Genomic DNA, 72,089 nt, shown 5'->3' on the forward strand with positions numbered 1-72,089 from the left:
TCAAAATGGGCCATTTTACAAATTTGGAACGACCCGTTCCACTTTTGGAACGGCCCGTTCCGGGCCAACAAACACAAGCCTTTTTAGAAATTTGGAACGGCCCGTTCCACTTTTTGGAACGGCCCGTTCTGAGCCCAGACTTACTATTTTATTATTTTTAATTAAAAAAATCTCTTTAATAATCCTATAAATATTTAAAATACATAAAATAAAAAGAACCTTTTTATTTATTTATTAATATTGTATAAAATTTGGGATGTTACAATTTTCCCCTCCTTTTAGAAATTTCGTCCCCGAAATTTTCTTGAAAATAGAAATAGGTATACTCCTCACATCTTACTTTCTAATTCTCATGTTACCTTATTGATGTACAACTCTATCAGTCTCTCCAAGGAATATCTAATATTAATAAGTACAAGGTGAGCAAACTTAACGAACCTATCCATTATAATCCAAATAAGATCGAATTTCTTAAGAATATCATACATAACTACAACTAAGTCCATAGATACAGAATCTTATTTCCAAATTAGGACGTCTAAAAATAGTAAAAATATTAAAAAACTCTAGTATTCCACCTTAAACTTTTGGCATACTATATACTAGTATCCAAATTCCTCTACTTCTCTTTTCTCCTAAGGCCATGCTTCCACTGCGCCACTCTGATATATTTTAATATTTCCTAAATGAATACTAAAAGTACTTTTATGTCCTTCCTCTAAGATCATCTTCCTTAATTCGAAATTACTAGGCACATAGATTCTATATTTGAACCTCAAAACACCATCAACTTCCAAGTGTAAAGGGTTATCTATACCTCTACCAATCTTTTTTCCACTTGGCTTACTAGGAAAGGATTTAACTCCTGGGTCCTCTAATCACATCCATTAATCTATTAGTCCTTTCAACATACTCAATTCAATGCTCCTAAGGGTGAGCTTACACATCACGCTTAAGTTTCTAATCTCCTCAATCAAATTCAACCCTTACATTATCAAAAATGATAGATGAATGATCATCCTACTGAAGACATTTGTCACCATATTACTTTAATTTTTATGACCCTTTCCAAGGATCAAGTACTTAAGCGTAAGTTTACTAGGTACGTATAATCAATCTCTAAGTCTTACCACCCTATCTATACCCAAGGCAACCTTATATCTACTACCTTGTCTTATAGCTTCATGTCTTGCCACCAAAATGAATCGACTAATTATGCTTATTCAATACCCTTCAACAATCTCCTCGTTACTCGAGTCATACCTAGTTTCCCACTACTAGGAGTAATTACACAAGTCAAACTTAAATTCTTAATTTGAGCCAAAAGATACATCTCTTTAACCATAAAGAAAGATAAATATAGATGTTTTCTACTTAAAGCATCGACCACTATTTTAGATTTACCCAGATAACAACTAAGATTAAAATTTTAATCCTTAACAGTTTCCAACTATTTCTTCTGTCTCATATTCAACTCATTTGGATCAAACAGATATATAAGATCCTTATGATCACTAAATATCTCAAACTTAGAATCATATCAGTAATGTCTCCAAAATCTCAAGCGTAACTATCACAACCTCTAATTCAAGGTCATGGGAATAATCCACCCAAATCTGTCTTCAAAGCATCACTGTATACCACAGATAGATCTACATTATGTTTCCACTAAAAATTACAAGACCTAGAAAGTTCACCTCATACAATAGAAATTCATACTTAAATAACTTAGCATAAAGCTGTCTTGAATATATTTTCACCCTCAACTCCAATATGATGATATCACATCCTAAGGTCAATCTCACTAAACACACAAATATTCATTAATGGATCCCTAAGGTCATCTATCCACATATCAACATACATGCATATCAGTTAGAATGCCTACTTTAAACCTTCATATATACCATCCTTAAGCATGTATGAATCAAATATCGTTTACTACGTATAACCTGTACATGAATAGCCTTTACCACATAACATCATACAACCTTAAAGAAACTTTTGATCCACAAGACAACATCTCAGAATATCAGAATAAAATCGATTTCTTAATAACTCACAAATATCATGATAACATATATATCCCTTTAACAACTATCAAAGAAAATGATACATAGAAAATTATACTCATCCAAATGATCTCAAACCTATCACCAAAAGAAAGCTAACAGGATAAGTTATCACTCTTATGAAGACTTGAAATTCTAAAATGATCATATACTTAGCTAAAAATTTCAAAAATTGTAGTAGATATAATCAGCGCTTAACAGCTAAACCTTTGCTCACTAAAATATTCATAACAAAAGTTCTAGATCTTCATTGTACCTGATTTTGGTGCCCTTGACAAGTTAACATCCAAGACTACAACTTTTATGAAGATCATAAAATCCAACTCTATCAATATAATACTTGTACTGGCACAGTAAAATTGCAGCTAAAACATTCCCTGCACTAATCACTAAAAGAGCATACCAAATTCTAAGGCCACAAAAATACCTTAAAATATTTCAGAACCATTATTTAAGCTTCTTCCTACAATTCTAAACCAAAACAACTCACATATTTAACACAAATGATTTAAAAGTTGAAATAGAACCCTCATGTAACTTAATAATAATAATTAACATGTAAGCATCAAAACTCAAAAATCATATTAAAACAAATTTAAAAGTAATAAAGAAAATTATAAATTCATTCCAGTAAAGGTGGCAGAGCCTCCTAGTTAGGAATAATTTATAACTTCTAAATCATGTAAAAAAAATAAAAATAAAAATAACAGAGATGCACACTTTAGCCTTTCATCAAAACATTCAAAACCTCATTAGATTCAATCGCTAAAAATTATAGACTTCGTCTACCAAACAAGCATAGTAAACTCATAACTCACGGCCGATTGAATCGACCTGCTCTGATACCACTTAATGTAACGCCCGATTCTAACGCCCAATTTATATAATAATAATTATATATTTCTTATATAATATTTTCGCAAATATATCGTTAACAATATTTTTTTTTATGGATAAAGATAAAGAAACAGAATATTTTGCGAATTTAATACATAACATAAGTATTTATAATAATGTATTATTTTACACAATATTTCTTTCTTTCACTTCTATTACAAACTTTACATTGATAATAGAAATAAATTTACAATAACAATTATAATAGATTCATCAAATAGCTTCCACATTCCAATTTCTTCCAAGAAAGACAACAGCTATAATCACTGCAAAATGCTCTGGAATCCCAAGTAGATCCATCTATTTTATAATATATTTAATTTTAACAACAAAGAAAAGAGAGGAGTAAGAACAATATCCAATAAATACAATAATTCAAAAGAATAAACAGAATTATTTATAACCACTATTAAACATATATATATATATAGAAATATAAATATATATACAGATCATATATTAAATTTTCATGATACAATAAAATTTGAATTATACTTGTAGTGACTAGTCAGGATAAATGAGCATCATCATAATATCAACCAATAAAAGGATATTTCACCTTAACCAACAATAGGATATTTCACCTTCATTCTTTACTCATTTAAATCCCCAATGTCAAATCTCCAGCTACAAATAATTCAAACTTTATCTTCTATGGCCATAGAACAATATTTATTTTCGTAAATACGTTAAGAAGTAACAATAAGACGAGTCCAAGATATCACAACTATATCATAGTTGATTATAAATATATTTACAATAAATATATTTACGCAAAAAGAATATATTAAGAGTACCAATAATATAAATAAAAATGACAATCATTATAAAATAATGAAACAATATAAAATATGAACACCTTAATAATTATTATAGACAAAATAATCAAAGGTTAAGCAAATAAATGAGGTTAGGGACACCCCACTAAATAAATATACATAAAAAAGAATAACATAAATAAATAAACATAGTAATATATAAAATATTAAACAGATAAGGTTCTCCTCCCCCTTACCTGGATAAGTAGGAGCTAAAACTTGAGCAGAATCTCCTCCTCTAGATTCCCTCTTTCTTTCCCTCTCTTTCTTTCTCTCTCTCTCTCTCTCTCTCTCTCTCTCTCTCTCTCTCTCTCTCTCTCTCTCTCTCTCTCTCTCTCTCTCTCTCTCTCTCTCTAAAATTTTCACCTTCTCCCTCAGTTATAATTTTTTCTTCACCCCCTGCCTCCTATTTATAGGCATTCTGGCGTACCCGGAACGGCCCGTACTGATTTCGGAACAGCCCGTTCTGGAACGTTCAAATATGCGTAAAATTCTCAACTGGAACGGCCCGTTTTCAAAAAGCAGAACGGCCCGTTCTAAAATTAGAACGGCCCGTTTTGGAGTTCCAATTTACACTAATTGACCATTATCGGAACGGCCCGTTTCTAACAGATTTTTAGGCATTTTTAAAATTCTGGAACGGCCCGTTTCCCTTTGGGAACGGCCCGTTCTAGAGAAATCAAAATGGGCCATTTTACAAATTTGGAACGGCGCGTTCCACTTTTGGAACGGCCCGTTCCGGGCCAACAAACACAAGCCTTTTTAGAAATTTGGAACGACCCGTTCCACTTTTTGGAACGGCCCGTTCTGAGCCCAGACTTATTATTTTATTATTTTTAATTAAAAAAAATCTCTTTAATAATCCTATAAATATTTAAAATACATAAAATAAAAAGAACCTTTTTTTATTTTATTAATATTGTATAAAATTTGGGATGTTACACTAGGGATACTTCTGGCGGGCAATTAAAAATTAAACTTCATCTAGAAACATTTAAAAAAAAATTATGCCCAAATAATGACAAATTGTTAGAAATTAGGAAAAACAATACCTCATTTATCCAATAATAAGTATCATCTTTAACTTTTTTCACAGACAAAACAAACTAATTAAAAAATAAAAGAGGATAATAATTTTACAAAAATTAATTAATTTTACTATTAATTTTTTTAATTAAAATCAATGGAATACAATAACAATTTTATAATACAAAAATAGGCTAAAAACTTATTTTGGTCCCTTATAATAATTGTTTGTTTCAATTTAGTCTCACTTTTATTTTTGGTCTCAATTTGGTCCCTAATAAATTAATTTGTTTCAATGTCGGACTTCCGTCAAAGTGGACTGAAAACACCTGGAATCAGAACGGCCCGTTTTGGGCGCACAATTAACACACCAACAGTACATCAGAGTGGTCCATTCTGAAATCAAAACGGGCCGTTCTGATTTCAGAACAGGCCATTCTGGATTCAGAACGGTCCGTTCCAGGACGCCTTGTTAAGTAAAAACAATAGAATATTCTATATTGAATTTACTAAAAAAATATAATAATTTTGAAAAATATTTTTTATGGTAAAAATTTTAAAATTACTTATTTTATAAAATGCAATTGTCTTATAAATAGAGTGATAACTTTTCCTTTTTTTTCTGTCTGAAAAAATATTTAAGTATCACTTTATAATTTTTTGCAACTTATTTAAAATTAGAGGAATAAAATGATAAAAATTAATAGATAAGCATAATAAAATTATTAATTTATTTTCTTTTAGTGTCTTCTAAATTTCTCATTTAAAACAAAAATATTTTATATGTTAATTTGAATTAATTTAACAAAGTATCATATAATTTTTAATTTTTTAAATTTTTTTATAAATTTGATCTATACATGAAAAACTTTTTAATTTAACAATTAAATTTTTAAAAATTTGATATAGAACGTTAATTATTAAGTAGAATAAATCTATCAAGACTTACTCTTGAAGTAAGTAAATTTTGTCTTCATTGAAAATGAAGATAATTTTACCACAAAATAAAAAACAATTAAACAATAAAATAAAATATAAAAAAATATTAATGTATTTATTATATTAGATATAACAACATAATTAAAATATAATTAATAATATATATTTTATAAAATTATTAATATTTTATGTATAAAAAAAAGAATGAAAAAAAATTTAGTGGGGGCAAGTGCCCCCACTATGATTAACTTAGATCCGTTCCTGCATGTGGTTGTATGATGAAATGTTAGTCATGTGTATCCTCTTTCTTTACTTCAGGTTCTACCTCTTCAAGAACAGGTTGTTGTTGTTGGGGTACATTGTTAATGACTTCAAGGAAAAATACCATGTCATTTTATCCTTTACTTTATAGTGTCAATTTGGTAGTAAGTGGTTCACTCTAGTTTGACTAACAATGAAATAAAATCTTCTACCATTGTCTTTAGTGATACATTGCATTGTCCTTAATGATACATTGTATAGCCCAACTGTTTAGCAATTGAAGTTGTTAGTCAAGTAGCCTCGTATAACTTAAGAGGGGGGGGGGTGAATTAAGTTATATAATTTTTCTTCTCTTTATCAGTTTTTCTAATTTCTTTCTTATAAAATCAATATCATAAACAATTTGTACGTAATGATGCAAAAAACTTCACAACAAAATTAAAAGTATAGGGATAGAGAATTGCAAACTTGATTTTATACTGGTTCGGCCAACCTTGCCTACATCCAGTCCTCAAGTCACCCACTTGAGATTTTTCACTATGCTTGTAACCTTTACAAGACTCAAATTCTCCAACACCTAGGAATTCTCTTTCCTCGTGTTGAGAATCACAGACCACCAAGGAGAACAACAATTTCCCCTTTACAGATCAATAGAAAAGATGAATGAAGTAGAACAACTCTCTTTGAAGAGTGGATTTTACACTTTGTTGATCTAGTAGAACTCTTTAGATAATATTTGCAAATGATTTTTGGCCAAGTGATTGTAAAGATAATTTTCACAATTGAGTTCGTAACCTTTTTCTGAAAAATTATTGGTATTTATAGATGATTGTTTCATAGGTCGTGACTTTTCATGAAGAGTTGTGTCTTTCTAAAATTTTCCAGAAAATAGACTCTTGTAATCGATTACAAGACTTGGTAATCGATTACAACGGTTTAATTTCAAAACGTTTGGAACGTTGTAAAATTTAAATTTAAATTTTGGAACTTTTAACTTCTGGTAATCGATTACAGGGAATGGGTAATCGATTACCAGAGCACGTTTTAATAAGTGCATTTTGAACATATGAGATTCATCCTCTGGTAATCGATTACATGTACTGGTAATCGATTACCAGACTCTTTAAAACAATAATTGCCTTATTAAAACTTAAAATATAGAAAACCTTTATTTTCAAAACCTTATTAATATAAAAGATTATATTTGAGTTTTCTTGAAATTCTTTATTTTAAATGGCCAAGAACCTTATGCAATTTTTCTAAAGATTTCTTTTTACATATAAAGCTAGGTTGACAAGACTTATCTAAAATACATTGAGATTTTTGTTTCTTGAACACCTTGCTTTAACTTGACCTCTTGTTTTCTACAATTTGTTTGGCATCATCAAAATCTTTTACATGTGTTCTTCCACAGAAGTTATCAATTTCCATTGACATTACCAAATCTAGTGTTTGAAATGTTTTGTACCTTGGGTCTTTTTCCTTCCACGATTCACAACCGTGAACTATAATCATTGACTGTTTGTGTTTAGCAGTCTGGAACTAGAACGGCTCGTTCCGGATGCAAAATTAACACACCAAGATTGCACCCAGAACGGCCCGTTCTGATTTCAGAATGGAACGTTCTGGTTTCAGGTGTTTTCAAAAAAATTTGGCATCTACGTGGCATCCACCTATGTATCTACGTGACATCCACGTGGCCAACAGTTAACTCCGTTTAAATAATTTGAACGGAAGTCCGACATTGCAACCAATTAATTTATTAGGGACCAAATTGAGACCAAAAATAAAAGTGAGACTAAATTGAAACAAACAATTATTATAAGGGAGTAAAATACTATTTTAGCCAAAAAAAAATATGAGTATAAATTATATATTCAAGTTGGAGAATTTTTTTTTATTGTTGTCCTCTAAATTTATATAATACTTTTTTAATTTTTTCTAAATATCGTTGACTTTTGATATTAAAATAAGTCATTTCAACATTTAAACCATTATTAATTTTATTAACATAAAATATTTTTAATTTAAATATTAATAATTTTAAGATTAAATTAAGTCTTAAGGTAAAAATTTATTTTATATTTAAAATTTTTAACTATTCATTCTCATATAATTTAATAATCCTTTTTTTATTTGAATAAAAAATTTCTTACCAAATCTAATAAAATTTTCTCATAAACTTAAAGTAAGGGTTGTTTTTTTTTTTTTCCACTGTGATCATTATCTCCATAAAATCATAGTAAAAGTATATATTCAACCGTATTATATTTATTCTTTTGATTTCAACGCTTTATTTCTAATATTATTATGCAGGTTCTGCAATTTTCTATATCAACAGTGCTATTACAACAAAATTTGTTATTAACGATAATTATTTAATAGTAATAATTTAATTACCTCTATTTAATTATATAATAAAAATATTAATGGCTAATATATAATAGCCACTAAAATTATATTTATATTACACTAAAGTTTACTATTAGTGACAATTATTTATTGAAAAAAAAACTAGTCTCACATCGATTAGAGATAAAATAATTCAATAGTATATAAGTGAGTAATAAATATCACCTTATAAGTTGATTTTATAGGGTTGAGTTAGACTCTTAATTCACTATAATAAATTAGTATTAAATCACTCACTATTACCAAGTAAAATAGTACTATAAAACAATTAGAGAGCAACTTTCATCTTATAAATCTCACATCTCTTAAGAGATAAGACAATTAAAAAAATAAATTAAAAAATATATAAATAGAAGACAACCCTCATCTTACAAATCTCACATCGACTAGAGATAAAAAAAAGTATATAAGTTATGAATTTAGAAAGAAAATTATAAGAATAAATTATTTAAAATTTTACTAGCAAAAGATAAAAGTCACTAAATGGATGGAAAGGAGACAATTGAAAAAAATAATTTTTAATAGCCTTTATGGTTACTAGAATTGCCATTAAAAAAAATAAGTTTTCCCAACAATTTAGTAGGTCTTTACCAGCATTTTATATAAATTCCGGTAATAGTATTAGCGACACTGGATACACCATCCATTATTTAAATGCTGGTAAAAAAAATGGTCATTTATATGGCCGCTAAAGAATAAGTTAATTGCCATAAAAACCTAATTTGGGTGTAGTGTGCACTCCCCCTTGAATCATAGTGAGCACCACTGAAAATTAATAACCACTCATTAGTAACCTACACCAAAATTTTAAGACAAAAAAACCACTCATTTTTTTTATTTAGTTAATTCGTACAAAGGATATTATAGTAATTTAATTTAATTTTAGATGAAAATAAAATATTTTTTCTTTCTTTTTAATTTCATTCTTTAAGTCATTTCTCCCTCCTATTAAATTCCTTCTCCAACTCATTTCTCTTTCCTATTAAATTCTTTCTCTAACTTATTTATCTCTTTCCTATTAAATTCCTTCTTTAACTCATTTTTATATCATTTATCATGATGTCTCCCCCCTCTCTCTAAACAAATAAAAATTAATTAATAAAAAAATAAATGAATTGGAGAATGAAATTAATAAGAGAGTTAAAATATTTTTTTATTTAAAATTAAATTAAATTACTATAATATCCTTTGTACGAATTAACCAAATCAAAAGAAATGAGTGCTTTTTTTGTCCTAAATTTTTTGTATAGGTTGCTAACATACTCCTACTAAAAAATAGGTAGCATTCCTATATATATATATATATATATATATATATATATATATATTATCCAAATTAAGTAAGAATGGTTAATTAACTAAATGAAGCTTTAATAACAGTTGAATGATACAACTGAAGGTTTATATGGAAATTCTGATGATCAAATAGATGGTCCAAACTTTTGGTTATCCGTCCATGCACTCTTCACTTTGTCATCATGACATGCATGGAATGTAAAAACAACTAACCACCCAATTTAATACATGCTGTAATAATTTGCAGCACTTCTTATTCACTCGATATATCCAGCCAGGTCAATCATATTTTGATGTTTGGTTTGACCAAGAACTGATATTATGTCCTGTCTTAATTATTGAATATATTATCTTTCAATGATCACCGATAAATTTAAAGAGTTTAATTTTCATATGCATTATTAGTGTAATTTTTATATCATTAATTAATCAAAAGTTAGTCTTAAAATAATTATTATAATTATTAACAGTATCGTATTATATATATATAAATCAATAAATAATAATTTATAATTAGATAACTGTATACAAAATATTTACTTGCACATCATCATGTGAATGCCTAATCTATATCATTGACCCTTGATCTTAAACAATTAAGGTATATATATATATTGGCGTACCTAATATGCCTGATACCAGAGTATTATTCTTCAAGTTAATCCTTCCATGCGGCAATAACAATACTTTGGATTGGGTCTCATAATCATCCCTATACAATTATCGTGTTGTTTGATGAAATCTTATTTAAGAAGTTGTAAAGAAAACCTACAAACTAGAAGCACGCGTGCGAACGCCCGGGGTATATACTTGTACTAGTTTAAAATTAAACTTCATCTAGAAACATTTTTAAAAAATTATGCCTAAATAATGACAAATTGTTAGAAACTAGGAAAAGTAATACTTCCTTTATCCAATAATAGGTATCATCTTAGACTTTTTTCACAGACAAAAAAACTAATTGAAAAACTAAAAGAAAATAATAATTTTACAAAATTAATTAATTTTACTATTAATGTTTTTAAGTTGCCAATCCTTTTATATTTTTGTAAGTTACCCATTTGCAAAGGTTAATAATAAATAAGTCTTTAATTAATTCTCAAATAATTATAATCAAGTCAATATAAAGAAATAAAAATTAATAAAAATTAATTTTATAAGATTAAGGTAAATTTAAATTAAAATTATTAAGATGATATTAGATTATATATTATAAGTACATATTGTACTTAGCAGCTATTTGGTCAAGATGAGTATGACAATGACCTTCTATCAGGGACTAGTAAGGGATATTTATGGCATAATAATATGATAACATGAGCTCGATGACACTGAGTTTGTCCACAAAGAGGTTGTCTTTAGGGTTTAGAAGGTATACAACACTTTAGGCTTGAACCCAAGAGCTGAAAATTCCTAATGGACCTTGAAAACAAACTCAAAGGATAGAAATCTCTCTAGTCTCTACCTTAAGAGGTGCGGAGCCTAAAATATGGGAATGGACCTTCAAAATTAAATTTAAAGAATACGTCCTTTCAACTTCAAGCTTAAGAGAAAAAAGCTAAAATTTGATGATCAACCTCGAAAATCAAATTCGAAGAGTACAATTATATCCTTCCAAAAAAATTTATATTAAAACAAATTTATTTAAAAATAAAAATATTTCAAGGTATATATCATATAATTTCAATAATCAATTAAAATTTCAACCAAGCCAAGTAAATTTTTAATTAAACACTATTACCTCTAGTCTTAATTATAAATTGAATTTTTCTTTGGTCCTTATTATAAACAACAATCATAGATTTAATGTTACTTAGGAGTGTTTGGTAAGCGGAGAAGTTTTGATTCTTAAGAATTACAAATCTCGAGAGTCATAATTCTTGAAAATAATTAAAATTTATTTAGTTATTCATACAGAGTCTTAAAAATATTAATATAGGAACTCAAAAATTAAATATTTTCATCATTAGTTACAATAGTATATTTTTGGATATAAATAGTTTTTACAAAAATATTATTTATTAAAAATCTCCTTAAATATATTTATTTACTCATCTTATTACAAATATGACATTAAACTATTTTAAAAAGTTAAAAATTTATAGTAAAAATTATTTAGATATAGAATTCAACAAAAGAAATAAACAAAGAAAAATGTTACATAATAAATATTGGATCTATGCTTACTATTAGGTCAATTGATGTCACCCAGTAAATAATCTACTCAGCAATTACTATTGGTAAGAATGGAACACGCAATCTTGGCAATTGTTGAATCAAGCACTTATCATTAAGCAAAAAGTTATAACTAATAATTAGGGTACAACTCTTTCTACTTAATCATAGCAGTTCAAATGACACGTGTCTAAACTATGACTTAACCCACCTAGGCTTCGGCACAGGACAATTGATGCCACTTAGCAAACAATAAATAAAAAAGATTAAAATATATTATATTTCATTCCAATAAATAAATAAATAAGTGTTAACATCTATCATTAAATTGTAGAAATAAAACATAGTTTAGTAATATTATTAAAATTGACATGGTCAACTAAAATTGACAATGTCAACAAATTATGAGATACAAGACAGAAAGAAAGAGAAATAGAAATATGAGAGGGAGAAAGAGAGGGGAGAGGGAGAGAGGAAGAGAGAGTGAGTGAGAGTGAGAGTGATAGATAAAGAAAGGGGAAGAAAGAGAAATAGAAGGAGAGAGAGGAGAGAGGAAGAGGAGGGAGTGAGAGTGAGAAAAAGAAATAGATGGAGAGAGGGAGGAGGAAGAGAGAAAAAGAAATAGAAATAGAAGGAAAGAGATTTTATGTTTAAAAATAATATTATGTTCTTCTTATATGAACAAAAAAAAATTCTTAATTCGAGAAAGTTAAAGTCTCACCCCTCTTATAAAAATATTTATGTAAAAATAAGATAAAAATGATTTCCTAAAAATGTATTTTTTAAATAGTTATTAAACATGGAAAGACAAGATTCCCAAATTTTTAGAAAAGTGAAAATATTTGGCATATATATGAAATGATATCTTAAAAATAAATTTATTTCATAATCTTAATTTATTATTAACTTTATTTTTCTACATTCACTTATAATTAATTAATATTAAATATAATAATTACTTAAAATAAATGAAATCTTTAAAATAATTTTTAAATATTTATGATAAAATACATAAAAAATAACCAATTTAATTACTTTTTAAAATTTTAATAATTTATCCTATATTACTTATAATTAGAATAAGAGATACTACACAATAATTTCACAATTTTAGAGAAAGAAGTGAGTTATCGGTAACCAGATTTTAAAACTCACAATTTTAGAACATCTTATTAAAGTGTGATTTGCTATCGATAGTAGAGATTTCAAAATCGTTTAATATAATCTATTCCAACCAAACTCTAATTGTTGAGATCTAGTCCGATTAACTTGACAATTTTTTTTTAAAAAAAAAAAAGTTATAAAACTTGAATAACTTATAAAGTCACAATTACAAAAATATTATCTTACTAAATTTTATCCACAAAAATGTTCTCCAGGAACTATAATCGCAAGTTATATAAATATAGTGTAAAACAAAAATATCGAAATCCACAGTATTTTATACTTTCTCTATTTTTATACTATCATTTTTTTCTATGAAAAGAATCGAATGTAGTAAAATAGTATTTCTAGCAAAATAATATTTATTCAAACAATGTATAAGAACATGTAATTAAAAGATGTTTCAATCTGGTAGCTATAACCTAACTCATTTTTGGACCTATTGGATTGGATTAAAACGTTGGATTATATAATCCAACTCAATTCATTTCAGGAGGTTAAATATATTAATTTATCTTGAGTTTAATCTATTTTAGACATTTCTTAAAAATAAAAGGCGAATACCATTCCAGAAAAAGATCGACATCGATCGGACTAAGTCGAGAAATGGGTTTCAGCAATTTGATGTGGGCTTTCAATGTCAATTGGGTCCAACGAAGAAAACTTGGTTCAGGTCCATGAGATGTAAAAAAGACTTGTACTCGTGGTTATTTATAAATAAAATTCATAATAGATAGAAAATAGATATCATAAATAAGAATTTATGGATAATGAATATAGATTTTTTTATATTTATATGTTAACGGAAAGATACGAGTATTATAGTATTTGTATCTATTAACATTCAATTTATTTGAATTTATATGAATTTTATTTTATTTGAATTTATATGAATTTCATTTTATTTGTAATTTGTTTAGATTTATAATAATTTGATAATGTACTTAATTATATTTTATTCGAATTTATGTGTAATTAAAATATTTTATTTTAATAATTTTATTTAAAATTTAAATTTATATATTTGAATGTTTAAAAATCAATTTTCAAATCAACTCATTGTTATTAATATAATTGTGAAGAATATTTAAATTTTATAATCTTCCAAATTTTTATGCAAATTGTATTTGAATTTTAGTTATGATCTTCAAAAAAAATTATGCAATTTTTATAGTTTTTAAAAGAAAAAAAATGTTATAAATAATTTAAATGTATAATTAAAATATTTTGTTGAATATTTTTAAGATTTTTTTTTTAGTAAATATCTACATGTATCTATAGCTATCTGCAGATATTAAAAAATATGTGAATACTATTTAACAAATACTTGCACTAATACAAGGATAGATATGGAACAAATATTTATCTAGAGAGAATAATGAAAACTATTACCCGTATCGATCTTGGTGACATCCTATCCATGACCATCTCTATGAAATTAAATTAAAATAAAAAATTTATCATATAATGAATATTTAAAATGTGATCATAATTCAACTTAAGAATTAATAAGGTCAAATATTAAATATTAAATGTTTAACGAAGAGATAAATAATTTTTTAGAACCAAAATGAATAGACTTATAGTTTCAATTTTAAAAAAATAAAATTATTCTAAATCTGTCAAATAAAATTGATAAATTTTTACTAAAAAATTATAAATTTATAAAATTTTACTAAAAATTATAAATTTAAAAATTAAAATTTAATTTGTACCTGAAGTTTCAAAACTTAGTCTTTGGAAATATAAGTTTGGGCTGTTGCAATGTGACCATTGATAAACAGTAGAAGATATAAAGTCGATTTTAGATTCACCACATTTAATTTATTTTTTTTTATAATGTAAGTCATGAGTTAAATCAGTGACTTATACCAGTTTTCTTTTAAAATTAATATAGCCGTGCATATAAACACGACTTTTTTTTTTTTTTTTTTCAAGTTGTGTTTATACACGATATTATTTTTTAATTTTTGTAAATTACATTAATGAACTTAATATTTTTAAAGATTTTAAATAGAGATTTAGAATTAATAAATATAAATATAATTAAATAATGGAAATTAAATTTAGAAGAAAAATTAATTATTAATATATAAATAACATAATATATTTATATTGTTTAAGTTTATTGATATAAGAATATTTATATTTTATTAATCAATATTTTTACACCCTATTGTATATCAACTCTGTCAATTTCTTGAATATACTTATATATTAATTCATACCTATATCAAATTTTCATGTAAAGATAGGTTGGATATGCCTAATAACTCTTTTAAGGAAAAAAGAACTAAAAAAAAAAAGAGTGATGCGATAAGAGAATAAAAAAAATAAAAAAGAAAAGAAAAGATTTTGAAATATACATGTTTTGCAAAATGAGTTATCAAATCTCAATTCATGTGACTGGAATCAAATTAAGAATATAATAGAAAAAAAAAGGTTAAAACCCTTATTTAGTCCCTGATAACATTTTTTTGTTTCAATTTAGTCCCACTTTAATTTTTTGTTTCAATTTGGTCTCCAATAATTTAAATTATTGCAATTTGGGACTTCCGTCCAAATGATTTAAACGGAGTTAACTGTTGGCCACGTGGATGCTAGGTGGATGCCACGTAGATGCCACGTAGATGATGCCAAATTTCTTGAATACACCTGGAACTAGAACGGCCCGTTCTGGTTGCACTGTTGGTGTGTTAATTTTGTAACCGGAACGGGCCGTTTCAGATGCAAAATTAACACACCAATAATGTAACCAGAACGGTTCATTCTAATTTCAGAACGGGCCGTTCTGATTCTAGAATGGTCGATAATTATAGTTCACGGTTGTAAATCGTACACGAAAAAAGACCCAAGGTACAAAGCATTTCAAACACTAGATTTGGTAATATTGTCAATGGGGATTGATAACTTCAATTGTTAAACATTTGGGCTATACAGTACTAGTGTATCATTAAGGACGATGCGGTATATCACTAAGGACAATGGTAGGAGGTTTTATTTCATTGTTAGTCAAACTGGAGTGAACCACTTACTTCCAAATTGACACTATATAGTCACGGATGAAACGAAACGGTATTTCCCCTTGAAGTCATTGACGATGTACCCCAACAATAACAACTTATTCTTGAGGAGGTACAACCTGAATTTTTGTGGTTTAGAGTTTCCCTTCAGCGTTACCCAGATGATTTCCTTTCTCAGTAATTTCTTTGAACTTTTTTAGTATATGTTATGTTCTGATTTTTTGTTTTCAGTTTCTGAACAATGTTTCTGTCTTTGAATTTATGATATGTTATGAATTTTTATTTTTAATTTTTGAATCACATCTTGGAAAATGAAGTTGGCGTTCTGGAACGGGCCGTTCTGAATCCAGAACGGCCCGTTCTGGTTTTAGAACGGCCCGTTCTGGTGCACTCATGGTTTGTTAAATTTGCATTTGGAACGGTCTGTTCCAATTGCAAAATTAACACATAACATGTACAAGCAGAACGACCCGTTCTGGTTTCAGAATGGGCCATTCTGGTTCCATGTGCATTCATGAAATTTGGCAGCCACGTATGCATTTACGTGGCATCCACCTGGCATCCACGTGGCCAACAATTAACTCCGTTTAAATCATTTGGTCGGAAGTCCCAAATTACAATAATTTAAATTATTAGGGACCAAATTGAAACCAAAAATTAAAGTGGGACTAAATTGAAACAAAAAAAATATTATAAAGGACCAAATAAGGGTTTTAACAAAAAAAAAACTACCTAAAAATTAGTGTTTATACATTTCATGATATGTGACAATGAAGGAGTGGTCGTCAGGGTGGGAGAAGGTGGGGACAATGGAGGAGGGGTCATCCCACATAGGCGATAAAGGTACGTCATCCCATGTAGGTGATAAGGATACGACTGTCGCGATTTTGCTTCAATGGAAAAGCTATGACTAGCGAGTATTTAGAGGATTTATGGGGTGCAAAGGTGACAATGGTTGATAGATGCGACAAAGGAGCGATTGTCACAATTTTGGGAGATGAGGGATGGGGATGGGGGATGGGGGATGGAGGAGGTTAGTAGGTGGTGAGGGACAATTAGGTGACGAAGTATGCCAGTCGTAGGTAGAGGAGTTATGGATCTATTATGCCGCTATAGGTGGTGCTCCAAGTATTTAGGTTTTGTAACTATAGAGATATAGGGTTTGTAACTATGAAAATATATTAGAATAAGAAATACATTATAGAATGACATATAAGTAATTTTGCTGACATAACAACATTTTAAAGATATTTTAAGCTAATATATCAACATAATAGAGAGTAACTTGACTTTTATGTGATAGATAGATAGATATAGTCGTGTATATAAACACGAATTTTATTTTCAAGTCGTATTTATACACACGATATTATTTTTAAATTTTTATAATTTACATTAAATAACTTAATTTTTTAAAAGATTTTAAATAGAGTTTTAGAATTAAATAAATATAACTAATTAATGGAAATTAAATTTAGAAGAAAAATTAATTATTAATATATAAATAACATAACATATTTATATTGTTCAAGTTTATTGATAGAAGAAGGTTTATATTTTATTAATCAATATTTTTACACCCTGGTGTGCCTACATAGACACATATAGTAGTAACTCATGCAGAGTGTAAATATGAACAATTGTGAAGTTGAGTCTAAAGATGCAATAGTTTATCTTACACCCCTACCATGCTAGTTCGTCTGAGCAGTGAAATCTGGCTCAGCTGGCTTCTGAGGCATCAGGGGTAGCAATCTCTGAGGCTGTGGCACTCTGTTGCGTTTCCCACTTCGCAAGTGCCGCAATGCACTTGATGCAAACCTTGATGCATACACTGTCGCTGCAAAGCTAGGTGAGGACCCTTCCTCGTTTTCCATGGCTTGTATCCTCTCTTCTGCTTCACGTAATGCCCTCTCAGCCTTCTTTTTTCGGTATCTGCGCCATGCTGCTTGTATGAAACATGCACCCCATGTCCTCCATTGCAGGGAATAGAACCTGAAAATATGTAACAACACTTTTATAATAATAAATAAATGAAAAGGTCAACACAAGACAATTCAAAGCCTTGCCTGAAAGTGTGTTGGAGTTGTTTGCTGTTTATAAGACGACGAAACTGGGAAGCAACACACTTCAAGTCTTCGGGCATGAGGGCAAAGGCTTCCACTTCTGATATAGTTTCCACTGTTCTTGTTGAAATGGGTAGGTTTGAGGAGGAGTTAGGATCCAAGGCCCATGTCAGAAGCTCTTCTCCGCAGAAATCACCCGCCTTGATCTCAGCGGAGTTGAAGAAACCAGTTCTTCCACCGTTTGTTGTGGCAGTAGCAAGTTTTCCACGCATGATGAACAGCATTTCATCAACCGGATCCCCTTCACGAACTATGTAACTTCTCTCTGTGTAAAGGACTGGCTTCAGTCTATCACACAGTGCATCCAACAACTGATTATCCATGTCCTCAAACATCGGCACCTATCACAATTACAAGGTCAAATGTTCATTTATTACACATAAACATACATGCAAAGGTAGGAAGAATAAGAAAATGGACAAAACTTAGATACATTTCTTTACACACTACTTTTGGTACATATCTCTTATCAGAATTAGAGTTTCAGTTAAATAAGAATTCATAAGTAGTACTTTTCATAGGTATCTCTTATCAGAAGTTAGACTTTAACTTTAATAACCAATGTTAATATTCAATTCTAAATTGGAAAATAAAGCCAAAAACAGGAAAGAAACTACTCCTATGTGAATGGAAAGATGGTTATGGTTATGGATGGTACACACTTTTCTAAGAAGATCTAAGCAAAGATGACGCTTTATGTCCCTTCTGAGATCTTTAGGGAGGTTGCGAATTAATGTCTCCTCTTCAACACCCCTATTTTCTTGCCATTTGTATTGTTCGTACCGTCTAATTCTTTGCTTTAGTAATTCAGGTAGCATCCGGTGTGACATCCACAGTTCTGCATCTCGTCTTTTGATTCTCATCTCTTCTACTCTGACAGTGGTAGATTGCAGATATTTCTGTAAAAAAAACCCACACAAGTACACAAAACATGAATTCATCGAACAAATATGAAGGGAAGGGTGGAATGTATGTGTCCTTTTGACTCTGTTAACACCCAAAATTGATGAAAATTTGGTTTCCCATATAAGGTTTAAAATGTGTCCTTTTCTGTTTGGTCTTTACTCCGTCACAAAATCCATTAAAAATAAAAATAAAAACTCACGAATTACACTGCATCTATGCAAGATCCTAATTCACTATTTTGTCTATTATCTTATCTCAAAATCCTGGCCAAGAATTACCTGCATGTTTCCAATAAGTGATGCAAATAGAACCAATCCAAAGACAGCAATGAAGATAGCAAAGATTATCTCCCCAACGTAAGTACTTGTCTGGAGACCTTGCCCAACAGAACTGCCAAAACAGACAAAAAAAATGACTTTTGGTATGCTTTTACCCCCTTCTTTAGGTTGTTTTATTCTTTCCTTGATAAAATGTTATAAACAGTTAAACACCAACTAAAGACAAGTCCATATAAATATTTTGAACAAACTTAAGAACACAAGGTATAGAAGTTCCGAAGTTTATAAAATGTGAATGCTGCATATGGAGTCGAGTAGAGAAGGTTATTTACCAACCTTAAACTGCGTAAACCCCACCAAAAGCAGTAGAAGAACTTGTGATGAAAATATGTAGCTGATTCTACCACGCGATACTTCAGAGCTTCTATAAACATTCCAAAATTGAAGGATTCCGTGTCATCAGTGTGTTCTATTTCTTTTATAGGGCAAGAAGAGTTAAGGAGTGACTGAACATAAGGATTGTCACGTCCACAGCTAAGGTAGGATTCATGAAAGAACTTAGCATTCTGCAACTCCCTGCGCCAGCACCGCAACCTTGATTCAACCGAAAATAGATACCAGAATGCTCCAACTACCTGGTATGTCACATGAACTTGGTGGTCATAAAACTTACCATGATACCTAGGAACATAGATAAGGTTTTGTATATGAATTAAGGACATGTTTGTATAGACTTCTTTAGAAGCTATTGAGAAATACAAGTACAAATGAAAAAGTTTCTTCATATACAAGTTAATTTATAATATATATATATATATATATATATATATATATATTAATTTTAATTTGCACATAAGTTAATTTTAACTTATGAAAAAATTTATTGGGATTTTCCTTCATATTTTTTCCCTCTTAGAAGTACTTCAGAAAAAAATTATCTAAACAAATACTAATTAACAAAATTAGCTCACATGACTTGCTAGCATATAGAGAAAAAGATTGTAAGCTGCTCCAGCCCATGCTGTCTCAGTCAATATGCCAGAAGTGCTTGTTACTTCTTTGAATAAGGGGTAGATCCTCAAAAGTCTTGGAACGTACTGGGATATTACCGTATACTTCAAGAAGTCCTTTCCCACATAAGGAGATGAGCATTCTCGGACTGGGATGATAGCTAAAATGACCATCTAAAATCACATTGTTAAGGGTGTTAAGACAACATCAAATTATGACATTTACATCAAACAGAACTTAAAAGTATTATTCATGTTGCCTTCATTTTGGATACCATGCATGGTACCTGTCATAGGAAAATACCAAAAGAAGTATATATATATATATATATATATATATATATATATATATTTTACAAGGCATTAGGGTTAATTTTAATATTGTTTAAAAATCATACAGAGTCAGTGTGAATGTCAAAAATTTATATTATCAACAAATAAAAACATTCTCTTTCCGATGATTTTTAAGATAGTTGTTATCAAAATCAACAAAGTTCCCATACATGGCAATTTGTTATTGGGTGATAACTGATATGTCTAGTGATTCTCTACGAAATACGAATTATGGTTGATAATAAACACTTTAATGAGAGTTAATTATACATTGAAAAACTTCTTTATTGATACCTGAGGAAGTGGGATAATTGATAGAATGTCAATGATGAAGTAAGAACTCAAGTATCTCATCACAATGGCCCAAGGATCATTAACTAGCTCACCCCTTCCAAATACACGAGAGGAAGGTGCAATAAACCCAGTTCGAAACTGAAAGATGATGTGAAGAATGTAGAAAAGATCAAAGAATGTGCGGAGAACACTGGCAGTGATCTTCAGTGCTCCATCCAAATCAAGGCATTTTTTCTGGACATCAATCACTGGAATGTACAAGAAAAGAGGGTCCACAGAGATTGCCATCACACACGTGATTACAAAAATTTTGTTCCACTTCTGAAGTGTTGGCCCCTGTGGATCAAGAACATTGATCTTGCAAGACAATTTCTTTATTGGTCCATCGATGACAGAACTTACGCTTGATTGAACTTTTCTTTTGTGAAATCCGTCATTAGAATCATTGTGCTCAATACTTGAAGATGAAAGTGACTTCCAATCCTTAAACCTGGACAAAAACATGAAACTCAGTTAAGTATCTTGAAGTAACAATCAGGTAGATGTTAACATCAAAACTTTCCAACAATAAAAAGAATCATAAGATCAAATCTCCTAAAAGGCCACTACAATGGTTCGAGTATTATTGTGTACCCCAAAAGTAATTAATGATCAAATCTCATTACTAGCTGTTCGAGGTAGTATAGGAAAGTAGCCATGTAAGTGTTTGTAGCAGTATAGTAATCTTGGTGACATGATCACATTTCAATTATTATTGATTGCAATGTATAGTGTCAATTTGTCATACATTAGAGAAACATCTCTTAAAATAGTTGAACATCACCCTTTTTTTTTGGAGAAAAATCAATAAAGTGGATTTTTTTCTGAGGGAAATAAACAACTTTTTATTTTCTGGTAAAAAAGAAAAATGAATAACTGAGGCAGCATAAATATGCTGAGGCAGAACAAGTGATTCCAAAAGTGTGCAAAGAGAGTACTAAAATTAAAACCGAGTTTACCAAAAATAATTAAATAAATGAGATTGAAGAAATATATAACAAAAGCAGATTTAGCAAACTAACCTCACAAACTTCTTCCCCTTTGTAGTCATGGTTAAGCTACTTCAGCATACAGAGAATATTTATGCTTTAGAGAGAAAAAAACACTTTACTTGTACCACAGAAGATTCAGGTCTGCAAAATCCAACATGAACTAAAAAACTTGTCTTCTTCAAAAACTCTAAATTAGTGCCCACGTAACATAACTAGGAAAATAAAGGGTCAACTATTTATTATTTTCTTTTATTTTGTCATCATGCCCCCATTATTTGAATTCTAGACTCAGAATGCCTTTTTTTTAACTTTCTATAAGTTACACTTTGAAAATTATAACACTAACAAGAAAATCACCAACTGCTCAAATATTTATTTAAATTAACCAAGTCAATTTCCAAGCAACAACGTGAAGTACTCAACACCCCAACCAACCACAATCATAGTCAAGTGATATTGGAAAAAAAACCACAAGGAATTATAAAGAGAGAGAAAAATAAAAAGGAGGGAAGGAGAGAGATTAACTTGAACCATAGGAGCCACAAGGAACATAGAATGAATTATAGGAATATAAGATGGATGAACAAGTGAGTAAAACGAATAACTGCTTGCATGTAACTAATAGACATATAAAGATAGCAAAACTTGTTCAATCCAAAAGCATCTGTTACAAAGTTAAAGACACATGGAAAAAGGTGTAAAGAAAGTAAGAGAAATTTGCAAGAGTAGAAGGTTACGGAACATGAAACTTGGCTACTATGTGATAAGTGTATGCATGTAGAGCCTCTTGTGTTTGGTTTACTTACTCCAGGAAGCAAAGCAGGAATTAAGCAGAGTAGTTGTGAACTAAAGGAAGCAAAAAACGTTGCATATTCTAAATACGAAACTACTAAATGGTCACGCACTTTGGAGTTTGATAGTGATGGAGAAGGAGAAAGAAAGAGAGAGTGAAGTAAAGGTGGAACAACAATCAATGATATGAATCATGATGGGAGAAGACTCAGGAGTCCAACACTTTTGAGTACATGCATATTCTAAATACGAAACTACTAAATGGTATAAATCTCATGCATATTCTAAATTCTAATAGGACAAATTTCATCCCCCAATACTTTTGTAACTTTCTTTTTTTATTTAGAAGAAGAGAATATAAAATAAGACGGTCAGTATAACACAGAAAGATAAAAAGAAAATTAATTATAATTTTGGTTATCCTATCATTTCTAGTCTACATTTTATATTGTTTAATTGCACAATTATAGTCTTTTCAATTATGTACAAAAGAAATGTAACAAAAATTAAACAATTTTAATCTCAAGTTTTAAATTAAACAATTTTAATTCATTTATTTGTCCAACGTTACCAATTTTAATGTGACAAGATAGGTAGTAATATGTCAAATAGATTTATGTTTTGATTGTATTTTGTCTCTTTATAATTTTCGGTTCACAATTTTAATCTCTTTTTTATCAATTGTACAATTTACTGGTTTTGGAAAATAATATTTAAATTTGTAAATAATTTTTTGTAAAAAATAATTTGTTAAAGATTTCTTTATAACAAGAGCACTTTAAAGATTTTTTTATCTATTTCAATTTGTATTTATCATAATTATTTTTAAATTAAATTTTAATATTTTTGAAATAAACTATTAATAATTAAAAATAATTTTTTATGATAAGATAAATTATTTATCATAAATTTAAATTATAACTTATATTTTTAAATTTATTATAAATTTTAGCTATATATAATAAACAATTATCTATATAATGTTAAGACTAAAGTATTCATTTATTAATTAAAATACAATTTTTTTAGATGGTTGACTTTTAATTTTTTGTATAATTTAAAGTTGGTAAACCTTTTGTACAGATAATGTGATAAAAAAAATGAGTTAAATTTATTTGTACATTAAATGTAAAATAAATTAATTAAGCATTCATATAACTTAAAAAGACTTTAAATTTCTCACGAGTAATTAAAAGACATGAGAGTTGACGAGTAGTATCTCTAATTATCATCATTATCATTCATATGGATAAAAAAAAATTAGTCATTAAAACATAATAAATTTAATAATTAACATAGAACATTATCCCTTCCCCAAATCCAATCAATGAGTACGAATGACCTTGATGAAGTGAATAAGAAAGTGGTGCACAGTCTAAAGTACTTTAAGTATTAAGTTGCATGATTAATTGCTTTACCTTCCTATCTGTCATGATCATTGGGTTCTGTGATGCATGACCCATCACAAAGCAGAGAATGCACTCTTTAAAAAAAACAAGCATGCTGAGGGATCAATAAAGGAAAACTCTAACATGAAATAGCACAAAATGTGATAATTGAATGAAACATTATTTTTTATTATTAAATTTAATATTATAATAATTAACGGTTAAAATTGTTACTAGTAACTTGGAAAATAAGAATTTTGTATTTTATATATTAGTCCCTGTTTTCATTTTCTTGTGGTGGTGAGGGTAGGGAGTGGTCGTCGACGCCGATGATGAGGACGAGGAAGACGGCGACGGCGAGTGCAACGACGAGGCCGTCGAGGGTGAGCCAAGGGCGGGAAGGGCTGAATTTGGAGGTTGCAAGGTTTTGGTTGTAGCATATGTAGTTGACGGCGGAGAAGGAGAAGGAGAGGCCCTATGAGAGTTAAACGCCGCGAACAACGGGGAGGGAGAGGTAGCGGTGAGGCCGATGACACCGAGGAGGAGGAGGGCGGCGATGACGAAGAGGCCTGCGGTGGAGATTTGGGGGATGGTGAGGGGTGGGGAGGTGGAGATGACAACAGCGGCAATGGACTTCATGGGCTGGATGGCATGGGGAGGCTGGTGGCAATGTTGTAGAGAGGAGTGAAGACGGCGCCAGTGATGAGGATGAGGAAGACAACGGGGGCGAGTGTGATGGCGAAGCCGTCGAGGGCGAGCCAGGTGCAAAGAAGGTCACGCACGCCTCTGCTGCCACCACCGTGGAAGGAGACGGCACCTCCGCTGTCATCGCACGAACGAAGCCGCGCTTTCGCTGCCACTGCTTGAAAGAGCCTGCGGCTCCGCTGCCACCGCCGGAAAGAGCCCACGCCTCTGCTGTCACCGCGTGAAGGAGGTCACGCCTTCGCTGCCACCACCGTGAAAAGAGACGACACATATGCTGCCACCGTGCATCCGCTGCCACCGCGCCTTTACCGTGCTTTCGCATATAATATAAGGACTATTTTACAAATATAAAAAAGTTAAAAAACTTGTTATTACCGGTTATTTTACTGCCTCATGGATGAAACATGTGTTCAACTACTTCATGTTAGAAGCGCTCATCAATAACTGTTTATTGTATTTGTATTAAAGCATTGTTATATACCTTCTGGTATATGGGAAAACATGTATACCACATAGTAGTATCAATATGCATATTTCTTGATAATTGTGAAGACTACATTTAATTTATATTTTGCTAAAATTGATTTTAAAATGTTGGCGTACGTTGAAATTTTTTATTTAAAAATTAACGTTAAAAATTAATTTTTTTTAAAAAGAAATTAAAATATGTTTGAATATAAAATAAAGGTTCACTTTAAAATATTAGGCTAAAATAAAATTGGATTCCATTATTTTCATTTTTCTCTCTTATATTTAAAAAACAATTCACTTTCAAATCTTAAAGTGTCTTTTATTAATAAATTGGTCTTTACATCAATTTCTTGCATTAATGAAATCAATTTTGGCTAGTGACATTCTTAATAGGTTGTCACATGCTATCAAATTAACTGAATTAGTGTAGTAAATTAACGGAATAACTAATTTGATTTAACATATATTATCTTTATTTTTATATATAAGATTTAATTAATTTATTCACTAAAATTAAAAAATAGTTAATTTAATTGATAACAATAAATTTATTTTGTTTATATTTTTTTTCTCAAACTAATTTTATTCTACTTTTTTTAATTTATATATATATATATATATATATATATATATATATATATATATATATATATCCGTTAGAGTGTATGTTTTGTATTATTTCTTTCTTCCAATTAATATTTATTTTCTCCTAATCAATAGAGTATATATTTTTTTTTAAATGACGAATATAAATTAAGTCAATTATTCTAATTTGAGTTTTATAAATAGAAATGGTGTTAAAGATAGTACAATTTAAGAAACAAATAAAGTATTTTAAATTCAAGAGATCCAACTAAACAAAAAAAATTACGGCTAGACTAAAATTTTATTTTAGTTTATATATTAGTATGTTTCTAAATTTTTTGTGAGACTCGTTTCTAAAATCAATTCTAATATTTATTTGAAAGCTATTTTTTATTTACTTATCCTAAATTGATATGTTTTACTCATCAACTGAATTGGTTTTGAAAATATACGAAAGATAAAATTTCCAAGCATATGAAGTACTGTTCAAACTGATTTTCGTTGCTGGAAACATACTTTTTCAGCAAACAAAAGTTACTAAGCAAACTACAAAAAGCAATATCACTTCCCAAAAGTTGGAAGAAAAAAAAAATCTCTAGCAAATATGAAGAACCCCACAAAAAATAAAAGCACTTTTTCATTTCGGCCAATTTCTTTTTATGTGAAGGCAAATCAGAGGTAGCCGACACATTAAAACACTATTAAAAAACATATCACAATATTATATGTAAAACTTACTATATTAACCAATAATAAAACTTTTAAGTAAATATTACAATAGGCAACAATTTTATCGAATGTGTGGTAAACAATTTATAATTAGATAATAGTATTAAAAATAAGTTTTTTTCTTAAAAGGAAAATGATAGATAGAGATAAAATTACATAAATGTTAAGTAAAAAATCAATGTTGAATTTAGATCAAATACTATTATTTATTTAGTGATTAATTGAAACTTAATAATATTTAATTTGACTCAATATTTTATTTGTCAAATTAAGGATTAGTAAAGATTTAACAAAAAAATTTCACCCTCTCAATACAAAGAGATCTCGTTGCGTAAGTATTAAAATTAATTATTTTTTTTTCTCTATATATAATTTCATGAGCTCTACCATTTATTTCTTATAATTAATAAGATTTCAGTTTAATTTTTATACAGAGCATTTTTATTTATTTTTTTAGTTTCAAAATTTTATAAGTTTTATTTTTTAGTCTTATTACAACAAGCATCATTACAACAAAATTTGTTATTAACGACAATTATTTAATGGCAATAATTTAATTACTGCCATATATAAAAATATTAATAGCTAATATATAATAGCCACTAAAAATGTATTTATATTACACTAAAATTTACTATTAGCGACAATTATTTATTAGAAAAAACTTAAGTCCCACATCGATTAGAGATAAGATAATTAAATAGTATATAAGTGAGTAATAATTATCACCTTATAGGTTCATTTTATAGGGTTGATTCCTAATTCACTATTCTAAATTGGTAGCAAATCACCCATTATTACCAAATTCAATAGTATTATAAAATAATTAAAGAGCAACTTTCATCTTCATTTCTTAAGAGACAAGATAATTAAAAAAAATAAATTAAAAAATATATAAATAAAAGAAAACCTTCATCTTACAAATCTCACATCGAGTAGAGATAAAAAAAAATTATATAAGTTATGAATTTAGAAAAAAAAATTATAGGAATAAATTATTTAAAGTAAAGGAGACAATTGAAAAAAATAACTTTTAATAGCCTTTAAAATGGCTACTAGAATTGCTACTAAAAAAATAAGTTTTCCCGACAATTTAATAGATCTTTACCGGCATTTATATAAATGCTGGTAAAAAAAATAATGGTCATTTATATAACCGCTTAATAATAAATTAATTACCAAAAAAAAAATTTGGTGTAGTGCACTAAGAACTGAAAGAAAAATAATAATATGTACAAATTAAGACTAAAATAGAACCTTTTAATTATATAAATTAAATAATGAAATTTATGAAATTATAAAAATCAGTGGAATAATTAAACCTAAAAGAATTCACATAATGAGTGCATTTTAAATAAATTTTATAAATTTTACCCGAAATAGAAAAGTAAATCGATCATTTCAATCTAACAAAGAAGAACCAGAGAATTGATTTTGATACGCTTTTTATTATTGCTTTTGATATGTCTTTGAAGAAGGGAGAGCAATATTTGACAAAAGTTTGTAAATATCATCAAATTATATTGGTTCAATAATAACCTTAAAACCTGAAGTATAGTTCCCACCATACGCTGTATAGTGTCTTAATGGATAAGAATAATTTATATTTATGAAGGGCTGCTGCATGTATATATATAATATCCTTTTCTCACTCTATGACTTGTGCGTTTTCATGCAATGGCTTTTTGACATGAAAAAGAAGAACATGAAAAGAAAGAAGCACAGAAATAAAGAAAGAAAAAACAATAAAGTTCACCATTATGTGCTTCTAACGTGTTTCCCGTGAATTCCTTTTTCTGATGTACAAACGTATTACAGCTTAAAAAATTCTCCTCAAACACCTTGGTTATGAGTAACGTTAAGGTGTATTTTGTATATAGACGAAAGAAATGAATAAAAAGTTAGAATGGAGAGAAATAGAAAAAAATGAAGGTAGTACTATATTCACGCTTTAAAAAATTCTCCTCAAGTTATTTCATTTATTGTTCTAAGATGGGTAGTACTATATTCATATATTTCAACTATTTTTTTTTTATAGATTTAATGATTATGCACCTCACTCTTAAAATATAAATTTAAACTAATCAAAAATCATGGTTGAAATGATTATTAATTGTTTTAAAAGTTAATAAACTCACTATAATGGGAGTTTGTGATTAAATGATTAGTGCATAATATTTTTTCTCTTATTTATTTATTTTTTTCTCACAAATTTTTAGAGAAAAAAAATGGAAAGTCGCCTAACATTACATTGTTGAATGAATTGAAAAAATATTTTATAAACTTATTTTATTTTTTGACTTATCAAAATTATAATAATTAACAATATTAGAATTTGAATCTAAGATCGTGTGTGTATTGTAACACTATTAGTTTTGTGACATTTAGTTTAATTATACAAGTGATTGCATGGTTTGTATTGTTTAGCTATTAGTTGTAGTTTAGGGACTCTAGGGTCCAAACACCTTGAGAGTTATGTTGGTATTTGAGAAAGTTAAGTTAGAAATAAGTTGATTCAGCCTCAAGAAGTGTATGTAAGGATTTTCTTAAAATATGAACCTCATAAGTTTATGTTTTAAGAAACATTAGAGAAAACTTTGTGAGAAGTTTTCTAGAACTTGAGTGAATCTTCTTTGATTTCCTTTACTAAAATCCTTTTCTTCTCCCTCCTTATAGTTGACCAATCTTGCCAAGTTAAAAATTCAAAGCTTGTGGAGCCAAAAATCTCAAGTTTTAGGATGTGTAGAATTCTTCTTTTCTCTTCTCTTTGATTTGAATGTCAAGAGGTAAAGAAAGCTTGATTTTTTGAATGAGCCTTTTTGTATGATGATTTTTGTTTATTAGAATCATTAGATTCATAGATGTTGTTTGAAATACATGTGTGATGATTTGTGAAGTTGAGATGTTCTTGAAGTTGCTTATGAAAAGTATATGATGATTCTTCTAAATCTTTAGTTTCATGTTGTTTTTGCTATTATTTATGAACTCTATATGATGCAAATGTGATGTAATATGGTTGCATGTGAATTTTGCCTAAGTTTTAGGTGGTTGGGGCAAAAATAAATGAGTTCTACATAAGTTTAAAGCTAATTAATATCAAATCAAGCACACCTTCATGATGTTGAGCATAGCTTCAACTAAGGGGTTCTATCTTGTTCACATCGAGCATAGGATTAGTGGCATCGAATGTGAAGAGAGAGAATTATCTTGAGTTGAAATTATGTCAGGCACGGTTTGAATGATACCAGACATGAAGAGAGAGGATTATCTCTGCCTGGATACACATAGAGCACTAGTAGAGTGGCGTCGAACGTGAGTCAGGCAAAAGCCTTCTGCCTGATTGGGGTCAAACGTGGATTCTTGTAACGCCTAATTATATAATATTAAATATATATTTCTTATATATTATTAACACAACTATATCATTAATAATATTTTACATAAAGACAAAGAAGATTTCGTGAACTTATTTACATATAGTTAGCCCATATTTACATTACATATCATTCTAAAAATATTTACAACATCATACTATTTTGCACACTATTTATTTCTCTCACTTCTACTACAATATTTACATATTAGGTTGATATAGGTTTACTATTAGATTAATATGGTTGGTTGGTAGTAGATAGAAGGTAACTATTATAGGGACATCAATAACCATAGGAATTTCTTGGGTTGGAAAAAATGTAAAAGTCGACAATGTCACACCATGGAAGGTAATCGAATTAGCAATTGTGTCCATACTGCAACTTGTTCCAGAAAATACTGCTGATGTAACTGAAGGAAAATGGCCTAGAATCGCGGGTCGATACATCTATTTTGTATTATAATTAATTCAATTTTTTTAAAACAAAGAAAAATAAGGAGTAAGTACAATTATCCAATAAATACAAAATTCAATAGAATCTACAAAATTATTTATAACTAATATTAAATATATGAATATATATATATATATATATATATATATATATATATTAGATATTCATGTTATAATAAAATTTGAATTATTTTAGTAGTGACTAGCTGGGATAAATGAACATTATCATAATATCAATCAACAAAAGGATATTTCACCTTAAATCCTTACTCATTTAAATTCTCAAGATCTAACTTCCAACTACAAATTAATTTAAACTTTATTCCTTATGGTCATAGAATAACATTTATCTTTATAATGTATGAAGAAATAACAACAAGTTGAGCTTAAGATATTTTAACAAGACTATATTATAGTTAATATTAATATAAAAATAATTAAGCTAAATAAGTTTGAGCATTTTTAATTGTTTAAAAATTTAGTATAATATAGTTTACGTAAATGGAATGTATTAAAGAATATTAATCTAGTAAATGACAGTGATAAACATCATAAAATAATTAAATAAGATAAATTAACAACACCTCATTAACTATTTAAAGTAAAAAGTATCATAGATTAAGCTAATAAGTGAGGTTAGGAACACCTCACTAAGTAAATACACATAGATATAACATAAAATAAACAAACATAATAGTATATAAAATTTAAAAGGATAAAGTTCTCCTCTCCTTTACCTTAAAAGAGTGTAATCGTTTTAATGATATCTTAAAAGAAATTATTTCTTCACTTTTCTCTCTGGTGCTTCTACTCTGTTTTTCTTACTTAGATGCTCTCATCCTTTATTACTCAAATGGTCTCCTACCGTTTGCTATTTATAGGCAAATTTTCATTCATTAATGTATTTATTATTGTAACGACCCACCCTAGGCCGTCACATCAATAACCAACCAAAATAAAATAATATAAAATAAAGAAAATAGAGCAAAAGCCAGCTACGCTAGAGTGTAATTATACAATAACATATAAATTGTTTCCAAAATATATAATATAATCTTCTATAGCAGAGTCATCATCCTTAGTAAAGTGATACAGTAATCCAAAAAGATAATATAATTACAATGTCATGAAAACATCAAAATAAGACACCCTAGGTGCTGGTCAAGCTCTAAACCTAGCCACTTCTCAAAGCAGCTATCCAAAAGACTCCTTGTTATCCCAAAGCCTCATACCTGATCTGCTCCCCCACATAGTGAGATCATCACAGTCCACATCATGGAAATATAAGGGTTAGCACATATAAAACCAATCATAGTACATCATAATAAAATATCATTAAACAAATATTTATCCACAGTATTTATCCAGACCAACAAGTCATTTCCATTCTAAATTTAAACCAATATATTGTATACACGTCCATGCCAATGTATACATATTTTATGATAATAAAATAATCCATAACCAATGTATACAATCCATACCATATGTATACATATTCCACATCCATAACAAAGTCACACCACTGTATAATCCATGATGTAACCAACACATCCAAACCAAATGTTGGCCTCAACACCATCCAAACCAAGTGTTGATACGGTGAAACATGTCAGCAACCCATGTCCCACGCCTAACCTCTCATGGAAAATATACAGTTGGATTACGTCGTCACGTAACCCTGGTGGGGCCACCTCATCCATCGGTATGACTCGGCCTAGACCCATACCGGTAGCAAATAGAATACTTAGAGGAGTACTTCAGAATCCACCTAACATCTGAAGTGGTTTATTATATAACCTTTGGAAAAGTTTCACATTGGAATCCTCACCATGGGATTCCCAAATTTCATATTTTTCCAAAGATTATATCCTGATCTCACCAAGAGATCTAATCCATACCATAACCTTACTCCTTTAAGTCCTATTTACTTTTCCAAACCACATACATAGCATATTCCATAATTAAACATAACCATAACCATGCCAATTTGTCAATATAATAATAATATAAATATCCAAAACAACCATCAATTGATCCAAATTATACTATATGAAATGAAAATCTCCGCATAAAATAGCATATTAAAATTATACTATTCCTATCATGCTCATATATACTAGATTAATTTTATAAGCACTACCCTTACTTGGATAAACCTGAACTGAAACTCGGGCAGAACCTCCTCCTCTCTCTTGCTTAAACAAGAACCGAAACTCGGGCAGAACCTCCACCTCTCTCCTTAAACAAGGATCGAAACTCGGGCAGAATCTCCTCTTCTCCCTCCTCTTTTCTCTCCCCTAGCAGAACCTCCTCTACTGGATTCCTCTTTCTCTCTCCTCTTTTCTTTTCTCCTCCCCTCTTTTTCTTTCTCTCTCTCTCCTCTTTCTCTCTCTAGGATTCTCTTTTCTCAGTATATTTTTTTTTCACCCCCCCTGGCCCCTATTTATAGGCAACCAGAGTCACCCGGAACGGCCCGTATTGAATTCGAAACGGCCCGTTCCGAATCTTTCAAATGTACGCAAATTTTTAAACTGGAACAGCCGTTCTAAAATCGGAACGGCCCGTTCCCAAAAAGCAGAACGGCCCGTTCCAGAATCGGAACGGCCCGTTCCGAGACTCATCCAGAACGGCCCGTTCTCCCTCCGAAACGGCCCGTTAAGTCAGAACGGCCTATTCTCCTTTTGGAACGGCCCGTTCTGGGCCCGTTCTCACTAAAAAAATTTAGTATAATTTTTTAAGCTTGGAACGGCCCGTTTTGCTTTTGGAACGGCTCGTTCCAAGTTTCCAAAACAACCCCTTAAATTTTTTTAAAATTGCGAAAATGCCATCAGTACTAAAATTACAAGAATACCCCTATACCTTTATAAAATTTACGAAAATGCCATTGATAATTAATAATAAAAAAAAAAAATGGGTATTACAATTATTATTCCCTGATAGTTGCAATTGGATTACTCAATTCATGTTTAGTTGCTTAGGGATAAAGGTTAATAAATGTGAGATAAGGTGATAAGAATTTTCGTACGTAACAGCAGCAAATTATCTGCTGCAAATTTATTTTTTTAATTTTTTTAATAATAATAATTTCTTTTCCTTCTTTTACCCATTCATAATATATTTATATGTATAAAAAATTTAATATAATTACTTATATTAAACATTTGAAGTTTTAACAATTTTAAATATATATCATAATAACTAAAATATTATTCTAAAAGAAAAAAATATTATAATAAAATTGAATAGTAAATATTTCTATTTTAATCTACTGAAAATATAAAAATCATAAGATATCAAAAATAAAACATATGTATTTATCTATTTATTTTAAATATGGTAACTAAAAATTTAAAATTATTATTTTAATAATAAGATAATGATAAGAAAATTGATAATATTGTATAAAAAATTTCAAAATATTGCAATTCTTGCCACGTTAAGCATAAGAGGGTGGAAAAACTCTGTCAACCACGTTAGACGCGAGTAGTTTGGAGCTGGAAGTGGGCGAGACAGGGAACCCTTTATTTAAAGGTGTTGGGCATCCTGTGAATGGCGTTTGACACAAGTTGCATGATGAAAACTTGTTATTTTATAATTGAATGGTGATGAATAAATTGTGTGGATGATGTATGATGATGAATCACTACAAAAAAAATAACCTATGCCTACAGACACTTTTACCTATAGGCCTAAATTAGTGTAGGTAAAACTAAAAAAAAAATTTACCTACAAATGTTTAATGTAGGTATAACTCAAAAATCTATACCTACTTTTATTTAGTGTAGGCAAAACTCAATACAACTTAAAGTTCTTCTACCAACAAATTGTCAATGTAGGTAAAAGTCTTCAAAGACTTATCACTACAAAAAATTAGTTAATTAGTGGCGATTTTTTTCTAGCAGTTTTAATAAACTGCCAAAAAATGTTGTAATTTTAGGGGTTATCTTGACCCCACAAAATAATTAAAGTTTTGGCGGTTTTAAACCGCCACAATATGTAAGTATCTAATTATCTCTTTGTGTGACCACGTGGAAAACTTAATTAACTATATTTATATTTTTATTAAAAGAATTAAGAGAGTAAAAATAAAAGAATTAAAGAACTTAAATTTAAAATTAAAAAAACCTAACTTAGAATGCTCTGCGGAAACTTTACCTGCGAAAACCTATCACGCTCAAACTTCTTCTTCTTCCCCCTCAATATAATCGTTCGTGAAGCAATTTACGGTGAAACCATTTCACAAAGTGTCCAATTTAGGGTTAGTAATTTCGCAAGAGCTTCTTTAAGCTTGCTCTTCTCCACGCTGTTCTTCGATCGGTTGGTTTAATTTAAGGCAAGTTTTCGATTCATATCCATTTTGATTCCCTATTTTTGATTTGTATAATATTTCATTATGATTTTTTTTGTTCAGAGGTTTTAGGTGGAACAAATTTTTCGGAGATTACAAATTTGAGGTGAAGGAATACAAATGTTCATTATTTGTTTTTTAACGTTTTAATTTGAAATTATAGTGTTATTTGCCTTTTGAAATTAGAGTGTTATTTGTTTTTGATGTTTTGATTTGAAATTGGCTTGTTCATGATGTTTTTCATATCATTAATCTGTTGAATTAAATCTATGGTTGTTTTAAGAGAGGGAGAACCTCAATCGAAAAGAGTTGCTGATATGTTCAGATGCTTGGGTCACATTTTCTGGCTTATCTTGTCTAGTTTCTTTCTCAGTTTTAACATTTTCTGGCCTCGCAATATTAACAGGCTCGTTATATGTGACAGGCTTACCATTTTCTTAAAATATTGGGATTTTATGTTGTTCTGAAACATCCAACATTTATATAAAACTGTTATTGCTTTATAAATGAAGAACATGAAAGCAATTTAATACTTTTTCCTTTCTCTTTTGGTTGTACCAATTATATTGAGACTAAAAGCAAAGCTTATTATAGGCTTGGCCGCTTGGGCAATCCTCACCTTATGAGCTAGCTTTTGTGGTTGAACTAAGTGTGGCCTTAATTGAAGATGGTCTTGGAGCCTATCTAAAGCCTATCATAGAGATGATATTGGGCCACCCTGGCTGGGTTTCCAAATGCAATCAATAAATAAAATTCATTCCTACAATCTTCGTACTCCAGATGTCCAATCTTTCACATGAGGGGGTGTTGAGATTTCACATCGACTATAAATATGACTAAAGTAGATCTAATAAATGCTTAGGCAATCATCGCCTCATGTACTTAGCTTTTGGGGTTGAGTCAGTCCCATCCCAAATTCAAGATCTTTCACTTGTGCTGTTAGAACATTACGATTCTTACATGTCATTAATCTTGTTAGGTTAGAAATCTAATTAAGCTTTGCTAGTACTTGCAGTATTACACTTGATATCTAATTATTTGTATAAAGTGGGTGTGACATTGGTATTTGGGTTTATTATGTATTATATAAACCTTATATCAATCTGGGTATTGGAGTCTCCATTATCTCATTATTTACTTCCCCACTAAACCTTATAATCATGCTCAGTTCTTTATTTTGTTTTTGTCTATTCTTTTGTACGGAGATGGATTTTTGTTGGTCATGCTAATAAGGTATTTTTAAAACTTTTTCCAGGCTTTGCATTTCTTGCTTGGATGCTGCATAGAACCTTATCCATTTACTTGGAGGGTCAACCTTTACTGTCAGTAATCAGTTAAACTTTATTTTTTGCAATATATTATTTTCTTACATTTTTATTGTCATTATAGGGAGTTGCATGTTTGTTCCCATACCACTTAAGGTTTGTTTGGCTATCTTATATGCTGATATGCAATTTCTGTATATTTTAGGCTGAACAACAAAGGTTAACGCTTTGTGCTGCTATGTTTGTCCCTCTTAGAGATACTACTTACAGAGAAAAGAAAGCTAAGAAGGTATATACTCATTACTTTCTATATATATTAGTACTATTTTTTATTTGGCATATTAAGCTGCTATTGCGTTGACTTGGAGCTCTGTGATTTGAATTGAGTAATTGATGCATCTAGTACAATGTCCGTATTAGATTTCCAACTCTAGTTATTTTATGCCATTTGTCAAGTGAGAATTGAGCTAGTTATCAAAGGTTTTGATGAAGGGTTTATTTGTATGCAGTTTGTCCCAATCTCCCAACAGTTGGTAGATTTTCTAACCAAAGGACTGTTTTGGCCTCATTTTGAATGTCTTGTTAGCAAGTTGGGCAAATTGGGTATCTATGTTTTAACTTAAAAAAAAAAATGGGGGGATTCTAACTTCAAAGTTGTTGGGATATTGTACAATAAATTAATCCTAGACCCTCAGGATATATTAGTTTTTTACTGATCTTGTCCTTATTTTTCTGTTTTAATTTTCCTGTGTTATTTATTTTTGAATTTGAATTGGTTAGAAAACCTCTAACCAACTCTGCCTATAAATCTCAATCTCTGTAAATGAATATGAAATAAATTCTTTTTTCCTCTTAACTAAAAATAAAACAAATTGTCTTGGTACCTGCATTGCAGTTTTCTGGCTCTTCTAATTAAAAATAAATTCTTGTCATTGATCCCTTGCCTTGTATCTAGTGATGACGTTCAAGTTGTTGATCATGATTGGATGAGAGACTTAGTTGATGTCCCTGTCTCTTCTAGAGTCCGGGTACAAACAGGTACAGTTTTCTTGCTTTGCTACCTTAGTATCACATGGCAGCATGCTGATTTTGGATTGTGTTAGAAATCTAATATAGAATCACTTATGCATCTTCACCTAACTGCTTAAGCTTTTTGGAATTGTTGGTTCTTGACATCGTATTGTAGCTTCTACGACCAAATGGTCTAAAGTTCAATCCTTGCTTTAACCATTCTTTAAGAAAGTTTAATTTCATATAAGTAGTTAGACCTGTGCATTGTTCATGCTTCAAGTCTAAATGGGTCGTGTAAGGGGGCATGTTAGAAATATACTATGAAACTATTTGAGTCTCCACCTAATAGCTTAAGCTTTTGGGATGGTTACTTGGTGACAAATAGTCATTGTTGACCTTAATATGCAGTTATAGCATTTTCATGTTGACATATAGTTCTGCAGACTCTACTTTTTCATGATTCCATATGTTGCAATTTTAATTTTACTATTGTCTTTGTAGTAGAAAGTAGCTACAACCCGTATTTCCTTGTATTCATTTTGCAGTCACATTTTTCTTATATTCAACTTTTGCTTTAGTCAAGCCACAGGTAACACTTTTTTGTTGTATTATGAGGATAGCATGGACTTCTATAATGATGCATGATTCCTTATATCTAGTTATTCTTTGTCTGTGAATCTACCATGGTCATGGAAGCAATTGTTTTTGGCCTTCAATCACTACTAGAAAAAGACTATTTAACGTCGCTATATTTACATCGGTTCTAATGAAACCGATGTAAATAAGAAACGCGGTGGCAATTTTGTAAATAAATAGAAGATGTAAACATATTTACATCGGTCATGCGGAGGATATAGTGTATAACGAAATGCAGGTCATGAATTTATGGAATTTGCAGCAGGACCGTCTATGCAGATGCAAGTTGTCAAGGCGCTCTGCTCGGGCTAGAGAAGGAAGGCTTCAGAGTTACTTGAAGATTTTGATTCCAGAAATCACTCATTAACAACTGAAGATTTTGTTGATATTTTTAAGTACTGTGCACGCTCTCCTGATCCACTGGTATGCTCAATTACCAAATATGTTCACAAAATGAATGTGGCATATACATGTTTGTTGTTTCCGAAAGTGTTGTTGATATTAGCAACTTTAGCATCATGAATTTGTCATTTTTTTTAACATAGTTTGGATACTTATATCTCTATAAGAGATATTATATATATATATATATATATATATATATATATATATATATATATATATATTTATTTATTTATTTATAGGTACAATAATAATAATAATAATAATAATAATAAATAAAATAAAAAATACTTTTACCTATAGTCAGAGCATGTAAGAATAAGTTAATGACTTTTACCTACAGTCATAACATGTAAGTATAACTTAATGGTGTTTACCTATAGTAGGGAGTGTAAATATAAGTCAATGACTTTTACCCACGCATATTGCAAATTGTAGGTAGCTCTTATAGTGACAGTCAAATGTAGTTGTAGGTAAAATTATGTCTGTAGGTAAAACTTATAGTGATAGACTATTAGTTGTAGCTATATGCCCCCTCAAAGTTGACAACTTCAATGTCTGTAGGTCAAAGTCCATGATACCTTTACCTATGGAATTTAGATTTTTAGTGACATTTTTTGTGTGTAGGCATAAGTCATTTTTCTTGTAGTGATCTATATGGTACGCTGATACATGATTAATGATGTTTAAGCTATTAAATTGTAAGATGGTAGATTATTGAATTGTAAAGCTGTATATTGTTTTAGTTGTTAAAATGTTAAGCATGTGATAAAGATACATGTCTTTGTTTTAGAGTAAAAGTTGTTTTAGAAAACTAAATATCTCATTGTGTGAATATACATCATAGTGCTCCAAGAGCCCAAATTGAAATTCTTCAGTAAATAAGTTGGCTTCTGAATAAGTAGTTGTTTTAAGTTGTTTCCTCTAGGTTTTATTTGGTATTCGTATGTGGGTAAGATCGAGACATGTATATAAAGTGACCAACCGGATAAAATACAAAGTTAGAGACTTAGTCCCTAACAGAGTGTTGGAAAGGCATAGTATTTGGAGGGTAATTAGTAGATTAATCTCATAGGTGGCTTAGTGTTACAAGCTAATTCCATAGGAGACTCATCATAGCCAAGTTGTTATACCCTGACAATAGTACTAAACTTTCTAGTTTAAGTGGCAAAACCTGATAAAGCAAATTGAGTTGTTAAATAGGATCTAAGAGGCATGATGGTTGACTTGGTTGAGATAGATCAGACGTCATGGTTCGATAAGGTCTAACTACTTAAATTACTTACACTTGTTGTAGATCTCCACAGTTGACATGGGTGACGACACATTAGTTGTATATTGTTGTTGTGTTGCTTATGATGTGAGATGATGTTGGTAAGTTACTCTAAGTTGTCAATTGTATGAGTATATTGGTTGATGAGTTGTATGTTGTTTTCTATAAAGTTGGTTATGTAATGTCTTAATTTTTAGATAATAATATTCTCAATATTATTAGTATACTCTTCTTAAAATAGTAATTGAAATTTTTAGTTATTATATATATATATATATATATATATATATATATATATAATAGAGAATAAGTACAATATTTTCACAATATATATATCAAATTTTTATTACAACATTTTTAGTGAAATAAAATCATAAAATATTTATTCCTAATTATATAATTGTTATGATCTAATTAATAATATTTATTTATAATTTTATTATTATTATTATTATTTTAAATCAAACTCTTAAATTTTAGTTAGTATATTTAAAATAAATACATAAATACTAGTGTTTTAAACTATATATATATATATATATATATATATATATATATGATATCCAATTATATTATAAATATTATTACATACGAAAAACAACTTATTATAAATTTGTATGATATGATGCTATAGACATATAAAATAAAATGGTTCAGTGGTTTGAGTGGTGGTGTATAAGAACTACTATTTCCAGGTCATAGGTTCAAGTCCTACCATGGCCTTATATATTTTCATATATATTAGAATAATTAAATAAATTACAAAAGATAATGTGTGCAATTAAGGTGTGTGGTGCATGATGCATGGTGCAATTAAGGTGTGTGGTGCAGTAATATGTGTGATGAATATAGTTACTGAGCAACGCAGTAGATAATGTACATTAAATAAATGAGTAAGTAAACGGATAATAGATTACACATGGTATTACACCCCCCCTATAAATAGTAGCACTTAGGTTATCTCTAGAACATATGTGTATTTATCTAGTGAGTAAGTAAACGGATAATAGATTTCACATGGTGTTACTATGCATGATCTTACCTATAAATAGTAGCACCCGTTTGAACATTCGAAGCAACAGTGGGAGAGAACGAACAGCAACGGAAGAGAACGTAAAAAGAGAAAGAAATTGTACGATGGTGTTACTATGCATGATCTTACCTATAAATAGTAGCACCCGTTTGAACATTCGAAGCAACAGTGGGAGAGAACGAACAGCAACGGAAGAGAACGTAAAAAGAGAAAGAAATTGTACGTGAGAGAAAGAAATTGTACGTGAGAAAGAAAGTTGTGGTACATTGTTTTAGGTTATCTCTAGAACACTTTTATATCTCTACTAAGGTAAGGAGGAGGAGAACTTTATCTCTTTAAAATTTTATCTACTACTATGTTTATTTATGTTATTTTCTATGTGTATTTATCTAGTGAGGTGTCCCTAACCTCATTTATTTGCTTAACCTATGATTATTTTTATCCATAATAATTATTAAGTTCATATTTTATATTGTTTAATTATTTCATACCGATTATCATTGTCATTTACTTGATTGGTGCTCTTTAATATATTTTATTTACGTAAATGTTGTTTATTTAAAGCTTAAATAATGATAAATACTCAAATTTATTTAGTGTGATTGTTTTTATGATTAACTATAATATAATTTTATTAAAATATCTTTGACTCGTTTTGTTGTTATTTCTTCACGTATTTAAAGATAAATATTATTTTATGGCCATAGAAGATAAAATTTGAATTATTTGTAGCTGGAGATTTGACCTTGGGGATTTTAAATGAATAAGGAGTTAAGATTAAAAATCCTTATGTTGGTTGATATTATAATGTTCATTTATCCTGACTAGTCACTGCAAGTGTAATTCAAATTTTTATGTATATTTTCTAATATTAACTATTGTTATGCATGTTATGTGATTATAAATATTTCTTTGAAAATTGTTCTCACTCCTTATTTTTCTTGTGTAAAATATTTAATTAATTATAATGAAAAACAGATGAACCTACCTACCGTACCAGGCCCTTTCTCTTTCGTTATTACCACAGTTTTTCCGGGTACCAGTTGGGTTATGGACGCATCTGCAAATGCCATTACATTTCAGGGGATAAGATTATCAACTTTTGTATTTTCATCAACCCAACAAAATCCCGTTATCATAGATGGCCAGATAGTAGTCACTTTTTATTTACCTCCAACAAATCATGTTAATCCTATAGTGAACTTGTATTAACTCGATATGTAAGCATTATAAAAATTAGTGTAAGAAATAAGTAGTTTTAAAGTATGTACATTATTGTAAAAAAAATGTTTAATATATGATGCAAATATAAAGTGTTATATGTAAGCAAGTTTATAAAATTTTCTTTAATAATATAATGTACATAATTATTATATATGCAAAATATTAGAAGTAATATTCACGCGACTGGGTTGTTACAGGTTATGCTATGATCATTAAAATTTGTTCAATTATGTAATTATGTTGATTATTTTCACAAGTTTATCTTTTTTTTTCTTGTGATTAGAACTACAATGATCATACTTAGTATGAGAATATGACAAGATTAGTTGGATGGCTTGGTTGGTTAACTGACAAGTCATGCTGGTGGTGGCTCATTTTGCTAAGGCTACTTTGTTGTAGTTGGATCTTTTATAGTCATTTGACCAATGAATAAGGTTATTTATATACTCTGGTATATTGTGTAAGTAGATTGTATATATATATAGGTTATATTTTTTATTTCTTACCTTATATATATATATCAATGTGCATTTTAACTTTACAATAGTTGAATTTTTTTATTTTTTTCCATTATGTAGTAGTTGAGCAATAGTAAGAGTAGGACCTATTTTATCATTACACAGACTGCCCAAAGCCTCCCATCACAACCCTAATGGCTTAAAACTTATTCAATTTGATTATCCTAATAATTACTGGTAATTTATTCGATGCATACTTTGTATTTAGTTGTTTCATTTCTTTCCTTCTAATACAAAAGATTCACAAACTCAAATATAACTAATAATTTTGTTTATGAGACATGATTTAGTTATTTTTTATTTAAAATTTACATTGAACATTAGATGATATATTTGAAGTTAAATTTTTTTTAGTCTCTTTTGTTGTTCAATCTGTGACAAAAAAAGGCTAGGCCCGCCAAAAATGTTTAAAGGGGAATGCAAAAGGCAAGCAGGAAAATACAACGAATCAACCACTCTTTGTTTTCTGCAAAAATATTAGTGTGGAATCTACACATTATATTTTTGTTTACCAAATAAAAATAAATAAATAGTTTAAATTCTATACATGATTGATGGAAAAAAAATTAATATATTAACCAACTAAAATTATAATAATTATAATTTTTAAGATAATTATTATAAAAGACTCATTTACTGTAATTAACAATAATTATACATAACAATTTATAATTGAATAAAGTATAAAATCGTCTTACACGTCTAATAGATAGATAATTTTAAATAAAAGAAAAGGTTGGTTTTGTTTTTTTTTTTTTTCTCTTGTTCCACTTTCTTTCTTCTTTCACAACAGGGAAACACCTCAACTAAACAAAGTGTAAAGAGGTGAAGAATAGCAACCACGTTGAGCTGGCTTGGAGATTTATCATCACTTTAGAAATATCTTTTAGCCCGTGATGGATTCATATGTCTTTTTCATGTTTATACATGGAAGAAGACAGATTGTTTATTACCATGAAAATACCACTTCTGGCAAGATTTTTTATTATTGTTATGGTAGTTACAAATATCCTACCTATTCTTTATATATAAATTCCTTTTCACTTTTTTTCCCTTTATTACGAGACTATCTTCTACTTGTAAGATGTATAAATTATATCTTCTCTAAAATATTATTATTTAATTTATAATTTTTTTAGACAAAAATAAAAAATAATTGAATAAAAACTCTCTCTATTATTAGGATTGGAAAAGATAAATAGATACATAGGTATTTTTCTCTTCCAAACATTAAATAGGTGAGAAATAATTAAGTGAAAAATAAAAAGTTAATTTTTTTTTAAATAGGAAAGAAAACAAAACAAAATCAGAAAATAAACCTAGTATAGGTGAGTTACACCTGAAGCATCAACTAAAGCTAAAGGTGAAATAATAACAGGATAAGAATCAAATAACTTAAATTAAAGTATGAATAGAAAAATCCTCCTTTGCAAGTTCATTTACAGTTACACACATATTAACCTCTCTATACACATGTTGAAACTTAATCTTCCCAATCCAATTCTTGAGAAGCTTGGATCTTCCTTATGATAGTAACATGGAAGTGGAACGGAATATCACTTTGAATAAATGAGTTGTATAACCAACTTTGAATCAATTTTGAAATAAAAGGTTAATTTAACAAATGTTAAGGATAATTTTGAAACTTTGGTTTAAATTATTGACAAATTTATTGTTCTTAACTAAATTACCTAATTTTTTTAAAAGAATATAATTTAGTTTAAAGGGTGTTATAAATAAGGGGAGAGGTAATACTTCCTTTCATTAGTGAAAAGAAAACTTACGCAATGAATTAAGTTAGCTTATAAAACTACTTGACACAATATACCACAATTTGATAAATCCTTTTACAAGGTAGAAGAAAAGCCTAGCAACCAAATCCAATAGGCTATCTATATGTGGCCATTGTTAGGTTTGTAATCCAATGGAAAAGTTAGCATTATCTAACAATTATCATGAAAGTTGGTGGACCATACCAACCTGATTTTAGGGTTGTCTCTAATAAAGCAAAAGTTCATTTACTACTATGTTTACAATGAGAATGACAAGATAGTTTGGGCGTTTATAAAATGGAATAGTAGTTAATTACAAGTAAATTATTAATCTTATTCATTTGGCATATACTTAATGTAAAAACCAGCAAAAGTATACAGGCATCTCTTGATTATGTTCCATTGTTCTTGTTTGAAAAACAGCATTTGTTTTCTTAGTAATGCTTTTATGTGATAAAAGCAATTGAGTTATTGCGAGATGATTGGCGGAAAAATGGTTAAACTGATTATCATGCGAGTAAAAATAATTATTAAGAAAAATCATTTTAATTGAAATTGAATATCTTTAACATGGTTACATTGACAAGTGAATAATACCTAGGACCCAAAGTAATACTTGGACAAAATCTTCTTATCGGATATTTCACGTAGTATAATTATTGTCTTTATTTAATAATGCGACAAATGTACTTGTGAACTTAGAATTCCATAAACATGATCCAAGAAAAAGATTATCGTGCATATTAGAACCATTAGAGGCTGAAGGGCATTTGCAAAATCAGATTTGAGTCGATAAAATACATTGCTAAACGGAGAAATGTCAACATCTAAACAAGGTTAGTCTCAAACTTACAAAAACAAGAGTGAACAAATAGAGGAACCCAGACTTCCAATAGGAAAATGGCTCATTTTTTATTATGTTGATGGATATTTAATAAGAGTTTAACATAATGCATTGAGAATGTAAAATTTAACTACAATTTATCATAATTAAGGTGTTTGTTGACTTTTATAATAACTATCTAAAATCATACAAATTGTGATTTATGATCCATTAATTATAAAACTTCTTACACTGACAATCATTAAACTCGATAATCTTAAAGCAACAATCAAACACAATGCATTAATTTGTTCTTCAACAATAGTATATGGTCAACCACTACACTCATTTCTAATAGAAGTAAAAAAACTAGATAAACCATGCTGGTATTTATATGAACTTGTAATCTTATTATGATGCTATAACATGTAATTTGGCACCATTGGAGTGTCAAGGAAATAAAATATTGCCTTGAAACTCTGAAATAGATATCACACCAACCTCTGGACTGACAAGGATCCAAACAATATTAATATATATCCAAATGCATCAAATCAATTACATCCTAAACACTGTCCCAACTCATCCTGATAACAGATTTCTCAAAAGAATGCAAAAGATTGCTAGTTTGCTACTACAGGGAACAATTGACATTCTATCTTCTTCCTGATGATATAAATCAGGCTGCCTACACTGAGGTAACAGTAAGCCTGTATGCCATGTAAGCTAGATGACATTTATTAAAGCTAATTTTCCCTAACCTAACAATTAATGTGAACACATGCAACTTGCCTCACCTCAAGATTTCTCCTCATCTGATTGAGAGCATGGGGGCTCGGAATTAACAAAGAAGTCGTCCACTGAAATGAAAACAAAGGCATCTTTGTTAATCAAAACTGGAACTTCACTTAAAAACTAAAGCAATAGTAGAACTTTCCAGATAGCTTCGGCATTAAATGGTGTTATTTGTGTTGTCATTTCAGAAACCAGATAGATGCTTAGTAATGTGCCAAACTCGATCCTCTGTGGTATAAGGTGCTCTACTAATTAATCTAATTCTTGAAATTTTGATTTCTTTCTAACGTCCACTTTGTAGTTAGTTTTGAAATTTTATCTTGCCCTCTGTTTTTGTTTTTCCTCGAGTCTTGAGCAGATTTTGTAGTGTTTTTATAATATTCTACAGATTACAGTATGAATATGTATTCTTAAGTTTTAATAACAGTAACAGTAAAACAAGCTTTTATGAAGCCTAAACAATTTTATCAAGTGAACTTAATGTCTCAACCTAGGTTCCTATACTAAGAAAATTTTAATACATGTCCCTATAGTTCAAAGTTTATAATTGGGTCCTTTAGTTTCAAAAACAACATAACTGTGACAGGATTAGTGGTCCCTGAATCCACCTAGCGCTATAGGGGTCCAACAAAAATATTTTTTGGGAAGTATTGGAACCCAGTTGCTAACCCTGTTTCTGACTGATGCAACCCCAGAGATTACTGTTACCCATGGAGTCGTTGATGGTCTAGAAGCATATCAAGTAAGAGATGAGGGTATAAGAAGGGTGAATCTCAACTGTATAATTAAAATTTATGTATGGTTGTATGTAAGCATTACCTATGTCCTGTTGATCAGGAGACTCGAGCAAAATATCTGAATCTGACGGCAAAAATGGTGAACCAGGATAGTTTCCCAGAGCTCCTAGATCTGCAAAGAATTCAAGACAATAAAAGCAAGAAGACGCTAACAGTGGTTGAACTTGCAAAATCATGTGTATGACTATAATCCTTGATTGCATTCAATGATTTCTTAAAAGATTATTCACCATTTAAAGTTTTAAACTGATAGCCCCTACAGATGCGGAAACAAACAGAACAATCAAGGTCTAATTTTACTCAAAATTTGATATTGATATTTAATGCTTCCTCATTATTTTTGGTTATTACTGATTCCAACAGATGCACCTTATTCTTATCAAATATTCAGATTATTTTGGGCAGATCGAGAACATCACAAATCTCAAACTCAACATGTGTTGTAGATCTCAGACAACTTCACTCCCTGATGACATTTGAATCTGACTTACTTTAACTGCATATCTAAAACTGAATCAGATAGTCAAATAAGAAATTACCTCCCAAGTTTGGCAAATCTGCTGTTAGATCTGATAGGCTAAAATTCCATTGAATTTGATCCAACGATCTGGAAATTCCATTGCCACCATCTGGTGCAAGCTGTAATCCAACTGAACTTGCCACATCAGATGTAAATGCTGTATCAAGAGCTGATGTATCTGCGCCCATTCCTGATATCTCTGATGCAGTGAAGGGGAAATGACCACTGGATGCTACTGATGTTGGACTTACTGGCATTTCTGAGACGGATGACATTGCACCATTTGGTGGAATAACAGGAGCCATGTCAGGAGCACTATGGTCCATCACCATACTTCAACAAGAACAAAAGCAAAGCAAGTTACTTTTAAAATAAAAAACAGAGGAAGGTCCTCCACGTCAAACTAATATTTAAGTGAAAGACAGCAACAACAATCTGAACATAAAATGTGCATAATGCAGAGAAACACAAAGGGGACACAGTTGCGTAGACATTTTCATTTACTGAATATTGCATGGTAAACCATAACATAAAAAATTAAAATGCCTACCAACATGACCATGGATCATTTTAACAAACAGTTAGAATAGTGAAATACATTCATGCAACTAAACAGTTCAATGATGAAATCAATTACTATTTAACCACAAAACACATTTCAGACAACTTAACTTCCAAAGCTCGCTATGCAAGAGAATCTACAAGCAATCTTAATAGTATTATTGCCCCCTACGAGTATCAAAAGAAAATTCTACGTAGTAAGGAAAATTCTCACTCGTTTCCGGAATTTATCCGAATGGGATGAAAGTTGCCTGGGGCAGGGACTCCGTTAACTACATGACAACTTGATATACCACAACCCATGGAGTCAATATGAGGTTGACCTGTAGCTGGAATGGGAGGCTGCTGTAACACTGGGTATCCAATAGGTAGGTTGTTGACTGCACTGCAAACAAATAGTGTTAAAGAATAATGCAGGGTAATGATAAAAAAATAACGCGAAGAAGTGAAGTTATGTATCTATAATCTATATTTTAAGACTAAAATGTACACAACAATAAACATAAAAAGTCAAATACTCTCCGACCAATAAAATATTTACAAGCACTAATACAGCAAAATAAATCATCAAACAGTTTCTCATGATTCCAGAAGTGCAGAGAAAGTAGTAAAAAACTTTTTATTCTTATAGATGACTTTCTCCAAGAGTGAAAATATCGAGGTTCTAAAAGTGAAGTGAAAGAAATTTGGATCTATTTCTTCTTCAGAAGTTAAATTTTGTAAGTAATCAATATTGACATCAAAATTTGATTTATACTATCTAAAATTGATGTGTTCAAAATTCATAAATCATCAAATATTAGCAGCTATATAACATTGAACTCGAAGAATATCACACAATGAAATACACAATATATATATATATATATGAGAAGGTATCCATTTACTCCAAGAGTAAGTTTACCTAAACTTACTCCATTCAATAACTCATGTTTTACATCAAATTTCAACAAATCGACTGTTGAATTTGAAGTTTTTAATGCATAGATCAAATCTGCAAATTTCAAAAAAATTTGAAAATCATTTGATACTTCATTTCATTAATTCAAATAAACGAATAATTATAAAATCATTTTAATGAAACGAAGTAGCAAATAATTTTCAAATGTTTTAAAGATTTGCATATTTGATCTATACATTAAGAACATTAAATTCAACAGTTGGATCGTTGAAATTTGATATAGAACATGAGTTATTGAATGGAGTAACGAATCCCTCTCTCTCTCTCTCTCTCTCTCTCTCTCTCTCGCTCTCTCTCTCTCTCTCTCTCTCTCTCTCTCTCTCTCTCTATATATATATATATATATATATATCAAAATGAGTGCTGTGGTAACAAATATATATTTTAAAACGGAAAAAATTAGTGTATGTTTGGATACCAGTTTATAACTACATTTAAAGAAAAAAAACACATATTCCAATGCAAAAAAAACTTGTGTGACTTTTTTTTCAACCCTAATTGAGTTCAACTCAACTAGTTCCCAAACACACCCTTAGATGTTGACGTGGACCATTGGGATAATCAAATCCCTTCTTTAAATCTTGATTCATTTCAGTTTCTTGTTTCTTTATTTTTTCCTATTTCAATTAGATCTGGATACCAGAGTACTGATTACAGATCCTTATTTTATCAATTGGGATATTTATTTGATATGATCCTACTAATTAGGAATCTCTTTATTTTTATTTTATCAATAAGGATCAATTAAGATAATTGTTCATTAGAGAAATGCTAGGAACTCACTCTTGTGAAGACAGTCTATCTAATTGGTTGAAATTTATTGGAAATCACAATTTGGTGTCTCACACCCTTTTTAGTGAATATCTCTCTCATGATTTTGTAGTTTAGAGAGCAAAAAGAATTATTACAAAACATGAGAAGTGAAATGTAAGTGCCATCACACACTCAACTCAGTTTACTTTTAGTCTTGGAAGGAGGTGAAGATATTTTGGTTTTAAACACACACACACACACTCTAATACACACTAATAAGAGGGCAAGAATTTACCAGGATGGATTCCATTCTGTATTGGAGCCAATGGAACCTTTGTAGGCATGGGACACTTCATCAGATGATACTGATGCTCAAGTAAATGATTAAATAAAACTATTTGCTTTTTCAATTTTAGCCTGATATAGTATTCCCTGAAGAAATCCGTATTCTCTTCTTCCAACTTCTGCCATACTGAATTAAAAAGATCAATTACAAAGCAATGGGACATGAGTTCGCATCCGGAAAATATGCAAGAAGACAAGTAATGCCATGTTTTTTCTAAGAGCAAAATATCTCAACTATCAATTTATGTTGATTTCCATGTAATCAAAGCCATGGATCAGAAACCACTTCGATTAAATATAACATGGAAATCATTAATAAGGATACAATGGTTTTCTACGAGTAGTGAATTAAATGGACTATTATTAATTGCAATGTACAATGCAATACATAAATGGCATGACAGAGACCTTAAGATGCCTACCGAGAGTCGTGAATCCGGGATCTATCTTTGCCCGAGTCAATAGTGTTTTAACCACTTCATCTTTATTCATATATAACTGTAGGCACCTTTCTATTAAATTCTGGACCTACAAAAGGTTGAATATTTATATAAAAACAAACAAAAAAACATCTCAGTTCAGTTCATATTAGTATCAGCAAATTATCCTTTATTAAAATTCAATCCACAAGATATAGGAAGCAAATGGAAGAAGGCAATAACAGAAAACTAGACAAATGCCCAGGAAAGAACAGAATCCTTACAAACTCAATATCCTGCCGTGAAACCTTTTTGCTGTCATTACTTGAAGCAGATGCTGAGCCTGTGTCTGTAACAGGAGCATCGGTTGTGTGATTGTTTGGTTGTTCACTCTTGGGCTCATGAGAAGCTTGAGTTGATGACTGTAATTCTTCCGAGCTCTGCAAATCCATAAGTGATTAGCTTAGCTTAATTATAATATATGCAGGAGTTACAAGTGTTATGAAGGAAATCTAGAAGATCGGGCAGAGTTTGCATCACTATGAGAATAGAAAACCAGAAAATGTTCTTTAATACTGAATACAACAGCCCAAAGCTCATTAATCTTTTAGAGCATTAAATATGTACACATTAGTTTGCTTAACAAAGCATTACAATAAATTAGACAACTGGAAATGACAAGGACATTGAAGTACATTTCAGGGAAATAGTGAATTTTGCCTCTCATTAACCTCCATCATGGTCAATTTTGAGAAAAGAATTATATCACTTCCTTCAATAAAGTAATAGACCTTCATTCCACCGATTATACAACAATTAGATTCAGAGGGATTTGTCACCCATTGACTTATCCATTAGTTATTGCTGGCCACACTGGTGACAGATAACAAACCACCACGCAAACCTCCCTTTCTTTAAATTATAAATACACAAACCATCATCTCCATGTATTACTGTAAAACTCCTTAAGTTAACTGAGCATTCATTTTCTCATTAATCTATAAGTGCACATCATATCAGGGTTTTCCACCAAAACAACCAAATTAGCTTCAAACACAAACAAAATCCTTCTGCCTCCAGTCAAATCAAGTGACAGACACCCAAAACTAAAAAAAATATTATACAGGAAGAATTAAGGAAACTTCAGATAAACACAATTAGAATGTGCTCTCAGTAATTATAGAACTACTATAATAAAACCCAACGTGTGTAGCTCAGTTAGCAACACATGTTGACTTTGTGGAGGAGGACCTAGGTATGATTCTCACTGAATACATCCTTAGGGAGGGACGAGGAGTCTTAAGTGTGACTAAGTTCCATACAAAGGATTAGTCCCATAGTCGACCAAAGAATAAAAGCTTGTGAGAATAGCTCGGGATCCCACCGAGGAGCCAAAAGCCCTAAAAAACAATAGAATTATAGAACTACTACAGTACTACTAATAACAAATTGGGCTAAAATTATTTATTAAAGCTAGTAAATTAGAAACTTTTCGCTTTTTCAACTTTGATAGATGGGTGAACGCAAAATATATCAAAGCGCAATGATGGTTCATTTTTTGTTACAGATTCAGCTAATGCAGGGAAAATATATGCTTATGTTGATCGAATTAAGTAGTTTCCTAAGGGTAAATTTATCCTTCTCAGCAACAGCACGGCATGTATAAAGGGTTGGTTATAACTATATTTTAAAAGGAACAATATCATGCATGAATACTCTCAAGGTTGACAGCGAATACAGCCAAGTGTATTAGATCCATAGGACTAACCATTGCCATAGAGAATATCGCAAACTATGTACCAACTACCAAGATAAAAAGCATATAATAGGAGAACCTGCAAATTCTTCATTTCAGCAGAAAGAAGGCTGACTGCATGTCTTTCAGGGGTTTAAGTAATCAATAACTGCCTTCGAATTCAAAATTGTTTGCATTTATGTCAATGACACCCCCAAGTTGAAGTAGTCTTCATATGAAACAAGAGGAGTAATGAGAGAATGGTAAACCATACCACTTAAACAAGCATATGATTCTTTAAGTCAACAAATACCATCTACATAGAAATCCATATCAAAATACCTTAAAACAATTATGAGAAATGGTATCTTCTACATCAAGAGATCCTCCTATGGTAAAGAAAATGTAGTTGTCACTTGCAGTTGCATGTCTCGTTACAAAAACTTAAAACAGAAAAGCAGGTCCATTAATTGTACATTTTAAAATGAAAATTTCCCCAGAAGGGAAGGAAGACAAACACATTTATTACTACACTAAAGTAGACATAAGCAAATTAGTGCATCTAGTTTGAAATGTTGTAAAAAGACACAATAGCATTAGCTTTTTTTTTCCCAGTCAACATAGTAATCTCAACATTCCTTTTGAAACAATAATCAGATGTGCAGCCACAGCTTTTAAAATGAATTTCTAATTTCTTCCGCAAGAACAAATAGAAATAAAGTTGGTTCTGGTTCTCCATAATCCATAAGACAAGGCAATAATTAACATCTCAATTACAGCAACCACGATAAAAGGAAAGGGGATACAATCATGCAAAACTTTCAGAAAAATGGGAGTCGGTGAAAACAATGCCTTCCACCAATGAATTCCGAGTATCTCCAAATATTCAATTTACTCAAATGGTAGAACAACCAAAAAAAAAAACAGATTTTTTTCAAATCTCAAAATAAAAAGGAACAGATAAACAAATATGAAACAAACCAGATCTCAATTGTCAATAAGAAGTTGAGAGCTGAAGAGGAAGCAAAGCAAAGATTCATCAAGCAAATAACTCCTTCAAGGGAATAAACATTTTAAGCCACAAACAACAAAGATCCCCCAATGCCCACCAAAAACAAAGACCCCATGAAGCAAAAAAAAAAAAATCAAAAAAACAAAATGAAGATCTAGCAAATATATTACCTCACAGCCAGTTCCTGAATCTCGAAGCAGTAGCACAGAACCACAAGAGAAAAAGCAGAAGAGTGTTTATGTCGACGAATTAAAAAAAGGGCAGCAAGTAATAGAAGGTTAATTAGCTTGAAAAAGATGCATCAAGTGATGGAAAGGGAAAAAAGAATGGAAAATTGGGAGAGGTTGAAGGGATGAAGAAGTGAAGAGTGAATAATAATGGCATTGAGGTTTAAGGAGATATTTAGAAAAGGGTGGAAAATGATATTTACATTAGGGACACAAGTCTGAGTGACAATGAGGGTGCCGGAAGAAAATTACAGTGAGAGAGAGAGTGTTGGTTCTGTGCTGTGCAAAAGGTGAAGTGAAAGTGAAAGAGATAGCGTGTGGGAAAACTTGGAATGACAAAATCAAAATATATTATATTATTCTACTAACAATTTGGGACAGTGACTTCTCTTGACTCATGCGCCGTTCCACTTTCTTTTTTCTTTTTTTTTTTTCCCGAGAAAATATAAACCATAACTCATTTTTTATTTAATGTAAATAATAATAAATAAAACTATTCCACTTCTCATGCGGCTCACACGGCTCGTTTCCCGGCTTAGGTCACAAACACAAGTTTCAAGTACCATACTCTTCTCATCCACAGAACCAAATTCACTAGTTTAAAATAAATGTTTAATTTAAAGAACAAATTATGGTTTAAATACATTTTTTTAACTTTATTTTTAAGTTTTCATAATTTAAAATAAATCTTTTTTAGTTCTTATACTTATATTTTTTATATCTATATTATTAATTTTTTTATAATATTTTTGTGTAAGTGATGTGGACTTATTACATTTATGTGATAGTGATGTATTTGAAAAAAAATTTAAAAAATTGAGATGATTTTGTATAGTGATGAGTCAAAAAATTAGGTTGTGAGAGAAAAAAAAATATATATATATATATAATTAAAATTCAAAAAAAATATTTTACATTGTTTAAATTAAATTATAATTAAATTTATAATAAATAAATATATTCAAATATATAAACCAAAATTTGAATTTATAATTAGTTAGTAGAGTTGAAACATGTGTTTTATTTTAATAAAAAATGTAAAATAATCAAAATAAAAGATAAATAATAAATAATAAAAAGTTTATTGATAGAAGGTTAAGATGATCAACTAATCTTGTAGAAGAAGAATTGTGATTAATTTACAATGATAGAGTACTAAGAGTGAAAATGGTAGACATTTTAAATTAAAAGTCTCCGTATTCCTTTTATACATTGTTGTAAATAATTTAAATTTTAATATAAAATTATTTTAAATTATCGATAGTTTCTTAAAATACTGCTAAAATTAAATTAAAAATAGAAACAAAATACAATAGACCGAAATGATAGACAATTATAAAACTCATTTATATGTAAAGGCAAAAAAAATATAATTTGACAAAATGGAAAAGAATGTTTTTAGTCGGTTGCAAAAAATAATGTGTAAAATTCAAATAAAAAAAAAAAGAAAAATAATATTAAGAATAACCTAATTGAAATAATGAGAATAACTAAATTAAAAAAATTAGTATGGAGCAATATTATATTTAATTTTTTTATCATATTTTAAATTATTAAGATAATTCATAATTATAAATGTGTATTATAATTTTTAAATGGTAAAAAAAATTAGTAGGAGCAGCTACCCACACTCTTTTGTTCATAGACTCATCTTTGATTTTATAGACAATTAACATTTACTAATCGAATATGACCCACATAAATAATTAAATTGTTGATGATGACATAATAAACTATTAAGTGATATCTCATTGTTTATAAAATCTTTTTCCTAAATAATATAAAAAAATATTAATAATATAGACTAAAAATAATTTAAAAAATGTAAATATAGAGATTAAAAATATATTATATTTTAAATTATATGAACTAAAATATATTTTAATCATAAATAATTAACATATATATATATAATAAATTATAAAACTATCAAAACTTATTCGTTTAATTTTGTTTGAAATTGAGACTTAACCTTAGGACATGTTTGATTCACTTAATATGTACTAGATTCGGTAAATATATATATATATATATATATATATATATATATATATATATATATATTTATTTATTTATTTATTTATTTTGCATTTGATTTATAATAAAATATTAGTACAAGACAAAAACAAATGAAGAACAAAACAAAAGTTCAATTTTTAAAATTGAATATTTTTTTTATCAATTACAAAAACAATCACTACCACGCCAGCATGAGTCCCCACTCCTTACTATTGTGCCCAATTTACCTACCGTATTTTTCATGAGAAGATGGAGTAATATATATCAGATTTTATGTTTCAACCATATTATTGTTATTGTCTTTGTAATATTTTTATAGATAAAAATACATATTTATGTAAAAAGTTGAATTACAAAAGTTAATTTTTATAAACCCGTTTTCTTCCCGTAATTTAAAATTTAAAATTTCAAAACTATTTAACATTCTTAAAATTGATTTTCTAGAAGACAGTATTTTATTGTTCATTGTCTTTTTTATTTGGTTTCAGAATGATGGGTTTCGAGATTTCTCTATTGTTTCTTAACATATAAAAAGGTGTCTAGTTGTCGATCAAATGTCCAATAATCCAAGCAACATATTTAGGGAGATGACTCGTGGTCTTTCACATGTACTAAACTCAGATTTTTCTGAAGTTGATTTATGAGAGATTAATTGGTTTGTGTTATTAGTCATATTTATATGATGGATATGAATCTTCCTTTTCTCATTCTTCATTTATTCCTATTCATATGTTCTTTTTTTATTCTATTTGCATCATCTACATCTAAATGTTCGTGTTCATGCAATCTTACATCTTACTGACCACTTATATTTTGAAAACTTATATTTTTGGAACTCTAAAAAATGTCAAAGAAAAATATTTAATAGTTCTAAATTTTAATTTCTAGAATGTTAAATTCAAAAGATGTTATTAGCTAGTATGAAGATTGATAAAAATGGAAGGACGGAAAGAAGTAAAGATAGAGATGGAAATAACATTTCTCTTGTATTTATCCTATTTAACTTTGTATTATATGTTGTATTCCTAGATCAAAACAACGAACTTAACACTTATTAATACAATTGATAATAATCTATTTTCTTTGATTATTGTCCACAGTTCGTCACAGTACTAAATTTGATTCTAATAGATAAATTTGAATCTATTTCAATTTTATATACGTGTGTTTGTGAAATGTTTTTTTTTCATTTTCAGGTGTATTTATAGAAGAAAAAAATGTAACAAAAGCTGGTTATTTGAAAAATTAGCTAAAATTTATAAACATAATTTTTTGAAAAATAAGTTATTTTTATGAAGTTGAAAATTCAAAGTTTATGATTATTTATCAACAATTTTTCCTTTTAAATTGATTTACTAAATAAAAAAATTGTTGTATCAAAATGAAATCAAATATCTTAAAATCATTTATTAGAAAATTTATTTAAACAAAATTTTATTTTGATTATAATTGAATATTAAAATAAATTAATTTTAATATTTTTTCTAGTGTTGAAGTTGAATTTTTTCGTGATAAAAAAAAGTTAATCACTTATACACAGTGTAAAGTTTTTTTTATACTAGCAATCAATTATATTTTTTAATTATGTCATGTCACTTTTAAAAGTAAATGTATTTACAGTGATATAATACAATTAAAAAATATAATTAGTTGTTAGTATAAAAAAAATTTACACTCACAATATATAGGTGATTAAGTCTAAAAAAAATATTCCTATAGATATTTCCATTATTAAATGATGTTTTGTGTAACCCCAAGCGTGTGGTTCAGCGGTAGAGGTTGATCCACGCTTAAGCAAGGTCAGGGGTTCGAATCTTGCCTTGTGTATGCAGTCGCGTTAAATCTTAGAGCCAGCTATCCTACCCTTTGAGGTGCCTCCAACCAAGCGAGTACGAACCAACAAAAAAAAAATGATGTTTTGTGTGTTTCATGACAGAAAACGTGGTATTTAAAGTTTTGCTCATTTCAAGAAATGGTAGGATGGTGGGCATGCAAAATGATTGAGCCAATTAGGGCATGGGGTTGGTCTGCATAAAGGAAGAGTGTGTCTTGTGTTTTGAGGGTGAAAAGGGAAGAAACAAAATGCAAAAGCACATTGATTGCGTTGGTGTGGCCTAATAAGAGGATCTACGTGGAAAATGACAAAACTCCTTAATGCTGTCCCAAGTTGTTGATTGTTTCTTTTATGATCATCTCTGACCTACCTATGCCACACTCTTACGTTTCTCATTTATTATTTTCTTCCAAATTACTACCCCCACTCCTTCCGCGTGGTCCACCCTCCCATACCTCATTTCATCAATCTACGTTTTAATGTTATCCACCACTATTATCAATCTACAAATTTTCACTTTAATAAATATTTATTATTACTATAATTTTTAAGATAATTATAACCAAATTACAAATTAATCATAAGTAATGATTTATAATTAGATAGCGATATAACATTATTTTATATTATACTATTTTTCATCTTTGTATTATTACATATATTACTTAAAATATAGATACTTTATTCGGTTATGAATACAAGGAGAAAAAAATAATGTTTTTTGTCCCAATTTTAAATAGTTTAAATATTTTTACTTTATTTAATGTTATTATGTTACTATTTTTAAAAAAAATTCTTCATTTAGTTTAGATTGTATTTTTAATAAGGTTTAAAATAAATCAAGTTGAGTCTAGATAAATTTAGCTCAACTTATAACTTGATTTAAGTTCGACAATAACCTTTTTTTTAGTTGAATTCAACTCAATTTAAGTTCACAAATAGTTTGAATTAATTTGTTAGTTCAAATTACATGACCAAAAGATTGTTACTATTTTTTGTCATGTCACGAGTAATTTTTAGTCGATTTAACTAAAGATTAATTTTGTTCATAGTATTATAATTGTTGTTAGCTCAATGAATTTTTGTACATAGTGTAAATTTAACATAAGTTATTGGTTAAGGACTATTAAGTTTAAAAATATTATGAAATTTGTAGTTTTAAATTTTTTTAATAGCTTAATTGATATATTGTTTATTGTTAATAGCAATTATTTAGAAAATTAAAAAATGATTGAATAATCAATTACACTAAAACTGACAAGTTTTTAAATTGCAAGTTAATAATCATAAAATATATTACTCCCTCCGTTTTTTTGTCATTGTCTTTAAGGTTATGCACAAGAATTAAGATAATCATTGATATTTTAGTTTTTCAAATTATTTATTACATATTTTCCTGTTATACCCTTTAGGTGGTTGGAGAAGAAATAGGTACATTAAAAAATGAATAGACACATTGTTTAATAAACATGCATTAATTACCATGGGTAAAAATAAAAAAGAAAATTAATAAGTCATTAATTTTAGAAAAGTGACAATGAAAAAAAAATAAAATCTGACAAAACGACTATGAAAAAAAAAACAGAAAAAGTACTACAGACTAAATTTGAGAATGCACAAAAATATATATTGAGAGTTTTTAATTGCTTTGAATTTATAGTATATATTTATTAAGTCAATATGATTTTACGTAATTTAAGTTCACGGCTATGATAGGCTAATGAATTTTCAGGTTAAGTTAGGTTAGACCAATTAAATTGCAGCTTAGAAATTTGTTAACTCAAACTACTTATTGTAGGTAGGGGAAAGAAGTTGGAGTAAAAATTTGATATCATATTTAATGTATAGTGTTTATATAAAATTAATTTGCTGTCGTATTTAATGTATCATCACATTTTTTACATTAACATATTGATATTCAATATTTAATATATTTGTAATTTGATGAAATTATTTATCAATTTTTATCAATAAAAAATTATAACGATCAAGTATATATAATGTAATTTTATTTGATAAAGAGGAGTAACTTATTTTTTGTAATCCTATTATTATAAAAGTAAATAATAACTTTAATCAAAATTTAATGTCCAATTTGAAAGTTGAATCTTGATACTTAATTAAGGGGTAAGAACGATAGGGATGACCTAAATAATATAGATAGAATTTAATAAACACATGCCTATTTTTTATGGGTAAGATTGGGTAAATAAATTTCCTAACTCGTCAACCTAATAGGTTCAACCTATTAATTTAATGATTGACTTGCCAATCCAATTTTTTTTTTATTTTATATTTTTAAATGATAAATTTGTAATAAAATTATGTTATATTAATGTTTTTATTTTATACCTTTACTTTTTTTACCATGTAATTATTCTCATTTTATATAAAATATTAATATATTATCTTAATCATTTATTTTTACTAGTACATTTACATGTATATTGTCTTTTTTAATATATATATATATATATATATTATTTTGACTCTTTACATGAAAAAATATAACTTTTAATCAATTTTATAAATAATTAGTGAAGCTGAGATATTTTGTAACTAAATATTTTATTTAATAAAAATGTTTAAAAATTATTGATGTTTGTTAGATCAACTAATATTGTGTTTGACCATTAAATCTCAAAGTCTTAAGTTTAAGTCTTATATTTGTAAAAATGATTAATTTTTAATATTATTTTTTATTATTTAAAAATTAAAAAATAAAATTATCTAAAAAATTATGTACATCAAATCATATTATCGTCTTTATATATATTAGAGTAGTTGAGATATTTTGTATCTCTAATAATTATAAACAAATAAAATATTAAAAGGTTGTGTTTGTAGTTATTTAGAAAATATATAAGTTTTTTTTTACATTCAAAAGATATAATGGTTAATTAAAAAGTAATGAGAAAAACAATTACATATCCTAATATTCCTTTTATAATAAATATAGATATAGATTATAGATAATAAAATTATATATCAAAGTAATAATATATATTAAAACATGGGTTGATTGACCATTGTAGGGTAATTTTTAAAACTAATTACGTAAATGGTGCTGTTTTGAAATTATTTACGCCTTTGGGGCACTTTTCTACAGTGTCGCTATGGCCTACAGCGTACCAGTGCCACGTGTTATTTTTTTTTTTTTAAATTGAGAACGACTTAAATTTAGCTACGTAGAAGTCGTACCGACTATAGCGACTTAAGTAGTGTCGCTAAAGGCTCCTAAGCCATTTAAAATGACTTAATTTTATAATAAAAAATAATTTTTAATAGACAAAAAATATAATTTTAAATATTTTTTTTCAAACTTGATGTTTAAAAATATATTAATAATTTTTCTACAACAAAACAACATTTTTTAAAATAAAATTTATATATTTATTGGAGGCGCTAGGGCCCATAGCGACTTTTTTTTTATAAGTTTTTTTGGATTTATTTTATATATTATTTTTTAAAAATTTATTTTATAGTTATTTTTTTATGCATTTTTTTTATTTTGTTCATTCAGCAAATTTGATATTTGATATTTTCCCTTTTTTTTTATCCTTTTTCAGATGTATTTTAATTAATTGATGAATGAAAAAAAAATGCACAAAAAAAAATATTTAAAAAAAGGATGGCACTTTAGGTCATAGCGACATAAAGTAGCTATTTAATTTTTTTTTAACTTTTCCACATTTATTTTATAATTTATTTTTTAATATTTTATTTTATAGTTATTTTTTTCTGCATTTTTTTTTTATTTTGTTGGTTCAGTTAATTTTAAAATATAATTATTTTAAGAGTTGATCTTTTAAAGTATTTTTATAAATTAAAAAAAAACAATATTTTTTAAAAATAACTCAAAATAGTTCAATCAATCAAAAATAAATTAATAGTATATTTTAAGATAAATTTAAATAAAAATCTTAGATTAAAAAAATAGCATTTTTATAAAGAAAAACTGAAAAAAAATGAAGTAAAATATAAAAGGATAAATAACTGAAGGAAAAATATGTAAAAAAAAAAAGCAGAAGAAAAAAAAATTATAAAATAATTTTGGAAAAAATGGGAAAATAAATCTAGAGAAAAAATAATTAAAAAATACAATATTTTTTACAAATAACTCAAAATAAGTGAAGGGAAAAAAATAAGGAAAAATAAAAAAACGACCTAATGACTCAAAAAAATAAAATTTTTGAAAAAAAAAAATTGAGGTCACAATGGGCTATTTCCTGCTTTTTTTTTGTTTACTAGAGTCGCTATGAGCCATAGCGACATTAGCGACTCTAGATAGTAAAAAAAAACTGAGGTTGCTATGACCCATATCATTTTTTCTTGATTTTTATTTTATACTTCTTTTTTTTCATTTTTTTTTACATTTTTGTCTTCACTTATTTTTTTATTTATATTTTATATATTTTTTAAATCAATTTTATCTTTTTTTTTCTTTTCATTTTTTTACATTTTTTTTCTTCAGTTAATTTTATCTTTTATATTTTTCCTTTTTTTATTTCTTTTCCAATGTATTTTTCTCCACATTTATTTTTATCATTTTTTAAAATTATAATTATACACTATAAAAAAATTAAACAAACTACATTTTTTTTAAACATATTATATACTAAAATTTTAAATAAATTTTTTAATAAAATAAAATTAATTGGTGTCGTTATAGGTTATAACGACTTTATATAAAGCTGTTTTGTGTCGCTATAGGCTATGGCGGTTTTATATGAAGCGCTACCGGCTGTAGCGACTTTAATAATATGGCGTTCATGGCTTCAAAAAAAAATTACACGTGACGCTGGTGTCGTTATGGATCATAGCGACACCGTAATAAATTGTCCCAAAAACGTAAATAGTTTCAAAACAGTCTCATTTACATAATTATTTTTAAAAATTACCCTTGATCAATCAACCTAAAACATGACAATTAATTTATAAAAAAAATAGATAAATCAAAAGTGAGTGAATTTATCAACTTTCCATTTTTAATCTGCTAACTCCGTTAACAATGTTGTCTGTTAAAGATGGTGATTGCGGTTGCGGCTGGAGAGTTCCCTTTCCTTGTACACCAAAAGCCTGGCTCCTGGCTGCTGAGCGGCTCAAGGTTTTAGTTTTGGTAATTTGTGTGAGCCACTTATTAATAATAATTAATTTTCACTTAATCAAATACTGTAAACAAGTTAGTAGAAAGGTAGAAAAAGAACAAATAATAAATAATAAATAGCGAAAAGCAGAGCAATGAGAGAGTGACACGTAGGAGAGGTTTTGTTTGGAAGCTCACACCAATCAATGAAAGGGAAGGTTGTTCCATGCGGGGACATTCTGGTTGAGATCTGCACACGTGGCACATTTTTAGCGGAGGACCGTGGCCAATGCGTGACCGTTAATACTTTCAGTTTTTGTGGCCAAATTTAACATTACTTTAACCACTTTCAAAATTCCCGCTAACATTGTCATCTTCTCCTTTTGGCGCCTTCCCTTTACTAATACTACTGCCCATCTCTCTCAAATAACTTCCAAAATTCACTCAACTTTTTTAATCCTTTTCTTTTATATATCTATTAAATCAATAGTTCCAAATTCCTTTCTACCAGATCTTTTTTTATTTCTATATAGTTATAGTTTTAATTTATGATAAATAAATATTTATATACAAAATATATTTTAAATTTATAATAAGTAATTTAAACTGTAATATAAAGTTGTTTTAAAAGCTAAATGAACTCTCAATTGTTTATGATGGATGCATATTGTGGAGTCCTAAAATAATTATGAACTCAAGAAATCTCTATACACTTTAGTAGATGTGAGTTGACATGTTAATGGATTAGAATATATCATATTTATTTTATGGAATGTGTTTTCTGACGATTTAGTAACTATTTTTGCTTTTTCTGAAGGGAGTGACATGTGTAAAATTGATCTCATTCATAGGAGAAGTGATGTTTATTGTGCCTTAGCTATATACTTAAAGAGTTTAGAACTTCCTTTTTTGGGGCTAATAGGGTATTGACATTTTTAAAGCTTAAAGTGGTTTAATTGTGTTGTTGATTAAAAAGTAATTTAGAGCATTGGTCCCTCAATCTTAGTTGAACTTGGACTTTGTCTTGAAGAGTTTGGTTGATGAGTTAAATATATATAAGAAAAATGATAAATTGAATAAAATAAAGCAATAGAAAATTGCATGAAAGAGAGGAAGGGGGTGATGGAAGAAACACAACACAGAGGCATAGAGCAGAAGTGAGTCAGATTGTGAGCCATGGCCCAACAGAAGCGCGAGGAGCAGCGGCCAGAGTTTTGGCCACGCTTTACTCCAAGCCTCACCGAGTCATACCTCCAACCACACGCATATGACATACCACGTACCAAAAAAAAAAAAAAAACAGAAGAAACAAAAGTGGTACCAAAAGTCCAACACTATGACTCCTAGATTTTTATTTTTATTTTTTAAAAAAATGTTTACAGTTTCACATTGTGTTCCTAAATGACATACTCGCTCTGTTTTTATTTTATAGTTATTTTATCAAATTTTGTTATTTTTTTTAATTGTCACTTTTTTAAAATTAATAACTTATTTTTTTTATTTATAATTAAAACATATTTATTAAATAATGTGTCTATTTATTTTTAATGTACATATTTCTTCTCCAACCACCTAAAGGATATAACAGAAAAATATGTAATAAATACTTTAAAAAATTAAAATATCAATCATTATCTTAGTTTTTATACAATTTTAAAGATAATGAAAAAAAATAAGAGGGAGTATTTTTTTTTTGAGTAAAAATATGTTGAGACACGACTTTTCTTGCTGTGTTAAAGACATGTACGTCTTAAACTAATTTTGTAATTTATTTTAGGTTAAAATATTTTTTAATATTTATAATTTTACTTATTTTTACTTTTAGTTCCTTATAATTTTAAAATGATTTTATGGTGAAGAACTTATGTGGGTGATATACCGGATAAGAGTGATTTTTGATTGGTAGTAATAGGTTTTTTATTGAAAAGAAAAATTAAAATTACAGAAAAATAAAATCAACATCATTGAGACGATTTTTGACTGTCTATGCAATGATGGTAAGACTAATTTTCATCTCCAATCTTTGTCTCCTTTTTCTCTCTCGATCTAGCAACAATGAAGGTATTATTCACACTACAATGACTTTCGACCACCACATGCGGTAATGACGACACTTTTTTTTCTTCTTCAACCACCAATTTCTTTGTTTCAAAAACTTCTACAACCTTCGACTCTCTTTCTCCCCCAACTTGGAAATAATGAAGGTGTCACTCACTTACTCTTCTTTCCCCTCCAACCTTGCAATAGTGATGATATCGCTCGCACAAAATGGTAAATGAGAAACATGAGATCAGATGGGTGTCATAGCAAGATTTTTTTATTTAATTTTTGTTTTTCTTAAATCAAACCTTAAAGTTAAAGATTTGATTTTGGATATTTAAATTTGTAAACCTTAAAGTTAAAGACTAAAAATGATTAAAAAATAAATATAAAAACTAAAAAAAATATATTTTAAAATATAAAAAATTAAAATTTAAAAATTTGAAAAATAAATTTATAATTACTTAAAAAAGTATTTAAACCTTTATTTTATAAATTACACTAAATTAGTAGTAAGTTGGGATGGAAATTGCCAAAAAAAGAAACTTTATTTTGTGTTAGACTTTTCAAAGTCTGGTGCAGTGTCATTTGCCACCCTTATAAATAATACAATCATTATAGACTTTGTTTGGTGTATCCCGGCTACCCATCACATTTTATAAGTTACTGGCAAAACAATAAAATACACCACTGTATATTAATATTTTAAAATATAGAATCGTCTAATCAAGTTCTTACTTTAAATTTTAAAAAGTAAATAAATTTAGTATCATTAAAGTTTTAAAGTAAGTTTCATATTAGTTAAAATAAGGATATAAGTAGTATATAAAAATAATTCACTTATCTATATTTTAAAATTTTGAATTATAATATATTATTATTTGTCAAACTCATTTATGTAATTTATTTATTACATATTAATAAAGTGCTCTTTAATGTTAAAATTCTCTAACCTAATAAATATTATTATTTATATGTTACTATTAGTTGATTTGATTTAGCATATCAGCATTTGTTTTGATGCTATATTTTAAAATATAGAATTAACTTAAATATAAAGTCAATCCAGCCTTCGCTTTAAACTAAAAAGAAAATAAGTTTAATATTATTATTTAATGTTATAACTATCAATAGTTGATTTAGCATATCAATATTTGTGTACTCATAATCTCAAGAGAAGATTAATTAGTCGTAGATATTTTATATTAATATCGTGATTATCAAAGTAAAATAGTTGATTTAATATATGATGATTAAGATGTGTTTTTTTTTTTTTTTTTATAATAGTATTTGAACATTGTTGGAAATTTTTTTTATAAGGTTTCCAATCTTTTTATTACTTTTCATAAAGGTCTCATGTAATGATATGGCTGGTCAACAAATTAGTGGCATCAATATATACAAATACAGCCCAAAGTAGCCAAACTAGTGGCCAAAACATCAAAACATCAACAAAGTAATGCTCCATCTACCAGCTACAGACTTGCCTCAACTCACCAACCTAACCCTGTTCTGCTCCCATACAACGTATGATCATCGCAGTCCAAACACATGGAAACCACAAAGGGTAAGCTAGTGTAAAAATCAGCATATAAAACATATTTAAGTAATATGAACAGCTACAACTATCAGCACATCATCAACATACATCTCATCAGCTATACAACATACACAACAATAAGCACACAATGCGTCGTCACGCATATCAGCTCGAAGATCTCCTACAACAGCTCAGCCTTACGCCCTTTAACAGCTCAGCCTTACGGCCTACCATAGCTCAACCTTACGACCTACAACAGTTTATATCAGCATACAACCCAGCACAACAATTCATCATACAACAATAACGACTTACAACACGGCTCAGCACAACAATATACATTTATAATAGCTTATCATCATCATTTAGCATGACCATCTAGTCAGCACAACATATTCTTCAATTACATCTCAGCTCAGCAATTACAGCATAATTCAACAACTATCAACATATAATTCAACATCATCATACGCGCCTGGCGCACTCATGGTCGCGCCCGGCGTGGCACAACCAGAGAGTACCAGGGAACTAGCACGCCCGGCGCAATTCCTATTGCGCCTAGCGTGAGGGAAGGCAGAGACCTCACAAGGTCTCATGAGCCCGGCGTGCTCGTCTCGCGCTCGGCGCAAGAAAACAGAGACCTTCCCAGGGTCTCACGCCCGGCGCAATATAAATTGCGCCCGGCGCCACCTCTGGCAGAGACTCCCAAGGAGTCTCACGCCCGGCGAGACGTGGTCACGCCCGACGCCACACCAGAAACCCCAAAAGCATGTCACATACTGATATCACGCCCAGCGTGGTCCTACCACGCCCCGCGTGGGCCAACCAGAGGCTCACATTCTCAAGCTCGCCCGACGCACACATCTTTGTGCCCGGCAGGCTTGCCCAAATGGAGCCCTCTAGTGGTCACGCGCCTGGCGCAAATAACTGCGCCCGGCGTGATACCCAGCAGCAACCCTCAAACTTTCGAAAATCTCTTCAAAACCTGCGAAAACAGCCAGGAAATCCACATGCAAACCATCCAAAAGTTCACATTTTCATCAAACATCAATAAAAACACCTCATTTTCAGCATGCAACCATCAAATGAGAAAAACCCAAATTTCACCCGAAAACCCGAAAACTAATTTTCTTCAATCTCAGCCAAAGATCATCCATCAACAAGCTGCTAATGAGTTTCTAAAACTCATTCTCAACCAAAAACAACAAGACCTAGCTTCCCTTATCTCGGTTCAAGAATCCGAGCTTCCGGGAAAGAGAAACGGAGAAGAAGATGGAGAACGAACGGAGACCAACGGAGAAGGAGAACTTCAGCTAACTTCCCACCTCACAATCAGCACCTTCAAACCAAAGAGGGCACCACCAAGAGTTTAAGAGCAAAGAAAAGGGATGAATGGGGCAAAGAGAGTGAAAGTGAGGGTATAGAGAGAAAAGAGTTTACGGGAGTCTCACATCTCATATCAAAATTTGATATAAATTTAAGAATATATCGAACTGGCGTGTTAAAAATAAACAATTATACAAAATGATTAAAAATGATATTTTTTTATTGTATTAAAAATAAACTACATTTTTTATTTAATTTGTTTCTATATTATTGTTTATTATCAAACACTGTATAAAAAATTTTGAGAATAAAAATTGTTACATCTCCAAATTATACATGTTAATAAGATACTTATATCTCTATGTATTTCATTCGAAAATAAAATAAAATAAAAAGTAAAATAATAGTAGCTGGAGTGTAATTAAAATAAATGGTTTGGAATAATCATTAGAATAAAATAAGAGAAAATAAGTGCATAATATATATATATATATATATATATATATATATAATATAATATAATGTAATGTAATTGACTATATGTATATATAAAATCATATTTTTATGAAACAATTTTTACTTCTATTCAATTTCTAATTTATTTATTTTTCCTTTCTCTTTTCTCTATTTTCTTTGTGTCCACCAAATATACACGCATATATTCAAATACGTCGTTCGTTTTTGTTTATTTCAGAACCAATTATTATTAATGAATGGTTTAATATATATTGAATTATTAATTCATAAGTTGGTTGTGTTGGACCTTCATTGAAGGCATGATAGATTCATAATAACTTAATAAGGTGGAGACTATTGAGATTTGAAAGCAGGATGCGAATTTTGAGGTCTAAGATGCAACAACATTGTTCTGTCGGTGCTCATTCAGACGTGAAAGTGATTGCGATGACCATCTTCGTGTTTCCCATATGTTTTATTCATATCTAATTCTAATAAAAAAAAAACTTAAAGGAAAATAAAAAGAGACTATTGGTTGTTACAAGACTCGATTCGCCAATCAATATTGCTACATTAAAGGCAATGAATATTAATTGAAGGCATACTGTCCTTTTACGATTCTAAATTCATAAATAACAATTGACCTCAACTATAACTCATAAATGTGAAACTTTAGGTAACTTAATGATCTAAGTTTAAGTTAATTCAATGTTTCGATTTGCTTGAGTTTGAGTTTTCAATTTTAGACTGGACCCAATCTTGAACTGATCAATGATAAAGTCAAAATTAAATTGACTCTATATTCATAAATAAAAAATTAATTAATATATTATGATATGCATAAAATTTTAAAAATAAGAAAGTAAATTATAAAATAAAATTATTTTATATATTTCAAAATAATTTGTAGTTCGAAAGATTATCATATTAAATAAAATGTATTAATTTGGGCTGATAAATTTCTCATTTATATAAATGATTTTTTTTTTAAAATTAATTAATTATAAGCTCCAGAAGATTGTGTAATGTGGATATTAGTTTTAAAAAAAAAACATTTAGTTGTTTTGAATTTTAAAACACCAACTGACTTGTATATATAGCTGTATCTATGTTGAAAAATATTACAAGTTTAATTTTAAAGACATTAACATTTCTCGATTAACTTCAGGTTTAGGAATTAGACAAAGATGAATAAAGATATGCAGCTCTTTTGAATTAAGCTTGATATATACACACATACTTTATCAAGCTAAGATATTTCATCTTATTAGGTAGAGGTAATTAAGTTCAACCACGTTAAGGAGAGAGCATTACTATCTCTTATTTATAAGATTTAATTTAAAATATTTATTTATTTTTTATATAAAAACTAACTCATATTATTTTATATATTAATTATTTTGATACTTAAATACTTTAAATTAAAGTGTGATTCCATAATTTGGTAAAAATATATAAATTATATACTTTATAGAGAGTTACATCCTAATTGATTAGAAGAAAGATGAATATTAATTAAGAAAAAAAATTATTAAATTTAATTATAAAATTGCATATTATACAAAGTAGATTGTGAATCGTACGAAGCATAATTAAATTGTTATGAAAATAAATTTATATATATCACTATAAGAAAATTGTCATACAATGATACACACTCTATAGTGATATTATATATGTCACGAAAAATTATTTTTACTCATATAATAATTACAATATATGTTGATATATTATTAAAAAGTGTGAGTATAGACTATAGTGACACACAAAATATGTTGTTAAATCTCATTCAAAATCAACACTAAAATTGTGTGTAACTATATGTTAAATAAACACATATCTACATATATTGTACCTATAGTGACTTACTTTAAAACTAAAACCCTAATTTAGTCCCTTATAATATTAAAAAATTTTAATTTGGTCTTACTTTAATTTTCTGTTTCAATTTAGTCCCAATTGATTTTAAAATACTTCAATGTGAGACTTCCGTCCAAATTTTACAAACGGTTTTAAATCTTGACTACGTGGATGCCAATTGGATGCAAAGGTCCGTGAGAATCACGCCCGTGATTCCAAATCACGGTCATGATTCTCACGACCTGGGAACCAAGATTTAACACCGTTTGTGAAATTTGGATGGAAGTCCTACATTGAAGTATTTTAAAAGAAATTGGCACTAAATTGAAACAAAAAATTAAAGTGAGACCAAATCAAATTTTTTTAGTATTATAAGAGACCAAATTAGGGTTTTAGCCATTAATTAACTTTGTAAAAAAATCATATTGACGTTACATAATCATTAAACCTGTTATATATATATATATATATATATATATATATGAGGAGGGATCCGTTTACTTCAGGAGTAAGTCTACCTAGACTTACTCTGTTTAATAACTCATGTTTTACATCAAATTTTAACGATTCAACTGTTGAATTTAAAATTTTTAATACATAGATCAAGTCTGTAAATTTTTAGAAAATTTGAAAATCATTTAGTACTTCATTTTATTAATTTAAATTGACGGATAATTATAAAATTATTTTATACATTGATTTGAATTAATGAAACGAAGTATCAAATGATTTTCAAATTTTTTAAAAATTTATAAATTTAATTTATGCATTAAAAACTTTAAATTCAACGGTTAAATGTTAAAATTTGACGTAAAACATGAGTTATTGAACGAAGTAAGTCTTGGTGTAAACGGATCTCTCTCTATATATATATAAAGGATAGTTGATTTAAGAAAAGTAAAATAGCTTAATAAAAAATAATTTATAATAAACATTCTTTCATTAAAAAATGGGTGTTAAAATTTATAATATGTAAGATAATATGATATTGGAAAATTAAATGCAATTGCAAAAATAAATTATAACAATAAGAATTTAAATAAACCAAAGTCTACACATTTGCTCTTTATAAATTTAAAAATGAATACATAAAATTATTGTTATTGCTTTTGTTACCCATTGTGGTTCTCTTGATACATTTTGTCGATGTCTGGATGCTTGAAATTATGAACATGTACTTTTAATACATAAACGCTTGACTAAATTCTGTTCACTACTTTCCCGTGATATCACTATCACATCTGTTTAAAAGTAGACACTACATTCACAAAACTAAGGCACCAGCTAAAAACCACTTGTATCACAACACCAATTTTCAGCCATTTAAATTAAAACAGGGTCAACAATTCCTCAATTATTATTCTTCGGTAATTTTCCAGAAGATAGACGTGTGATGCTGCCATTGTATAGCTTATATCTAGTCTTGAACATCACGTAATTAAACTCGATCAAGTAGGAAAAAAAAACCATGAAAATAAATATGTGGTTGAATTACTAGGGTTTTAGCTGCTAGTGGATAAGTATAAGGTTTGCAGACTCATTCTTAAGGACATAGAGATAACCTTATTATTTGTCTTTACTCTATTAATCAAACGCAAAAGTAAAGTGTTGTTAATGACATGACACTATAACATCCACCATTAAATCAAGTTCCATGACATAATATCGAAATCTACCTCACCTATTGCTACGATATTTTAGGTTTTTTTTTAGTGCCAAAGCAACTAGTATATATTCAGGACTTTCACTACGTAATTTTAATAACTTATATAAAATTTTGAGTTTTAATTTTGTTATTATATTATTATTATTATACATCAAGAAAAAAGAGATTTTATAAACTGAAAGTTGTTAACTAAAATAATTTAATACTTATTTTTATTAATGAATCGAGATTTGCTCTTTATTAATTTGAATTAAGAGTAAAAGCACAGTTGAAAAATACTATTTTATCTGTAAAATAAGTTAATTCAGTGAAAGTAAGTTACAACTCCTAATTATAAATATATACATACATACACACACACATATATATATATATATATATATATATATATATATATAATATTATATTATGAACAGTGGATGAAAAATTATATATTCATTATATAACTATGTAATAGATCATTGAAATATATATTATGAAAAATTTGTGGAGAAATCTAAATCAAAAGCAATCTATTACACTTCTAAGGGACATTAGTGAACCACCAAGATCATTCAACTAATAATAAGGTTAAGGCCATAATTAGAAAAGTGCATTGAGATGTTAATTAAGTTCCAACTTGATTAAATAAGACCATAATTAGAAAAGTTGTGAATCAACTAACTATTTAAACACAAAATAAATAGGCAGCCAAGAAAAAGAAAAAAAGAAAAAGGGCAAAGTCTAGAGTGGAAAAGCTGAAGGAGTTAGTCGTATTCATAAAAAAATAATTGTGATTTCCGTGACAAGCACCATAGTTTGGGTTGGTGATGATATGGGCATAGGCAAGTAACTACATAGCACATAGAGGGACAACACATGAAAGATGACACAAGGAACTTTTGGTGCACATGGCTGAGACAACACACGAACCATAACTTGAGTGGTGGCGATGGGAGCACCTATTTACTTTTGGGTCACCAAAGGGGAACCGAACTTTAGTTTAAACTTATTAGGAAAATTATTGGGAGGACCACAATATATCAACTTCTATCACCTTTCTTCATCGTGTCTGCATTCTTTCTTCCTCACAAATTCTTTTGTAGCCACTTGGAACCCTAACGACAACTGTTCCACATACTTTGGCTCTTTTCTTTCCCCAATGGGCCCAAATTCAATGGTCATTTTCTTTTTCTTTGCTTTAATTTTAACATGTCCACCATTTTAAAGATGAAAAAAAAATAATTATAATGTTACACTTGAAATAACAATGATTTCTCTACATGGATCCTTGTT

At 28.9% G+C, this 72,089-nt stretch overlaps 2 protein-coding genes and 1 long non-coding RNA gene across 13 annotated transcripts; 1 reads left to right on the forward strand and 2 right to left on the reverse strand.

Moving 5' to 3' along the window:
* Positions 1-17,556: 17,556 nt before the first annotated feature.
* On the reverse strand, positions 17,557-23,054 carry LOC109816394 (cyclic nucleotide-gated ion channel 1). Of its 4 annotated transcripts, none has more exons than XM_020381396.3 (9): positions 22,865-23,054; positions 22,089-22,199; positions 21,028-21,517; positions 20,362-20,574; positions 19,727-20,025; positions 19,391-19,502; positions 18,869-19,105; positions 18,150-18,547; positions 17,557-18,075 (listed from the first exon to the last, which is right to left on the reverse strand). In XM_020381396.3, exons 2-9 carry the CDS (start codon positions 22,115-22,117, stop codon positions 17,775-17,777), a joined length of 2,079 nt encoding a protein of 692 aa, XP_020236985.1. In that variant the 5' UTR covers positions 22,118-22,199; positions 22,865-23,054; the 3' UTR covers positions 17,557-17,774. The 4 variants fall into 4 exon arrangements, with proteins under 4 accessions (XP_020236985.1, XP_020236986.1, XP_020236988.1 ...); XM_020381397.3 differs by having other exon boundaries at positions 22,796-23,054; XM_020381399.3 differs by lacking the exon at positions 22,865-23,054 and adding an exon at positions 22,801-22,819.
* An 11,601-nt stretch (positions 23,055-34,655) lies between these two features.
* On the forward strand, positions 34,656-41,900 carry LOC109812150 (uncharacterized). 5 transcript variants are annotated; one of them, XR_014433871.1, is made up of 8 exons: positions 34,656-34,890; positions 34,969-35,011; positions 36,161-36,227; positions 36,376-36,459; positions 37,126-37,208; positions 37,727-37,770; positions 38,080-38,240; positions 41,504-41,900. It is a non-coding gene; the product is annotated as an uncharacterized LOC109812150 (long non-coding RNA). The 5 variants fall into 5 exon arrangements; XR_014433872.1 differs by having other exon boundaries at positions 38,083-38,240; XR_014433869.1 differs by lacking the exon at positions 37,727-37,770 and having other exon boundaries at positions 34,657-34,890; positions 38,056-38,240.
* A 3,478-nt stretch (positions 41,901-45,378) lies between these two features.
* LOC109816393 (uncharacterized) lies at positions 45,379-53,293 on the reverse strand. Of its 4 annotated transcripts, none has more exons than XM_020381392.3 (10): positions 52,931-53,293; positions 52,091-52,137; positions 51,849-51,977; positions 50,298-50,453; positions 50,017-50,122; positions 49,545-49,721; positions 47,750-47,915; positions 46,994-47,307; positions 46,477-46,566; positions 45,379-45,722 (listed from the first exon to the last, which is right to left on the reverse strand). In XM_020381392.3, the coding sequence occupies exons 3-10, from the start codon at positions 51,861-51,863 to the stop codon at positions 45,661-45,663; spliced, it is 1,086 nt and encodes a 361-aa protein (XP_020236981.2). In that variant the 5' UTR covers positions 51,864-51,977; positions 52,091-52,137; positions 52,931-53,293; the 3' UTR covers positions 45,379-45,660. The 4 variants fall into 4 exon arrangements, with proteins under 4 accessions (XP_020236981.2, XP_020236980.2, XP_020236982.2 ...); XM_020381391.3 differs by having other exon boundaries at positions 52,091-52,191; XM_020381393.3 differs by lacking the exon at positions 52,091-52,137.
* Between the last annotated feature and the right edge of the window lie 18,796 nt (positions 53,294-72,089).

This window comes from Cajanus cajan, chromosome 5 (genome assembly GCF_000230855.2).
Source record: "Cajanus cajan strain Asha chromosome 5, NIPB_CcT2T_4, whole genome shotgun sequence".
In the NCBI taxonomy this organism is placed as follows: domain Eukaryota; kingdom Viridiplantae; phylum Streptophyta; class Magnoliopsida; order Fabales; family Fabaceae; genus Cajanus; species Cajanus cajan.

Bases quoted from the DNA above. Each gene is read 5' to 3' on its own strand.
- LOC109816394 (XM_020381396.3), bottom strand. From the start codon at position 22,117: ATGACTACAAAGGGGAAGAAGTTTGTGAG. The intron at 20,575-21,027 runs GTATCAATAAAG...ATGTGATTTTAG, and splicing joins CAATTATCCCACTTCCTCAG to ATGGTCATTTTAGCTATCAT. The intron at 18,548-18,868 runs GTGTGTACCATC...TAATTGTGATAG, and splicing joins GCTTAGATCTTCTTAGAAAA to GTGCCGATGTTTGAGGACAT.
- LOC109816393 (XM_020381393.3), bottom strand. The intron at 50,123-50,297 runs GTAAGGATTCTG...AACCTTTTGTAG, and splicing joins CACGGCAGGATATTGAGTTT to GTCCAGAATTTAATAGAAAG. The intron at 49,722-50,016 runs GTAGGCATCTTA...TTTTTAATTCAG, and splicing joins TCCCGGATTCACGACTCTCG to TATGGCAGAAGTTGGAAGAA.